The sequence below is a fragment of the Trematomus bernacchii genome, unplaced genomic scaffold (genome assembly GCF_902827165.1).
Source record: "Trematomus bernacchii unplaced genomic scaffold, fTreBer1.1, whole genome shotgun sequence".
In the NCBI taxonomy this organism is placed as follows: domain Eukaryota; kingdom Metazoa; phylum Chordata; class Actinopteri; order Perciformes; family Nototheniidae; genus Trematomus; species Trematomus bernacchii.
Window position 1 is genome coordinate 3,352,902 of NW_022987582.1, and position 72,089 is coordinate 3,424,990.

Sequence of the window (72,089 nt, forward strand, 5' to 3'; positions counted from 1 at the left end):
ATCCAAGACACACGCATGGGCTAGGGCTGCATATTGTAGGCAACACACACAGAATATGGTCCGGTGCAGAGAGAGAAGGGGGGTGAGCAAGTGTGTGTGTGTGTGTGTGTGTGTGTGTGTGTGTGTGTGTGTGTGTGTGTGTGTGTGTGTGTGTGTGTGTGTGTGTGTGTGTGTGTGTGTGTGTGTGTGTGTGTGTGTGTGTGTGTGTGTGTGTGTGTGTGTGTGTGTGTGTTCCTTGAGAAGGAAGCTGAACCACTTCAGCCTGCGCAGCCCAATAATAACTACATGACTGCTCTGGGTGAATGGACCGTCTCTTCCACCTCGAACCGCTGGAATAGTATATTCACTAGACGGGTGATTTTAAACCTCTATCGTGAAAATAGGGAGAGAAAGGGGTTCAGATGTTCCCCCTTTCTTTCCTCTTCGACGTAAAGCAGAGACGCACCTGCGAGAGTGCCTGCTCCGGCTGTCTTCGCTGAGAAGCCCAATTGGGGTGCTGCTGCTGCCGCTGCTGTCGCTGCTGCTTGGCTCAGGCTGCACACACTTTACAGACTGGACCAGTGGACTGGGAAAAAGACAGAAAAAGAAAGAGGGGAGAGCAGGGTGAGCCACGGAGAGGGGGGGGAAGGTGAGAGAGTGCGTGAAACAGAGATTGGATGAATTCCTCTCCTCCTCTGGCACTCCACAGGCGCTCTTTCATTTATCTGAGCCCGACCGACGACAGCATGCCAAGCGCAGACTCCAGCGACACAACTCGGTCAGTATAACATTCCTGTCTCTCAGACTGTCTCTGTTTTCTCTGTTAGTTTTTAGTTCACTCTCTCTCAGTCGCACGCACATCACATAAGCAGGCATGTCTTCTCCCACTTTACACATTGTCTTCTTTTTTAAATGCAGCCACCGACTTCCCAATAAAGGACAGGAGTGAGACTTCCACCGTTGCAGCGGCTCCTGCACAACATCCGTGCAGGACACTACTTTGAGGACATCCGGGACACTGCCGACACGAGGACCCGACGCAGAGAAAGAGGGACCATCGTATATGAGCCCAAAGCCCCGCGAGGCCCCTGGGATGGCGGGCAGTGCATGTTACTACCTGGTTATCAGCTCCACACACCTGAGCAATGGACACTTTCGGCGCGTTAAGGGAGTCTTCAGAGGACCGCTGTGTCCAACCGCAGCCAGTGATTCCCCGGTAGGAAAACACGCAGGTCTTGATAGATTCACCTAGGTGTGTGTGTGTGTGTGTGTGTGTGTGTGTGTGTGTGTGTGTGTGTGTGTGTGTGTGTGTGTGTGTGTGTGTGTGTGTGTGTAGTTTAGAAATAGTTTGAGTCCTTCATTGAGCTCGAGCTAATTGCTGCCACTTGTATTTACTTTTTCTTGTGACTTATTCATCACATGATGTTGTAATAGGATGTTTCTCACAAGTATGGGAAGACCAAAAGAGTGTTTGTAAGTGTGTAAACACTGTGTGCAGGATATAAGAAAACAACAGCCTATAGCAGCCCCAGTGGCACTGTCATCTACTGAGGAGGCGGATAAAAGAGGTGGATATTTTTACAAGTTGTGATCCTTTTCTTTTCCTGAGCCATGAAGGAAAGATTTATATTTTGGAGACAGTTAGATGTGGATATTTTAAACAGAGGAGAAATTGGGTATCCAACCATGAAGCAATTGTCCCCCCATGCCTTCTTCTCCTTCTCACGGCTATGGGAATTAAACGAATCAAATTACATTAGTGATTTCAGGAGGAGATGAGTCGCCCAGCCGAATATAGCACAAATTACCTGGGGAGTATTTGTTGTGTGTGTGTGGGGGTGCGTGTGTGTGTGTGTGTGTGTGTGTGTGTGTGTGTGTGTGTGTGTGTGTGTGTGTGTGTGTGTGTGTGTGTGTGTGTGTGTGTGTGTGTGTGTGTGTGTGTGTGTGTGTGTGTGTTGTGGTGTGTGTGTGTGTGTGGTGTGTGTGTGTGTGGTGCGGGAGAGACCTGCCTAGCGTGGTGGGGTAACTCCCTAACCTTTCCCTGGTGCCTGTGGTTCCTTTGAGCCACCAAACTGGCTTTCAGTTTGTGTACACTTAATACCTGTGTATTTTTGTGTCTGTGCACTTGCAGAGACAAAGAAACAGTGTATGACAAAGAGAGAGAGAGAGAGAGAGAGAGAGAGAGAGAGAGAGAGAGAGAGAGAGAGAGAGAGAGAGAGAGAGAGAGAGAATAAAAAAGGGAGTAGCAGGGCAAATGACAGTAGATGTAAATATGAACATGATATGTTGGACTTTGTGAATTAGTGTGTGTTTGTGTGTGTGTGTGTAGATTCAGGAGCTGCTTGGAGGGTCTCTGGTAATCACACATTATTCATGAGCTCTTAATGTGAGACGAGACAAACTGGCAGAGCTGATGACAAGTTTGATGAGAAAGGAGGAAAGGAGCAGCTGGTATGTGTGTATGAGTGTGTCTATGTGAGTGTGTGTGCGCGTGTTCATACTCAAGTCATTACCAGTCTGTCATGTTCGGCCTGCGCTCACTATGTGATGGGAATGAGCGAACAGTTTTGCGCAGACACAGTCAGGCTGGCAGAGATGCAAAGAGTCATATTAAAAAATATATAGGCATTGGAACTTTTGCAGATGTTAAATACACACATTGTTTCCAGATGGAATACAAAAATACCAGTAAAATATATAATTACTGCACACACTCTATACAGTATGCATAAATCAACATGTCTACAAATTAGGGATCCCCTTCTAATTTGTTATAATGTGAATCATCGGTCTCAGAGCCCCCTTCATTTCTGTGTAGAATCAAAAGTTGATTTGTTATTGCGCCTGCAACAAGTTTAGTCTTGTCTCAGAAGCATGTCCAATTTGTCATAAAAAGTCTAATTTGGATGCTCTTGAAGTGTACTGTCTAAAACACATCCATATCTTAGACCGATGAAGGCATTTGCCTACTTTTCAGGCAGACACTAATTTCTGTTCAGTTTATCATGTTATGACAATTCATTTGAAGAGACTTGACACTTAGATGAGATAAGCAATCTATTACCAACCACATCTATCAGATTTACAGTGTAGTTACAATGATGGCGGAGTATCTAATCAAAGTACATTTAAAATGCAAGCAAACATTTTAGAAACATACTAATTACTATTTCTTAAGAAATAAGTTAAAGGTAGGTAAGTTTGAGAAACCGGCTCGAGATACACTTTTTGTTATATTCCATGGAATGCTCTTAACATCCCGATAGCAATGAATATCTTAAGTGCTTTGACAAAAAATCCATTAAAAAATGTCATCTGTGGAAGCCGTAATACTGTAAAAAGCACGACCAATCATTTTAGCCGGCCCGGCTGAAATAACTGGATGGCCTACCTGCCTGTCAGCCTTCCATCTGTGCACAAACTTATCTCGTGCCCTCATTGGTCATGTGCGCGTTCGTGTGTGTTGGAGGAGGGGCTCTGTAAGGAAGTGGCAGATATTTTCCGGCTGTGTATTTTCAAATTCTAGCGCACTCGAGCTGGTTTCTCCAAAATTACCTACCCTACCTTTAAGTTCTGAATGGTCTCATGTATAATTTTTTTATACAAGCAGGGAATAGCTTGATGGTGCGCGCAAGTGTTAGTGAAAAAAATCTAAACAATTCAAGCAACATCATGGACAGCGGTGATTCAGAAGATTCGCTTTTAACAAAAATATCCAGATCCTAGCCTGCCCTCTGCTGAAGTGTCCCTGATCAAAACATTCAATCCATATCAGCTTCAAGGTATTAGACAAGGGAAAGTAAAATAGAAATAGAAATGTTGAGTATGTATTTTTCCCTCCATACTGCAAGCTTTCCATAACAAGTGTCATTCATGATAGGACGGACCTCATTCACCTCCAACTCCATGACCTAAATAATAAAGATGGATCTACATGTGGTAAGCTTTAGATACTGGAAAACGCTGGCTAAGTATGTATTGAAGGTCGGGAAAAAAAAAGATGTGCTTTTCAGATTTATCTATATTAGTTTAGACATGGGCCAATTTATGGGCCTGTCAGCATGATAAACAGGCAGCACTTGTGGTCAAGTATCAAAAGTGACCTCTTGTGTTAGATGAAAAAAAAGTCCTTCATCCAAGAGCGGGGGAGTTGAGCACATCTCGTCAAGACTGTGAGACATGCTGAGCAAAATGTTTCACTCCTGTCCGTTCTGTTGTAGAGGACGCGGCGCCAGCCAGAACAACAGCTAGTTGCTCTTTGATTTAGCTGAGATCAGGGGAGTACAAAGGATATCACAACTGGGATTTGTCAGGGGTATCTTTTTGCGTCTTCTCTTTGATAAGGCGTTGCAGCATTACGAAAACAGTGGGTGCTTAGGAGTGGTAAAGAACAGACGTCTAGACTCACAGCCTCCTTTTTCCCTCCACAACAAATCTCCCGTGTTTGTTAAGAGTGCTGTGCTTTGTTGTTTGGTTAGCTTCCCTCTGGAGTTCTGTGGTATGTCTTGATTAAGATTTTACTCATTACTACTTCATCATCACTAATTATTCATTGTTAAACGTCTCTCGGACGTGTTTCAATTTGTGTTCCCGTATGTATATTAGTGCTTCATCACCATTGGTGGGTCATTCTTCCAACTCTCATTCACATGTATTTTCTTCTTGGATTCAGCATAGGGAGAGAGACGACAGGAGAGTGCAGAGAGGACAGGTTCAGCCTTAAAGATCTCCTATCATGCTATTTTTATGCATATATTATGGGTCTCACATATATCAAAATATATCAAAACATGTGTTTTGCTCAAAATACCAAACAGATCACCCATTCTAGCCATCCCTCATACCCCTCTATTTTAGCCCTGTTAGAGAAGTGCTGATTCTGGGTCCTTAGCTTTTTTACACATACTCTCTCCAGTACAGGTTAGCTCTGTTAGCGATGCTTGCTAATGTAAACAAAGACCATATTACGTTACTTATAGGGCCGCGGGTGCAAAGCCAGTCAACATTTCCGATATTACGTCATATCGGCAGCAAATCTGGATCACCTCCGTGGTACCCCCGTGTTTAGACATTTGGGTTTGGAGGAAAAGAGAGAGGGTTTTGTTTTCTGACACTTTGTGAGTTCCCTGACACACCGGGGACGCATATTTATATACAAGACATAAAAAAGAGCATTTTGCATGAAAGGAGACCTTTAATGCATCATACTTCATACAAACAGATCCAAACTGAGTATTCATTGCTGTCCCATGTCCAGAAAACCTCCGATCCACTTTCCTCTGTCTCCAAACGCCTCCCTCTGTGAATATTATAGCCTTGTGTGTGCATACTTAGCACATCTTCTGAGGACCACTTTGATGTATATTTCACTGCCATTCCACAAAACAGATGAATCGCAGGCCATACAGCAGTGTCAAAGTGAGTGTGAATGTGCCGCTGTGTGTGTGTGTGGCACCGCATTTGCACCCTTGTGTTTTCATTGATTCCGCAGGGAGCTGAACAGTGTTTATGTAAATGAGGTGGCATTTAAACATATGCCCTGAACAATTATCTTGAAACAAGTATTTAGCAGCACAAAAACACGGCCATGTTTGGATTGAGTCAAGTACTTAGCTGCAGATATTAAGCCATCATGAGGGGACAGAGGTGAGATGAGCCAACTGGCTCACCATTTGGCTTGCCAGTTGGCTCATGCTATAAATGCGATACCAAGGAATCATTGTGCGCTGTTAATGATGATCATAATAATAAGTGAAACACACTCACCATCAAAGAACTCCCGGGGGACCAACAAGCTGGTTATAGCATCTTGACATTTATGGAGTTCAACTCATTTCAGAAAGAAAGTTAAATGTTAAATGTTAGTTTTGGATAAAAAAGGTGTTTGCGACACAGGCTTAAAAGCTGCTCTAGAGTTATTGAGTCTTAGATCGTCAGAAAAGCTATTTAAGAGTCAACGCCCCTGATGCTGCAGTCCCTCAAAATCATTCGTAGAGTGTAATGTGGAGGCACACACACACGCACACACACGCACACGCACACACACAGGCACACACACAGGCACACACTGAGTCAGCCATCAGGCCCTAGTGGAACCGTTTGAGAGTGAGCAGGTGAGTGCTGCTGAATACTAAAGTCCTGTATGACTGGACCATTCCTGCTGACCACTGCAAAGTGCTCCCACTGATCACCGCTAATGTCTTTCATCACAGTTTACACTCAACACTCCGGATAGAGTGTGTGCTTGGGTGTGTGTTGGGGAGAAGGGGGGATAATTGGGACGGATGGGTGAGATAGGATGACGAGAAAGAGGAGGGTAAAGGGGGAGAGTCAGACAGTTGGCATTGATTTGAACACTCTCTAAAGCCTTTATTGACATTTCATTTAGCTAATTAATCCATCAGTCCTTTATAGCATAATATCTACTTGATAACCAGCAGGGTTCCCCAGAGGATATCTCTACCCTGTTGCCTGAGTATTTTCTGACTTTTCAAAACTTATTTTCAGCTTACGTTGATCGTTGTCTCTTTTCTATTTTACCAGCTCAGTTTCCTCCCTGTTTATCTGTGCTGGGTTATATAACTTGTAAATGAACCCGTTGTTTGAGGTGACATAACCTGCCAGTCTCTGAACAACAGCGCAGCACGCCCTCAGGACAGATGGACAAGAGGGAGTCGCGGGATGTGATACGAGCGCATTCATCTCTGCATAGCTGTGCTTCTGCTCGAGTGTGCTCGCTAGTGCTTGTTCACCTCTGTGATGAAGATGATCTTTATTCAATTTAATGACAACTGACTCACTCTTAATCTGTGTGTTTTGACCTGCTGCTTACAAACAACCCTGAATTGCAGGATTTCAAGTTACAAATTGTATCAATCAAATAATGGAGGATGTTTCCACAGAGGACTTGCGTTTTCGCACATTTACACCCTTTCATTTAGACTTAAAGTTCTGTTGAGAACCTATATTATGAATTGGAAGCATTTATTTATTTGTGTTTGGGTCTGATGCCTGAGAGCTAAAATCGGCTACCGCGGTATAAAAACATGCACGTCTGTGCTGCAAAGCTGACCTGTATGAGCTCTGAGTGGGTGTGTGTGAGCACATTTGAAGAGTAGTGTAGGCTGAGAGTGTTCCATAATCGTTTGTCTGCTTCTGTTGATTTAACATGTTCATCATAATGTTTGTAAAGTGCATTCTGGTGTTAAATGCTATGTATGTTGTGTTTGACACTCAAGTTATCATACACCGCTGCATGTGGCAAGCGGACACAACAGATGGCCAACCTCTCATTTTGTATATTACCTCGGGACAGATGTTTGTCTGTGTGGTCATTAGTGATCGCAGCATTAGATAATTACCTGGAGACACACCAGCACGTAAACACACACACTCACATACAATTAGTGAGTGTTTGATAATTAGAGGATATTTGATGCACCATCTGGAAAAGCAGCACAGGTAGAAACTGAAAGACACGCTCAAATCAAGATGATTTGCACAGAAACCTCAATCATAGTTACAAAACGAATATCATGTTCCCCCCCCTCCCAAAAAAATGGCGGATAGCAAGACGAAAGGTGTTGGGTAAAGAGATGAAAGCGTTTCATTAGAATGTCATGTCTCATTCAAGGTTTGGTTTTTATTTTCCTGGACTCTGCATCCTCTGTCTCTGCCTTCTTTTAATCATTTGCCACTGCCTGTCTGTCTCTTCCTCCATCCATTTCTCTAGGCGCTACCTTTGCTCCACACCGCCCCCCACTCCCCTCCCTCCCTGACACTCCTTTTATCTCCCTCTCCTATTGCTTTTCGTCTCATCTCTCCAGCCCATTCATTTTTTAGCAGGTCAATGGTTCAACTGTTTAGGCCTTTGAATCTTTGTGTGTGTGTGTGTGTGTGTGTGTGTGTGTGTGTGTGTGTGTGTGTGTGTGTGTGTGTGTGTGGGTGTACAGTATCCCCATATAGGAATGTGTGTGTTCAGGCAACAGAGGTTTTATTGCAGTAGCAATATTGCAGAAAAATCCTTGAAGGAATGAAAGAAAAGAGAGGACGTGCTTTATTTGCTGGTCAGTATTTCTGTTCTTCAATAACCTGCAAGCTGGCTGCTTCTTATTCTGCTGCTCTACCTGGATGTATGCTTCTGTGCTACTGTAGGAACAGATGTGGGGATACAATTATAGCTCCATTAAATCCCAGTGCGTACTGTATGTGCCTGCATGCACATGTGGGTGTGCACGTTACACATATTTGCACCTGTGTGCTTGAATGCCTGTGTGTGTCTCCACCGCTGACACACCGGGCCGGGGTTAAGAGCAGCTCAGACAAATTAATTATCTCTTCTCTGGAGGAGATGACTCACTGAAAGAGAGGCTGTGAACCAGCACCTCATGGTTGAGCAGAAGCCCAGGAATGATTCCCGGCCTAGCAGAGACCGAAGGGCCTCCTTCTGAATAAAGAAACTCGGATTTCATCCTCAGCTTGATGTTCAGAGCATAATTTCTTCCCACTTTTCATGCGAGTAAGGCCAAATGTATGATTATAACTACGACTGAAAGAAGTCGAGAGGCATGTTGCATTTATAGATCAAAGTGGCGGAGGAATTTTAATGCATAAATTGTTGACATAGGATCAAAGCTTTCATGTTCGGGATTGCACAGAATAGGCTGTTCTGCTGCTAAATACACCGATACACTAACGCAGAAGGCTTCAAGTGATAGAGAGAAACTGAGATAATGATTTGAAACCTAATATACTGTAAAGGGGACCTATCATGCAAAATGCACTTTTGTACGTCTTTTATACATAAATATGTGTCCCTGGTGTGTCAGGGAACTCAGGCAGCGTCAGAAAATAAAACCCTCTCTCTTTTCCTCTGTACCCAAATCTCTAAAAACGGGGCTACAACGGAGCTGATCCAGATTTGCGTCCGATATGACGTAATATCGGAAATGTAGGCTGGCTTTACACCCACGGCCCTATCAGAAACGTTGCTATCAGAAACAATGCCCGACTGTTTTGGACGTAATATGGTCGGTGTTTACATTAGCATCGCTAACACTCAGAGCTAACCTGTACTGCACAGAGCATGTGTGTGAAGAAGCAGGAAATAAAAAGGAACTCACCTTGTGGTACAACCGGCAAGAGAGAAAGCCTTTGAGCTCCATACTGTTTCAGAAACAGTCCTTGATAATCCATGATATGGCGTTTCATCACCGCAGTATTTAGTTTAGACAGTAGCTGCCGGGTCCCGCACGAGCTCAGCCCCCTCCTTTTTTTTATAATTTTTTTTTAAAGCTTTATACCCCAAATCAGCACTTTTGAAACAGGAAGTGAAATAGAGGGATATGAGGCATGGCTAGAATGGGTGATCTGTTTGGTATTTTGAGCAAAACACTTCATAGACATGTTTTTAATATATTTGTATATATCTGAGACCTATGCTATTGCCTACAAATAGCATGATAGGGGCACTTTAATACATTTGTTTGCCTGGCAATTTGTGGGTTATAGTGGCATTTGAATGTCTACTGTCTAGAAACAATGAGGATTTATTTTTTGTTGTCACAAGGGTACTTGGTTTTATAATAAATCTTTGACATTGAGGCACTTCAGAATCTTATTCAGTCAATAATTATATGATATAATGTCAGTGCAAGCAGTTGGGCTTTGATGGATCTCATTGGGAGGCTTTCATGTTTCTGCTGTCTCAGCTACAGCCTCTTACCCCTGACCTTTTTACCTTTTCCATTTGACCTTGGACAGACAGCCCTGGGGGAAAAATAAGTGCTGAAAAGGTCAATGTTAGGGTCAAGGATTCAGAGAGATGAAAAGGGCATTATTGAGCTATTATGTTATGATATCTCTGTGTGCCTGGGAATATACTGCTTCTACATGCGCAACACAGTACAAAGTCCTTATACATACAGAAAGGCAAACCAAAAAAAACGAGCACAAGCAGGGCAAAAATTCATGTAGTATTATAATAACACCGTGTGTGCTCTCATGTTTGTTCATTCTGGTGTGCTCTCATGTTTATTTATCAAAGCAGATAGGACCTACTAGGACATTCTGATAGCACAGGGTCAGTCATGCATCAGTAACAATGCATCAAATTATATCAGACTTACCTCCACCAGCAGCGCAAGCCATGATGCAGACACTAATAATTCATGCTGTTTGCCTCAACCAGCTTTCACATCAGCCATGATGCAGACAAAAACCCACCACAATTATCATGAACAGCAGCATTTCTGTGTTTAGCAGATTGGAGATGCCAGGCGCTGAGCTTAGCGCTGTGCAGAAATGTCCTGGCTGCGCGCCGCCAGGATGGCAGGATCACAGTGGTCTGCAAGCAGCCCCCAGCTTCCAGCCACCAGGCCTTGGCTACCTCCTTTATGTGGGCAGGGTGCCTGTTTCCTCTGTGTGTCTGTTTGTGTATGTAGGTTTGGTGTGATTGTGTTTGTGCGTGTCTGCATGAGTCATGAGTTGGGGCCTTCTTACCCTTGCTGTGAGGTATATTCTTACCCTGTGGTACGGGATTAGTCACAACACTGAATGGGAAGAAATGGAGACAGCAGCAAGGGAAAAGAGGGAAAGGAGAGAAGAGAAGAGGAGATGACAGGAGAGCAGAAAAGCAGAGATGATAAGAGGGGAAAGGAAACCCCAAAAAGATAAAAAGGAACATGTGGGTGGATGTTGTGAGTGCATGTATGCCTGCATGCCATGGGTATTCATCAATTTCCCTAAGATTCTCTACTTTTCCTCTGCCATAAAGCCCAGAAGCAAGAAGTGAACACAAACTCCGTAAGATCTCTCTGCCTCTTTTTGTTTCTCTCTGTCAGTCCTTCAACGTAACTCTTTTTTTCTCCATGTAAAGTTAGCTCTGTGTTTGTGTGTGTTTATGTTTGTGTGTTTGTATGTGTGCGTGTGTGTTTGGAATACATATGCAAAACGTCTTTCGTCTAGTAAAGGAAACGAGTTTAATGTGAGGTCCTGAGGATGTGGAACATATTGTCTTTCACCGCTGAGTGTGCAGGTGTTACAGCTGCCAAGTGCTTGCCGTGAACAGCATAAGCCCCGTTATAAATTCTGTCCTTGCAGCTCAAGTTAACTTCCAGGTATGACAAAAATGTGTGTTTTTGGAAAGGCTTTTAAAAGAGCGATGCACTTCACAGAGCAAGCCAAAAATCAATGAACTTTATGTGTGTGCCTGCATGTGGGTGTGTGTTTGTGTTTATGTGCGAGCGTGTGAAAAATAGCAGCGTGTGATTTATGTAAATGAGTGTCATCGGCCGAGGAGGAGGCAGAATTCCCAGGCCTGATGAGTAGCTTAATGATTCATCAGCCTGGCTGAGGCAGGCATCAATAATGGATGACAGAGTGGGTCATGCAGGATTGCTCGCCCCTTGATTAAAGTGCTCCACAGCTAAACGCCTCACTTCCTCCCTCTTCTCACCCTACCTTCCGCGAGCATAAATACAGAAATGTGCAGTACATGCAGACCCCCTCTGACACGCACACACTTGCAAACATGGTCAAACACACACACCTCTTCCACAATCTCTTCCCTCAAAGCCTTATGTCATCTCACCTCTCACATGCTTAATAAGCTCTCATCCCTTCTTCATCTCCTCACTCTGCTCCTTTGGTCTTAATCCAATCACGACAAGTGAAAGAGGGAGAGAAAGGGGGAGAGAGAGGCAGTGGGAGAGCGGGAGAAGGGGAAAGAAGGAGCCGGTAAAGCGTGGGAGAAAGGAAGAGAAAGCCACAAATGAATGCTTTATAATTTGTCTGTACAGAAATGGAACCTTTTTCTCTGGAGATAAGACAGCAACATAAATGTTCTTTCTCTCCCCTTTCACACAGAGTGGAGGGAGTCATTTTCTCTCTGTCTCTCTTTTTAAGCTGTATGTGGGTGTTGGTGTGACAGGACAAATCTCTGTCTATTAGGAGACATAAACCTCTAAACCCCGAGCTACACGGCCATACATACTAATGCAGCCATACAGAGGGCTGGATAGAAGTTGGGAATGATAGCGAGGAAACACGGAGAAAGGAGAACCGAGAGACGGAGGGAGGTAAAGCAGGATGTTGAAAGCAGAGAGAGTCCTGGCGGGATTTCAATCCCCGGCCAGCATAGGGTCTTAACTGCTACACAATCTTTGAGTACAGCAAAACAGCTTTTCCAAAGCCGGACTGACGCACACAACAGAGTTCAGTGAGTTTGTATGTATGGCTGCGATCATGTCGTACCGAACTGTTAATTCCAGCCTTCTGGTCTGTTGTATCATTAGCCATCCATGCACTCATACTCTAATGTGCCAAAGAGATCACTCACTCCTATTGGCTACTCTCATGTCATCCCCTGATATCAATGAGCCTCACAGAGCGGACATACACACACACAAAAGCTCAGCCGTGCTTCAAAGCTTTCAACGAAACTGCAATCATAAATGCCTGAAAGACAGCAATCATTCGTCAATTCATCGACAGCAGCAACCCATCACTCGCCCTCAGCCATCCGCACTCCCCCTCCCAATCATCTGGAAGTTTCTGAGTTGGCGAGAATTAGCTGAGCGTTACAAATGCAGTGTGTAATCTGCGATCATATTAATCCTGTTCTTTAAATCTGTCACTTCCCAAACTGATTACCTTCATCTTCTTAACTTGTTTTCCACTCTGATCTGTATCATCACACTCTGACAGATTACAGTCCCAGCTTGATCACTTTTACAGAGCCGCAATCCTCTTTGAGGCAGTCAATCAGCCGCCTTGTCTGGACTGACAGATAGAATCTGTACATTATGTGTGCTTGATGTGCACCAATTTAACAACACTTTATATCTAGTTATACATGCAGGGTTTTCAATTGTGTCTGCAATCGAAATGTCAAGAGTGTATGGTCCATATCATTCAATTTTTCTCCCAGCTGTTAGAGGTAATCATTTAATGCTGGAGTTGACATTTAGCAAGAGAGGAGAGAAGCCTGAAAGGCTCATAGATGAAAGGATATACTACATACCTGACAGGGGCTTTTAATGCATGAAAGAGGAAAGAAGACAATAGAACAAATATCTGAACTCAAATGGAATGAGAGGAGAGGGTGAAAGATAAGAAATCAGATTAGCTATCGAGCCATCCCAGTCCCTTTTTATGTCATCTTCACCTGTGAGGGGAGCTGTGGAGAGATTATCAAAGAGGTGCAGGGAAAACAGACTGCATAGCATAGCATCGTATATCTTTTGAAGATATATGTAACACATTTCAAAGACTAAGAGTAAAGTTAACCTCTCTATCCTTCAAACCTACTGTCCTTTGTCTTCCTGTAATTGGTTTATGATGTATTCCTTAATGTGCACAAAGAGAAAGAGAAAATAAACCTTGTCTTTTCAAAGAAACAAATGCAAGTCTCTGCTGAGCACAGTGAGTGAGGGGTATGATCATAAAAATACATTAAAAGACACAGAGGAGACCACAGTTGTAGAACGGCAGGGTATTTTAGGAATTTGGCATACACGCATTCATGCATTTGTGCTACGGTCTTGTTCCTCCCAAGTCCCAACACACATTTTATTCGCAAAACAGCTGGAAAGAAACTATGGGTCATGTTTGTTCAAGTGGATAAAATCTCTTAAGATGTCCCCTGCTTTCTTTTTTGTCTGAAAGCGATGTTCTGCCCCACTGAATCAGTTTAACTTCTCACAAGCCAAAAGCTGAGCTCACACTGTAATCACAATGACATGAACACAAAAAGATTGAGATAGGATGGCGAGGATGTTGAGAGGTGGGGAGATTTTAAATGTGGCAGAGAAAAGAATTGATCAATGATAAATTGCATGAATAACTCTTTGAAAACAACGGAGCCTTGTTGAATAAGGAGGATATTATAGACTGTGTAAGGAGGAGATAGAGGGAAGGAAGGCGGAGGGTGGACAGATCAGCACAGGAGCTCTTTGGCCTTGCATTGTGATGGACAACGAATTACATTTTGATCGCTCTCTGAGTGATCGTTTGGTCGGGCCTTGTGACTAATCATAGATTTATGACTTCAACAGGAGGCCGGTATGATTTGTTCATGCCTCAAGCTTCCTGCTGTTGCCCCAGACAAAAGCAGAACAGTATTTTTGAGGCTTTTGAAAAACTTTCTTTCATATTTCTTTACCTTCCTTTATATTTGGATGTGATATCTCCCACGGTGCATGGGGGCAGGGGGGTATCCTGTGGCTTTTCTTTTATATGTGTTTTAGCTCGAAAAATCTATAAGCAGCATTGATGCCTATTTTTTAAGAGCAGGTTTATTTTTACACAGTACTGAAAACTGAGTGCACATACTGCAGTGACTTTCTAGGCAGTACCACACTGTTTTTATTTGGATGTGCTTTGTTTACAAGTTTAAAGTGACTTAAACCTTTAATTGTATCTGAGTGTGTTAACATTCATATTGAGTGCACAATGTAAAACATTTGTTATATCGTACATTTGGGGACAGTGCAGCAGGGCAATGATCCTTTTAGTCGACCAAATCAGTCATTTGATGTCCATCCACCTACATATCCTCAACAATTGTAAAATGTCTTGGCTCTAGATATATTATAAGGAAAACCCTGATGGTGTCATCAAGGTAATCACTGATTGGACCTGAAACATTAAGCAAATAACAGAAAGCCATGTTTGCGAATAGGGGTGTATAGAGTTTAAAAGATTTAGGATTATACGGGGAAGGAAGTATCATAGAGAGCACCTTATTGGGTGGCATTGTGGGAAATTAGGAATCAAGTCAGGACATTTCAGCCTCTGCTCTACCAATAATGACCCAGGGTGTTTCTCAATCGCGAGTACGCTTGCTTGGTAGCACATGTCTGCCGAGCATCTTGCTTCAGAAGCGAGGCAAGAATACTTCCTGGCATTCGGAAAACAAAGGGTGTTTCTCAATCGCGAGTAAAGCTGCTTCAGAGCCACTATTTTCAAGCATACTACGTCATCGAGTGCCCGCCGAAGTACTGTTCCAATCTCCAGCATACTTGGAAATCTACCGAGCCCGGCGTACTCCGTTGGAGAAGAAATATCGAGGCCTGCACATGAGTAGACTCCGCGGTCTTAAATCCCCACAATGCTTTGCGCACGGACCAATTTCCCCAAATCTGTGGCGGAAGATGTAAGGCGGGGCCTCTCATATGACGCACACCTGCACACTTGCTAGCGTGTTCCACTCTTTCGTTGTCCGTAATGCCAGGAAGTATTCTTGACTCGCTTCTGAATGCAAGATGCTCGCTCAGACATGTGCTACCAAGCAAGCGTACTCGCGATTGAGAAACACCCAAAGAGTGGAATCACGCTAGCAAGTGGCAGGTGTGCGTCATATGAGAGGCCCCGCCTTACATCTTCCGCCCACAGATTTTGGGGGAAATTGGTCCGTGCGCAAAGCATTGTGGGATTTAAGACCGCGGAGTCTACTCATGTGCAGCCTCGATATTTCTCCAAACGGAGTACGCCGGGCTCGGTAGATTTCCAAGTATGCTGGAGATTGGAACAGTACTTCGGCGGCACTCGATGACGTAGTATGCTTGAAATAGTGGCTCTGGAGCAGTTTTACTCGCGATTGAGAAACACCCCAAGTCTGTTTCTTGCAAGCCTCCCAATTTCATGAAATTGCCATATTAAATCATTGGAGTACCGGCTATGAAGCTATAGGGTGGCACTTTAACTCTTGGTCATTGTCCCATTTCAAATGCCATTTACAAGAGAATAGTCATTGTCCCAAAGTGGAGAAATTATAAGTGGCAAACCAGATTAAATGTAAACAAAACATATTTGACAAAGGATGCAGACTGTCAGTGTAAGGAACAAATCCATGGAGAGGCAATACTCATTTCCACGAGACAACAAAGGGCACAGGGCAAATTAGCAAATATAATCTCTTCATCATTTATTCATTCAGTTTGTTTGTCTTGCATGCTGCTCAATTTAAAAGGTCAGAGGGATACATAACATTTGGTTATATATTGACCAAGATACAAAGGGAAGGAAGAGACAAATGCTGGTGAATCATAGTGTAGAAGCCGCTTCTTAAGATAGCATACAAATAAACATGAGTCACGACACACCTGACCCTCACTATGGGAAACACTTTCTGTGTATATGCTGGTAATCTTGTATTGCGAGTCATTTTAGCATGTGAACTAGTTGCTGGCAGTGTGTACGATGACGTAGCTAACTGGTACTAACACATCTGTTCTTTTGGCTGAAAGAAAAACTTTGACTCTATCTATGGTCATTAAACACATCTGCGGTTTTGGCTATGGTTGTTCAATGTGCTTGTTTTGGCCATACTTCTAACTGGCTTTAATGATCTGAAGCAACCAAAGACACACAGAGACAAACACTATCAGTTTCAAAATAGACAAAAACTGGGATGTACTTGCAGACGCACACACATCCGTTGAATAAATGGGTGGGTACTGGCCAGAGAGGCATAATAAAGGCAGTCAAGGGAGATGCATTAGGGCTACAAATATCAGCTCATTAACACTCAGCTATCCTGTCTGGCAGTCATTGTTTGTGCGTGTGTGTGCGTGTGTGTGTGTGCGCAGTAGTGTGTCTGTCGCAGAGATCTACAGGTCATTACAGTAACAAGCGACTTAGCCCTCAGGTCAGTTGTCATTAGCTACAGACGAATGGGCATAAATCAACAGGGCAAGGCCAGACTCTCTCCACTTGTGCATGTGTTAATACATATGTGTCTGACTGGAGAACATCCCAGGAATATTTTAGAGAGGAGGGCAGAGCGGGAGACAAACAGACTTGCTGAATTATCTTTTACGACACATGGAATTGTTTCTATTTGTTACAGTGGCCAAGTTAGAGTTATAATTATAGCTTAAGATAATTAAAGACTTAATTGGGCTTGATAAACAGTTATGAATTGTTTATTGAAATGTTCTCACAAGGCACAGTAGCAATTACAAGTTCTCTGAATTCATAAATGTCTCATATTCCCAGTTTGTCTCTAAATCACTCACCTTTCCTTTCATTTTTCTCTCGTCTCCTCTCATATCATCTCTGCTCATCTCCTCTCATCTCGTCTTCTCTCATCTCGTCTCCTCTCCTCTCATCTACTGACTTCTCCTCTCCTATCATCACCTCTCCTATCGTCTCCTCTCCCCTCATCTCGTCTCCTCTCCTCTCATCTACTGACTTCTCCTCTCCTATCATCACCTCTCCTATCGTCTCCTCTCCCCTCATCTCGTCTCCTCTCCTCTCATCTACTGACTTCTCCTCTCCTATCATCACCTCTCCTATCGTCTCCTCTCCTCTCATCTCGTCTCCTCTCATCTCCTCTCCTTCTTAAAGGGTAAAAAGAGAGAGAAAATTCAGAGTCAGAAAAAGAGAGGACACTTCAATCATTAGATACCAAACTTTACCATCTTAATACAAATTCTAAAGACAGATGGCCCTGATATTTTGGAGAGGCCTTGGACTATCTTAATATTGCCTTGCGAAAAGCCACCTTACAGCATTGAGAGAACACTTAATGCTCCTTTAAGGTTATATCTACATATGTTGTTGCTAGTTACAACATCTGAAAATTGAGATAATGGAGATCTAAAAGAATGAATACAGTTGACAGACAAGTCAATGCAACACCTATTAGCTGTTGTTAGTAATTAAATCAACTCTATACTTGACAGAAGCAGCATGAGTAAATGATCGGAGCTGGAATGTTTTTTGTACCTTTGTCAAAAAATAAATAGATAGTATGCAGGAACAAAGAGAGAAAGTGTATTACAAGTAGAAAACATCTATCAACATAATGATGGACATATACTGAGCAGTTCAAGGGTTCATTGAGAGACATAATGCTTATTGGCATGTGACCTTGTATGACCTGTGTTTTTTAACAGCTCTGCAACTGCAATTACCATAACAATGGTTTCCTCAAAGCAAGCCGTATTCATTAAGTTTTTACTTTTTCTCTTCCCTGCAGTGGTTCTCTTCGGTTATCATATTTGAACAGAGAGAATCTGTTACCACCAGTTATGTTGCTACTGGGCTCTCTTTTTCTCTCTCTGTGGATTTATTATGCATGCTGAGCCTTTTTTCGCCCTATCTTTTGCTAGTTTGAATAGGTTTTTTTAATTCATACTGAACCAAGAGTGCAATTAAAACCTTAATTGCCATGCTGTTAACAATGATCACAACTGACCAGCTCCGTCTCAGTATGACCAAGCCAGCGAATGTAATAATAAAAAAAAAAACGATATTCAATTACTTACCATCTAGACCGCATGTAGTCACAGTAACAGCCATCACACCTACGTATAACAACATAAAGACAGGCACAAGAGAAAAGATCAATTTGTTGAGGGTCATCTCACCATATGCTTGTTTGCTCTAATAAGGTTGTTTTTGCTCTTTTTATTCCTTTTTTTACTCCCACAGAGACATCTAATTTGTTTAGGCATGGCTATAGTTGATCTCGCTGTGCATTATGTCCCATCCAAACATCCCATTATTCGAAAACACATCAAATTAAGGAGGTAAACTGCTCACAAAATGAAGTGCCAGAGTTACTGTACCTGAATATCAGTGTGTTAGTCCTCCCTCACACTGTCTGTCTCTCGGATGAGTGCAGCCATCCATGAAAATGCTGTTCAATATTTAATTACAACCAGCAAGAATGTGACCGGTGAGACAAGTGAAACAATTAAGCCCAAGTACAGTAGGCCATACAGAACACTATTTCAATTCATTATTTGTATTGATTGAATCATAGCAAATAATTCAAAATGTACTGTACATAAAGTTAACATCGGCTCTTAATCAGTCTGTTCATTCATGTATGTTTTATTTATGACCAATGTGTTGTATTTCATGACCACTTAAACCACTTCACCGTGTGTTCTGATGACAGGAAATGCTTGACTACTAACCTAACCTTGCTTTAAGTGGATGTTACATATGTATCACATAATACTGTATACTAATTTAAACCTTGCCTCAACCCTACATGCGGTCTCTATCCGTCCTTGAGGTTCCACCTGCAGTCAGCTTACTGTCAGAGTGTTAGTAAGAGTTAAGTTATGATAGTGATAAGAATATTATCTAAGGTGCCTCTGATTTTCTGCGCACCATCAGCAGTCTTGAAGGTCAAGAACACCCGACTAAAACATCTGAAAAGCTTATAGTTATGCTTATCTGAAGTCTCTGTACAGTGTGAAGACTGTATCACATCTAATCCATGGTGCCGTTTTTATTTTATATGCTGCAATAGTTAGACATTAAAAAAAACGGGCAGTTTGAATGGGGGAAATGGCAGTGACAGGGGGGTTGCATCAGGGAACTGCCTCCACAGCTTTAATCTGCAAATCCCCCAGAGGTTCCTCAAGAGACTCTTTTTTTTTTCTGAAGAGTTTCTCATGAATTCATTTTATATCATTACTTTCCAGTGTACACAGTTTCAAACGCTGACACACCCCGTGTGTAAAACACTTTAAGCGTGACTTGTTCATTTCCACAAAAGCACGAGATATTGAATTACATGCGTATGTGTGCCTGAAACTCCGGTTATGGTTCATAACAACTCTTATTTGTGGTATAATTTCAGCTATGAAGAGGAATAACACGGCTCTTTCCCCACAAATTGACGATAAGTGAAAAGAGAAAAAAAATGCATGAAAACTAATTTACATTCATAGCCTCGCACAAACACTCACACACATAATCATGCAAACAATCACTGTCCGTTCAGGTCTGCGGATATCACTGTTGCTTTCTCTGCAAACAGATTTATGATAGTGAGGTAAATTGAGGTCTAGGTTAATTTAGCACGGGTATATCAGGATGGCAGACTGTGTGTGACCGTGCATGCATAAATGTGTCTGTGTCTGTCCATAAATATAATTCTGTAACTGTGTTGGTACATAAAAGTAAAAAATATATGAGCCGTATACATTCAAGGCAAATGAAGGATGTGTGAGGAGAATGGACAATGGCATGTGAGGATTTCTTGGACATAAATAAATCGCTCCTAAGTTCACACACACACATTTTCTGCTTTTATGCAGTCACACCTTTTGTCATGTGCGTACACCCCTCTTTGCGTATAACATTTTCCCTCTTCAAAATAATTACCCTGACAGAACACAGAGAGGTGAGAAGAAACGGCTAGAGGGTACAAAGCCAAGAGCAGACAAAAATACACCCATGTACACACAAATGAGTATATGGAGACATGCACACGTACACATGCTCCTATATAACCATGCATAAGCCCAGAGGTTGACAAATTCGCATCATTCATTATCGCAATCTCATCACCCTGGCAGCACTCGAACGAAAGCTGCTCGGGGTGATTGGATCATTTCCTGGTCGTGACTTAAGCCTGCAAGGCAGATCGATACCGCGGCGCGCACACACACACACACACACACACACACACATATGCACTCACGCACACAAAGAGGAACACAGGATCAATGTATATTAGTTACCTTTCTGTTGATTTCAGTAAATGGGAGTCCTGACAGCTTGATGGTTCATTCAGCCTCTTCTCCTCTTCACCCAAAGCTAGATGGAAAGTGTTAAGGAAGGACATTTCCCCTGCATGCGTGTGTGTGTGTGTGTGTGTGTGTGTGTGTGTGTGTGTGTGTGTGTGTGTGTGTGTGTGTGTGTGTGTGTGTGTGTGTGTGTGTGTGTGTGTGTGTGTGTGTGTGTGTGTGTGTGTGTGTGTGTGTGTGTGTGTGTGTGTGTGTGTGTGTGTGTGTGTGTTTGTGTGTTTCTGCGAGGGCAGGCAGGGTTATTTCTCCTCTCTCCTGCGTTGCTATCCTCCCTCTCCTTTCCTCTCACCTCTGTTCCTATGTGCAGGCATATTACGGAAGCAAATTGGGGCCAATAGACTCTGTCACTGCCTGACCCAGGGCTCACCAAACAGAACAGGAGCAACGCAGAGAAAAAAAGGCAAATAGAGGGGATATAAGGAGATAAGCGAAAGGAGGAAAAGAGCGATTTAGAGAAGTACCGGGGAAAAAGGCTGAGACAACACAAGAGATGGCAAAGAGAGGGACAACAAGCCATGAGATGGACAGAGGGAAGGAAAGAAGCAGAGGAGGATAGAGAGTGAGAGAAAGAAGTGACAACCTCAAATTAAATTCCCATCATGTCAGTGTAGAACAGAATTCAATAGTGTTTATTGGCAGCCCCCAGCCTCAGGGAAATTACATTCTGTTGCAGAGCATGGCATGAATGCACACACACCCCTGAACACACGCGCGCACACACACAGATGCAAGCACACATCTATTGTACACAACACAGTGCATGTCCTCGGAACAAAATATATAAATAAAAAAGTCCTCTGGTTGATGTGAGGATGCAGATTTATTTTTTCTTTCCCTAAGGTCCATGAGCCATTTGTGTAGAGCGTGTGTATTTGCCCATCCATGCTCTATTTACACGCCTTAATAGGTGTGTGTGTGTGTGTGTGTGTGTGTTCTTGTCCGGAAATTTCACATGCACAGTTTAGCCAAAGTACAAAAGACTAAGTTGTGCATTGCATTTCAGATGCTCTGTTTTTCTGTCTGTCGGCTACAATTGGCACTTTATTTGCAGTCAGACTCAGACTATTTGCCATTATAGTACATACGCAGGTTTCTATTACACTGGCTGCATTAAATGTGTCCCCCGGCTCAAGTTGCCATGAACACAGGGATTCAGTGCCTTTGTCCAACAGCCATCAGCAGCAGAAAAGGCAGCATACTTTAATGGGAAGCCGTTTAACAGTTTTATGCGGAGCACATGTAGAGGCTATTACTTACTGCTGATGTCTCTGGGATGCAGATTTGCTCTAAATCGCTAACAATCTGCCATTCTTTCAACCATCCTCCCACCCCCCACTGCTCTTGCTTCCTATCTTTGCCCCTCTAACCCTTAATGTCTCTGTCTGTTTTTGCCTCTCAATTCTATCCCCCTATCTTTCCAACGCACTCACTCGTTCTCTACGCCTCTCTCCTTCTCCAGGAGTGTGCAGAGAGAGCTTTGGGCTGCTCAGTGGAGGATCTGAAGGCTCTTTTCTACTGTGAGCTGTGTGACAAGCAGTACCTCAGACACCAGGAGTTTGACAACCACATCAACTCCTACGACCATGCACACAAACAGGTAGGCCTTCATGTGCTACACCGGCACTGCAGCTACACACACACACATACTTTTTAACAGCACAAAAGCAGACTTTTTTTTATGATCTCTTGTCATGGATTTTTCGGTTTGTCAACCGCGTGTTGACGGAACGCTATTTTACATTTCAATGTCAATCTGCCCATAGGGTACAGTTTCGCCACAGGTAACAGTAGGAGTGTGGAAACTGCATCATCTCTCACAAACTCACACACAGAGGTGGAACCGCTTAACTCGAGGAAGATACTCACACATAAAATGTACTTACACACACACTGTGGTGCTGCAATTGAATTTTATATTTCGATTTTAACTGGCTGATATATTAGAATAAACTTTTTTTGATCAATACAGGGCAATTTAGGTCAGTGTAGCCAACTGCAGTTCAACAGAATTATATAAACTATAAAGTAGAGTTACTACATAAATATACACAATATAGAGTAATACGAACGTGTCAACCCTTATGTTTAGTTTACTTTGAATTTAGTTTTGGGGTCTCAAAGACCCAACTGCTTTAAAGGTGGGGTAGGTAAGTTTGAGAAACCGGCTCGAGATACACTTTTTGTTATATTCCATGGAATGCTCTTAACATCCCGATAGCAATGAATATCTTAAGTGCTTTGACAAAAAAGTAGGCATTTGCCTACTTTTCAGGCAGACACTAATTTCTGTTCAGTTTATCATGTTATGACAATTCATTTGAAGAGACTTGACACTTAGATGAGATAAGCAATCTATTACCAACCACATCTATCAGATTTACAGTGTAGTTACAATGATGGCGGAGTAATCAAAGTAAATTTAAAATGCAAGCAAACATTTTAGAAACATACTAATTACTATTTCTTAAGAAATAAGTTAAAGGTAGGTAAGTTTGAGAAACCGGCTCGAGATACACTTTTTGTTATATTCCATGGAATGCTCTTAACATCCCGATAGCAATGAATATCTTAAGTGCTTTGACAAAAAATCCATAAAAAAATGTCATCTGTGGAAGCTGTAGCGCTGTAAAAAGCACGACCAATCATTTTAGCCGGCCCGGCTAAAATAACTGGATGGCCTACCTGCCTGTCAGCCTTCCATCTGTGCACAAGCTTATCTCGTGCCCTCATTGGTCATGTGCGCATTCGTGTGTGTTGGAGGAGCGGCTCTGTAAGGAAGTGGCAGATTTTCTCCGGCTGTGTATTTTCAAATTCTAGCGATCTCGAGCTGGTTTCTCCAAAATTACCTACCCCACCTTTAAGAGTATTTATAATTACAAAGTCAAATATACTTCCTTTCCCCCCCTTCTGACTTATATATAGACAAGTATAACATATGTAATCCCACCTTTAAACTATTATAGCAAAGTCATTCTCATAGAATTAGGATAAGTAAGACCATATCAGGTTGATAAAACAATGTTAAGTATGTTTTTAAAATAGTAAGGGAGGAAATATTGGTACTATGTAGTTAAACAAGTAAGTGAATAATATAGTTACAATAAATAAATACGTACTGTAAATAAAATTGACTTGAGCACTAGAAATAGCCAGATACAATCTGGCTATTTCCCAAGTGTATAATAATGGAAGATTTTTGTTTCTCTAATTTAAGATTGACAGCACTTCATTTATATGTAACTGGTACATAAGGATGCTACTACACAATTCTCTTTATTCTTCAATTTGTACTTCCTCCAAAGAGAAAAATAGATATTCTGTACCAAATAAAACATGGAGCTATTAGTCATAGCTCAAGTATGATTCTATGATTCCAGTTTAGACAAGATGAGAATTTGGACCAATGGACCATTAGGGAAAGGCCCGGAAGCAGGTTTGCTCCTGTGTTCTGCTTTCACATCCATTTTCAACCTTCACTTTGGACTAACAAGCTGAAGGTTCTGCTGATAGCACACTCTCCTACAGCTATCTGTTTTTCTGCCAAGCATACACTCACACACAAAAACATACAGACATGCACTTCCCTGTGTACACACTTGTCCGCAAAACACAAGCAATCACTCAACCAGGGCATGCCACTTCCCACTTCTAAACGCCCACGCGGTGCAACATGAAATAAACATTAAACAAGACTGTCCCTTCACTGTCATTGTTCTTTGTAAATGAATCGTAGCAACTGCAGGCCAATGTTAATGCTTTGTTTTAGCCAGCGGCGGGCACATGAAACGAGCTGCATGAGGCACTGAGCTGACAGTAGCCACAGGCATTGTAGGAACACACACACACACACACACACACACATACACACACACACACACACACACACACACATATGGACATGCATGCACACACTGCCTACTGAGCAGACAAGAGATGAAATTCAGGCTGAAGACAGCTTCCCTGCAGGAGTATTGGCTTTGGAGAATGGGAGCTGATTGCGTTTGCTCTGTCTCCTCTCCTTGTCATCGATTCAGGGATAAACATGTCTGAATGCAGTGCTTTATCAGCATTTACTGCTGATTACAGAAAATTGCTCATTACAAGAGAATTACACTTCCTTTTAAATAAAGAGCAATCAGCCCATTAGCATGGCCTCTCATATCCTACATAAGAATACATCATTCCTCATTCTAAGGCCCTAGTGGATACGAATCAACTCTGACTTATCCATAGTTGCCTCAGCCTGAGCACTTCTTAACACATCTAAAGGAATATTGATCGGGGCTTTGACAGACGGATTGAGCTTCACGGCACATAGCTAGACTGGCATGTTGGGGAGCAGGAGTATTACTGCTCCCTGCTGTTGGGACATGACATCATCTTTGAAGACAAAAGTATCCGCTTTAAAGTGGGGAACGGAAATATCTCTACCCTGTGTTCTCAGAGAAAATGGTTCTGCATGCAATATTTTGTTTGGCTCTAAATATAGCTACAGGTTTGCCTGCAGTGGGACACGTTCTTTAAGAGAGAACAATAACCTGGCAGATTGTGAATGCAAGAGGAAGGAGGAAGAATTCATCTTCATATATTCCATGTATTATAGACTGCTCTCTCTGTCTCTCCCAGTGATTGCCAAGGACAGCTACAGTACAAGGACTCTGATCTTTCCCCCTCCCCTTCGTCCTCCTCTTCCCTGGCTCCTGTCCGCAGTCGTTCATTATGTATGCCTTTCTGCTTGAACATGATTAATATTTCCCATAGAATGAGTGTGGCATCAAAGCACCTCGGAGCTCCTTATCGCACACTAACAAACACACACTAGCACCTACACTGTAAGACATGTATGTTTGGCTGATGCAAACCCACATGTGCTGCTTCGTAGGCAAATACTGAATGCTGCATTCAGTGAGCTGACAGTGGGATGTTAAGCATCAACCAATAATGTAGAAAGACAGGCGATTGTGTAAGACTCAGCAGAGATTAACCTGACGACTGTCAGCTCCAGCATAAGATCTTGGTGTAAAAGAGAGTGAGTGTATAAATAAATCTGATGTCTAAGGGGCTAATCTGATGTGTGTGTGTGTTGATACACTCTGTATGGGTGGATACTAGCGTAACATAATCTAAAGTAAGAGTGGTGTAATCCTTTTGCAAATTATACTACTGAATAAATTCACAAATATATAAAATAAACAACAGATCCTGATTTTATAAACAGCTGGTAAATTGCACACTCAGTTATAGCTCAAATGTGAAGCGACAGACTGTAAAACCAGACATATAGGAGGGATAGTAACACTCCATACTGCAGCTATCCTCAAACTCCTTAGTCCGTCCTCAGCCTTTCAGACACACACAGAGACATAGAAACACACCAACATGCACACACACACACCTGCCAAGCATGGATAAAGAAGGGATTAAAGTGTATCAGAAAAGGAAACCGGAGAGAAGCGTAAATCATTGTTTCCCTGGGAGGATTGGCACACCTATGGCTATAGACACTTCGTCTCACACTCACAGAAAAATTGAGCTAATTGTTTTTATACAGTATGATGCAGGGTGAAGACCAACCAGTTTGCTCAAAATAAAATCACTCACACTATGGCGTGTTTGAATTATGTGTTTTGCATTTGTACACACACACAAAAGTATTACTAATAATAATAATAATACTCGGCACAGTTCTAGCAGTTTTCCAGCCAAAATCCTTGACCTTTACAGTGTCTTAAATGGGTATTTTGCAAATGATAAGTAGAAAATCCTTTGTAGCAGATCAATGTATTTGGTACGCTCCAGCTAAAGAGCAGATGTCATTGTATTAAATGGTCTCTCAGACCAAGCTGTGATGATTGAGAAAGGGTTGAACCTTTTTGAAATTTCAAGAGCATCATCGTCATTAAATCACTTATGTCACTCATCTCAACCGCGTCTGTAATCTGCTTTTCACCAGTTGGGTTGTGTCTCAAGCTGTGTGTCGGGGAAAATATGCTTTCTTCCAGGCTGAATGGAGTTAATTGGACATGAGCTTTGGATGAGAACATCTGCAAATGCTGCTGACTGATGTGTGGTTTGAAAGACAGCTGCCTGCAGGGAGCTTCCTAAAACTAATCTCTCCCTGTCTCTTCTCTTCTCTTGTGCCACTCTCATGCTCCTTGCTACTTCGTGCCCTTCACATCCTTTTTCTGTCCCTCCCTCTATCATGCTTCATTTCCACTTCCTGCAGAGGCTGAAGGAACTGAAGCACAGGGAGTTTGCTCGAAACGTGGCCTCAAAATCATGGAAGGACCAGCGCAAGCAAGATAAGGCTCTGAGACGCCTGCACCAGCTCGCACAGCTGCAACAGGAAACCCAGCGGTGAGGGGGGGAGAGTTTATTTGTGTGTTTCTGTGTGAGTGTAATATGACCAGATGCAGGAGTCCAGAGGGGTTAGAGTGCATCACATCCAGTCAACGGTTCTTATATTTGATGGATGTATTCACAGGTTCACAGCACCCAGTTGTCCTAGACAGGTCCCAGGTGAAGTAAACACAACATGAAAACTCATTGTTGGCGACTCTCTGAGAGCGGATGATTTGTAGGAAGGTTAATATGAGTTTAAGAGAAAAATGAATGGTAGAAAAACAAGTGAAACAAGTTCAAAGATTAAACTTGCCTTCGGGCTCCCATCCTAAAGTAATCACAGCATTGGATGAAAAAAACAATACATCATGTAATCCTTATCTTGATTGCACCTATTCCTTGTGCAATTAAATGTGTTTTCATATAATCAGAGGATGATTATGTGAGAGGCATAACTATGACTTTCAATATAAAACCTCAGCTTTTGTCTTAGTTTGTTTCTTCCTTTTGTTTCTTTCCTTGATTTTGTATTTCCTCAAAAGCATACTGATGTGTTGTTATAATTACACTTTGTTGTAATCTTCTTTCTAAGAATATATATAATTACAAAATACCACATCCATGAACTTGAAATACTTGTACATATTTGTTAAATAGTGACAAATGTTAACTACGTTATTTTGAATTCAAAACGTTGCTAATCACTGTGTACTGTACGTAATCATGTACATGACATAACTACAAAGGTTAACATTTGGAATGCAACTCATAACTAACTAATGATTGATTGAATAAAACTGTTCTGTAAAATGTCATCAATTAAACATTTGATGGATTTTCTGTCAAATTAATGCTAGATCAATACATTACACATTATTAAAATCCAAGCTTAAGTGAAATCCAAGCTTAAGTCATGTCAAGTTAAATCAATCAAGAATATCTCTCTCTTTCTGTTTCAGAGTCCCGGTGAAAACTTCTGGACTTCGAAGTACAGTCAAGACAGTGAGACATCAAGAAGACAGAGAAGTGGACCAAAGAGACCGCAGTCCTGAGGTCAAACCTGAACAATTCAGCCGCAGCCAGAGACCCCCTCCTCTGCAACCCAGGACATCCAGCCTCAGCCACCAACCAGAAGATCCATGGCGATCTCCTCCCCCGATACCACCAGTCGCTCCTCTAGCAGACTACCCACTAATCACACATCCAGCATCCAATACTGAGCCTCCTGCAGTGAACCCCCCCTCTCTCCTGGACTCGTGTCCCCAGCTGCCTCTCCCTGTGCGGGGGACAGCGGGAGGCAGGCTCGGGGTGTCCTTCTGCTTCTCACGCAGGGGGCCCAGGCTGGAGCCTTCTGCCTCCGTCTTCTCGGACATGGAGGAGGAGGAGAGAGAGAAGAGGGAAGAAATGAAAGAAAGGATCAAGGGGATGATGGAAGATATTGACAGGGAAACTGGGGCAGCAGAGGAGGGGAAACACAGTAAGAGTGAAAAGCATGAGTCCAGATCTGACACTGTTAGACTAAGCGACACGGGGCCAATCCCCAGAGAAGCTCCCAGGGAGGAGAAAGAGATTGAAAGAACAGACATAGTAAAAGCACACTCGACTATTTCCACAGCAATACCTGATAATCAGAGTCATGATTTACTCTTCTTGCCGTCACAGACCCAGCTGGAACACATGGAGCCTGAACATACTAACAGCGAGACAGAGGATGGGAGGGAGGAGAGTGAGTATATGTGTGTGCTGGGGAAAGATGACTCTACCCGTCTGAGATGGCCTGTCAGTTTGCTCAAGTTCACCAACTCGCAACCACCCATCTCATACAGTTGCAATCCACTCAGTTTGAACCCACAACAACCCGAACAACTCACAGAGAATGTGCAGGAGTCTCAACAAAATCAGTGTGCTCTCTCTGATGAATCAGATCTTCGTGTGCCAGCTATTCTTACAACAGGCTCTCCTCCCTGTGTACAGAGACAGACAAGACAAAAGCTGAAAGCACAAAGACATAAAGCTACGGATCATTTCAAGGCAGAGCAACATATTGACGCGGAGACAGAAGCACACCTGTTCAAAAACATTTCTCTGTCAGAAACAAGACCAGAAAAAGGGAGATGCGCACTAAGTATGGAGAACTGTGTGAGGGAAGCTTCCCATCCATTTGACCCCTCTCATGGTGACAGCTCTTACACAAACTCCCAGAATCCTCTGGGAGGCAGATTAGGGGGTGCGAGAGGGATCAAGGAGAGAGCGATCATAGCCCTGAGCTGTAAATTAGAGTCTGTCACCCAGCCTGGCACACAGAGGATGTGCATTAGACCGTCCAGGAGTGAGTGTGGGAGTGAGACAATGTGCAAGTGTGCTGCACAGCCGAACGGGGGTGTCTCAGAAGTGTCACGCAAAAAGAGGAAAGCCAGCACAAAGAAACACAAGTTAGGAAAGAGGAAGAGGGGAAAGACAGAAAAGGCTTCAAACGAGCGCCAATCAGCAAGGTGCAAAGTGAGGAGTGTTGTCTCTACAGTCTCCACTGGCAGGGAGAGGAGTGGAGAAGCTGGAGGGAGCTGGGGGAAGAAAAGGAGGCTGAGGGAGACGGGGGAGGCGAGGATGAGGAGGGTGCAGAGAGCAGGGAGCAGCTGTCTCCTGGGGAGATGTGAAGCCGAGCCAGTATCTGTCTCTGTCAGGCAGAGGAGGCCTCACAGCACTGAGTCGCAGGCAGACAGAGAGCAGGCAGAGCGCTGCAGCGTCTCCCAGCTCAGCAGACACTCAGCCCACAGACACAACAAGGGGGGGGGGGAGCGAGACGGTGATGCTTTGACTTTTCCCAGGCGGTCTCACTTCTCCTTGCACCCCTTCTCACCAGGATGTAACTCAAAGCTGTTTTGGGAAAGAGGTCACCATAGCAACCCCAGGAGTTTCATTGACTGCTGTTACCCTGACAACAGCCGTGGTTGCAGCCCTGCGAGAAAGAGAAAACTCCTCCACAGGGACAGGAAATTCATTCATAGTAAGAGGAAGAGTTCGAGGCATTGTGAAGTCTGGAAGGAGACAGGGAGGGGAAGGAGAATGGGAGGGCGTTCAGGTTTTAGAGACATGGATCTGATTTCGGATACAGAACAGTGGGAGTGGATGAGGGAGAGCTATGGTGGAGGTAGTGAGGAGGGCAGGTCGAGGAATGAGTGGAGAAACAGAGCCGTGGAGTGGGATCGGGCGGCGAAGTTTAGCCCCATTCCCAGCAGCTGGGGCAGGAGAGGCAGACGTCTGAGCACAGAAGATGTAGACTGGGACATGTGCAGCGTGGACAGATGGACCTGGGGCAGCAGTGACAGCTGGGAGGACAGGGGGACACAGAGGTCCAGGTCAGGCTCCAGGACAGGGGCAGACAGCAGGGACAGCCCGGGCTGTGTGTGGAGATCTGCAGGAACCCGGCGCTCCAGCCCGAGGCCCATCTCCAGCCCTGAGTGGTGGACGTGTAGGCAGACAAACAGCCCCCAGAGTGGGGTCAACACACGGGCCAGCAGAGGCCTCAGTCCACGCTCCTGCAGCCCCTGCAGCAACACCAGCATGTCCGAGCTGAGCTGGGAGTGGAGCCGGAGCAGCACCTGCTCAGGAGTCACAGTGGATGGGTTGAAAGTAAGCTCCTATAGGACATCCTCGGGAACCACAGGACCCTCATCTGAAGCGCATCTGAAGGCAGAGAACCCCACATTAACTTCATCCAGCCTTACCTCTTGCTCCTTTTCTCATTCCTCGCCCTCCAGATCAACTTTTGCTCCCATCGTCCTGAGCACACACCATTGTGACACAAGCGCTTCTCAGCCGAACGAGCCCAGTTCACAGTCTGAACTTGGCCATGAACCCTCTGCCCTTGTCAACACAAGCAGGTCAGACACAACTCTTCCAGGACTTTCCACTAAGTCTCTGCCACAGAAACCAGCCAGGGTGTTGCTTCTCCCTCTCATAGGGAAACTACCTGCAATCCAGAGGAAGGCCAGGAGGAAAAGAGGCCTGCTGGAGAAAAGTCAGGAGAAAGAGGGAAAGGAGGGAGATGAGGCTAAGGGCAGTGGACTGAATCCTGGCACAGTTGTCAACAGTCAGAAATGTCCTCTGGACATGGTTGAGTCAAACCCCAGCAGCACGCCAAATCTCTGCCTCTCGCAGATTAGGACTGATGACAAGCAGACGGGTGGAGAGACAGCGCCGCCAATCAGCTTTACTGCAGAGGAGATGGACAAATATCGCCTCCTGCAAGAGCAGGCAAGAGAGCACATGCAGAAAATCCTGGAACAGACGAACGACAGCGCAGATACACACACAAAGACAAACTACACACAAACAACACAGACAGAGAACTGTGGGACTTCTGAGGGACAATATACACCTGCACACTTGCACAACCCTTCAGCGCCTCAAACCCAGTCGCTTCACACAGACACGCTGCAAACACAAGCACAGCACAGACTCCAGGTCAGACTCCCCCCTCCACATGTGACCCCACAAGAGAACTTTACTCAACCCATGGCTCTGAGGGTCCCTAACCTCCCCCCTCTGTCCAGCCTCCATCATATTATTTTACAACACGCAGCCCTCTCCATGCCCCCATCGTCCTCTTCCTCCTCATCAAGATCTCCTGCCATCCACCCTCACCCCGCTCAGCTCCCTCACCCTCTGCCACCTCTCCACCCCTCTCACGCTCATCACCTTCACCTCTCTCCCTTCTCTATATCATCCCTGTTTCCCTCCATTCTGCTGTCCCATCATCCCATCGCTTTTCTCCCACAGTCCCCCACTTTCCATGCAAACCCACTCGCTCCACTCTCCCGAGTAGCGCTGCAACCGTTGAGCCCTCAGTCTTTCATGGACAGAGCGTGGCCGGTGAGGTTTCAACAGAAGGCGTTGTGATTTTTACAGAGTGGCTGCCATGTTTATTAATCTTTCTTGGCAACTCAGAGTTGTGAGAGAAAGAAGGGGAATATTTGATTTGGACAAAAGCCTGCTATTTGAAATGGGGATGTGTCAGTGCTTTTACTAGAATGAACTTCAACTCCCTTTCGCATATGCCCCCACACACGCGCATGCACAGAATCGGCCCAACATTTGACTGTGTTCAAATAAAAATGTGTTTCTCCATCTAGCCTCTCCTGTGTTTCAGCAGACATCGAGAACAGACTTTGATCCTTTACTTTTCCCATCATTCCTCATTCATGCCCAGAATAAAGGGAAAGGTGCACCTGCTATTCAAAGACAAGCTGGGCTTGTGTCATCCTCTCTTTATCCTTCTGAACCACAGACAGACCAGCTGCCTTTTGAAGTATCCTTCATGCCAGGGACAGAGGGACAAGAAAGAGTGATAATGCTCTCTCCTTATCTCCATTTCATACAGGTTATCTGAGTTAGTGTGACTTTCAACAAACATAAACAACATTTCAGCAACCGGGGGGCATAGCACAGCCCTTTTAACCTTGGTGTGTACTGTATTTGTGTGTGTCACGGTGTGCAAGGTAATTCTGGACTGACACACATACACAGTAGAAAAGACAGCTTATTTCCATATCTGACACATGTAAAGACCTGTTTTGTCTCTATAGTGTAAATATTCTGACAGTGAGTAATAACATTCGAAACAATAAAATGAAATGTGGATTGAACCTTGCCCAGTCGTCCAATGTTTATTCCACGCTCAATGACTCCAGCGATGCAACACTTCTGAAATAAGTATTATTTTCCCCACAGCATTTAACAAATCGGTTGTTGAGAGAGCAATGAAAAATGTTGATATGTTAAGCTTGGTGAAAATAAACAGGCTATTATTCTGTCGGATTCATGTTGGTCATGCAACATGTTGCAACACGCTCAACATTAAAAATGAATACTGTGTGGTTTACCATGCCTCAAAACCAGGCACCCTAAATCCTTGGAAGATTGTAGCAGTGACCCTTTAACTTTAAGCAATGTACCAGCAGCCCCATGTTTAATTGGATTGAGTTTTAGATGGCACAGGATGTACAATTATACAATGTTTTACTTATAAAGAAGAGAGATGTGGGAAAAGTAAACTAAGAAAATAACCACATTGTTTTTGTGGCAGAATCTTTTTATTTCTCATTGTCTATACTGATCAACATCTTGCAAGGTTGAAAAAACACTATCCTAGAGTGTCGGAAGAAAAAAGTGGAAATGACATTTTGAGTAATTTATTTAATATAAAAGTTTACAAATGAATGTTTTACATTTTTGTATCCATCATTTCTCAGATGTAGATAGATCAGTCTGAAAATGTTTTTGCTGTGTTAGTCACGCTGATGCTGCCCTTTAAAAAGTACCATATTATGTTAGTGTGCTATTAGTAATTATTATGCCAAACAGATAAATCATTTTAGAATGTTCACATTTGAATGTAATGTCCTGTAGTTTGACCTTCAGTTCACTACACTGGGGATGCCAAAAGCTCAAAGCCAAGACAAATCCACACAGTTTCATGACTCTTAATCTGCACCAGAAACTTTTGAAGTGCATGCTCTACTTGGATAACATACATGTGAGGTAAGAAAAAAAATCTCTTTTGCATCATTAATGAAACACAGAAGTTCATTCTTGCATGTCTTTCCAAAGGTTATGGTGGTTAGTAACTGTTGCTATGCATCACGCCTGGTGGTTGGTGAAGGCGCGGATGTATTAAAGCTGCTTGCCAAACAGTTGATCACTGCAGCGGCCGGCACTCGGGGAGAGGAACACAGAAGAGAACAGAGCGGCATCCAGATGGTCTAGGGACTTGGACTACCCAGAGTGCTTTGAGAGATTGGATTGATTTGCCCTCCATGGTATCAGTGAACACAGCCCAGCCCACAGGGGGGGGCAACAGCCAGAAGTGACATAAATATAGAGACAAAAACAAGAAAATGCACACTCCCATTCCTGAGGTGTTGGCTAGATTCAGTAATTAGAGCACAATTCCTCGTTCTCCTCCTTGTGACCCCTGAGCTTGCTCTTGTATGTATCTGTGTGTGTACACATGTGCAAGTTTGTGAGGAACAGAGACAGAGAATCCCTATCTCTCTCCACAGGACAGGAGATCAAACAGACTGTGTGAAATATAGAGCAGCAATAATTAGCAGCTGTTACAGCATCAAACCTCTCTACAGTATCTCTCCCTCTCTCTGACACTCACTCACACCAAACTGCTCATCTCTTATCTTATCATTTAGAGATGTTCAACAACTTCTCAGTCCTCCAATTCTGATAACTGTGGAGATTATACAAAATCAACCCACTCCATCTTGTCTTTCCATTTCATAAGAATTAAAATCACTCATAAAGTCTAAAGGGCAAAATGCATGAGAACAGTCATATAACAGAAAGCGTAAAAGCAATTACAGAACTTGAACAAAATGCACATGAATGTTATTATGAAAGCAGATGTACCAATGAATATCAAGTGCTTGGGACCTTCACTGTATTCAAAAGCAAAAAAGTCACAAAAGCGCACAGGAGTTATTCACACAGGGGTCATGTGGAAATTAGTAATCACAATATCACTATACTTTCTGTCATTGACTGATTAAATCATTACCTAAGCCCTGAGATTCGCCCCCTGGTGTGTTCATATTTTTGCCATTGTGTGTGTGTGCATGTACAGTATGTGCTATGTGTGTAAGCACGCAGGAGTGTAGGTTGATTTATGATCGAGAAGAAGCAGTTTCCTCAGTCAATCGCTCTTGTGAATTAATGAGGTATAAAACCAAAAGCTGGCACTCAGTCAAATACACCAGCAGCCACAGAGCTCACTGCTGGAGCAGGAACACTTCTATTGGCACCACATTTGATTGTTAGATTGTGGGTATAGATTGCATAGAGCAAAAAAGAGCCCCTCACGGCTACTGAAGCGATCCATCGACCCAAATTGCAATTCTGTATAAACGAGACACTTCCCATCTCTTGCTCTCTCTTTCATTTTTGTGTGGTCTCGCCTCTTACCCTTCTCTTTGATTCAACCAGGTCAGAGGGGCTGCGTTTAGCTCCCCTGGCTGTTCTCTCACTGTGCAGAAGAAAAGACACCATTACACTTCGTCCTCTCAATCCCACTCATTCAGAGTCTACATACGTTTCTTTCATATGTTTGAATGCTGCACAGTAGCAACATTCAAAGCACAATCTGCTTTGCAATATTATTATTACATAGAGCAAACCCTTTCGACACCTTTCCTCTCGCAGTGACATTCATTAAAAGTTTTCTTGAGTCGTGGCAGAGGAGGGTGACATACAGTACCAGGCTGTTCCACTCCAATTTACATCTTTTTACTGAATCTCTGTGCCTCTGAGGAATAGTATAGCAGGGATAATATTTCTACTCTTCTACCGAGCCAACAAATGACATTCAAAAGTTACAAGCAAAAATAAAGTTCAAAGGGATTGAGCCTCTCAATAGAAGAGTGCACTTAAAACTGAATTCAAAAAATCTAGTTTCCATCAGTTGAATAGTCAGGCATCCTCTTACTCATCGCATTTGATCGTGTGGTATTCCACATTTCTGATTCTACTTATGAAGTCTCTGGTTAATGCATCACTTTGTAGACTTTGTGAGCTTCTAAACTCCCAAAGAGGTACACTTCAAAGAGTAATCTGTCACCACTGATGCATCAAGAGACATCGCAGTAGCTGTCGGTGCCATATAGGGAAAGCTAAAGTGGCTTCAGGATGTTTAGAGCTTTAACATCAAAACTATATTACCCTGTATAATTCAGAGCCAGAAAGAAAGGACCTTTATCCTATAAAACAACGTCTATTTGTGTTGCATTGTATTCATGTACTGTATGCTTGGCTCCCCTGTGGAGAAAAGACCTGTTTGTGTAGGATTTGTAGTATGTAGAAGTAGCAACTGTATGTGAATTCCCTTCTACGATGGATTTAGGGATTAGAGAAGGTAGTGGGCTCTGTGATACTCTTAAACTTGGCAGTCCCCCCAAGGACATGACACTGTCAGCACATTGCTTACAGTCATCTGGGCAAACACACACACACACACACACACACACACAGGTGTAATGGGGTATAATTTAGGAGGCGTAATAGTGAGATGCGATGCTCGGCTGTAAGACAGCATGGCTAATTCCCCGGTTATGTTATCTCTGAGAGACAGATGTTCCCACCAAAGATTATCCACACACAAAACAAAAATAACACACATACAAACTGTGTGCTTGTAGAAGGATGTATGAACACATCCAATCCTAAAACAAAAGAAGCAGGACAATTTAAAAGACCTTATTGACCAGAAAAAACTATCAATGATGACGAAGACTTTTCTGAGAGTTAATTATGAGATGTGATGAGTTTCTGGGGGGGCAATGGTCCCTGTGCCCCCCTTGCTTGTATGACGGCCATCTTTTATCACGACCTTCATTTTGCTCTGAACTACATATGTGTAACATTTTCTGATTGCATCTTTCACGGTTTTGACGATATCACGGTCACAAAATCTGCCCCCCCACACCCACACACACACCCACACGCACACTCTTAATTTTAAGCAATCAAATGAATTGCATATTGGATATTGACCGCTTGCTATACTGACTACAGGAAAAACACACTTTTCCATTAAGACCACTTTGACTAACCATATCACCTTTTAATGATCACAATAAGCCCCTACAAGGGTGTGGATATTAACCCTTCGTGTCAATCAATCAGCTGCAGAGCTTTTCCCGGGTCAGGCGCACTGCATCCATTACCGAAGAAATCCATCGTATACAGGAAATGGTTTTACTGCAAAGGATAAAGGTCACTTGATTCATGGCTTCTTGCAGTGGCTGTCAGGAAACCCTTGGGTCAGATAACCATCACTCCCATTATGTCGTTAATTCACAGTTTGAATGTACGGCCACTGCATAAAGAAAGACATGTAGATGAGAAGCATGCCGTTCCTGTCTTTCAATCCTCAATTCAGGGGAGTTGTTTTGTCCCGTTTGTCTGTCATTTAGCATCATTGAATAGCCATTAAACCTCTCTTGCATTCAAACACAAGGTGTTACTAATTCAAAAACATCCAAATAGCAGCTTTGAGAGGCTGAGAGAATATCTTGCGCGCATTGAAGCAAATGTGTGTGCTTGCGCATGACTTCAAGAGGATAATTACTCAAAATGAACATGTGAATGTGTATAAACAGTAGAAACTCCGTTCTCCTCTGAATTCTGATCTCCTTCCTCCTGTTTCCGTTTAACTGGTCTCAGCTTTAAGTCTCAGATTCTGATAATTTCCCCTTTAATCTCTTCAGAGGAGCACCCTGCTTAAATCTCCAATTAAGTCAACGAGACACACGTACATTAACACAGGATGAATAGCACATGCACACAAAGCTCGTAGCATTCGGCTGATCTGATGCATGGACATTTGACGGTTACAGTGTGAGTGTGTGTGTGTGTGCTTATGGTAACTGAGTGTTTGTGTGTAATTCAATGATTAAATACCAATCAGGATGTTGTTATGACGACACATGCATTTTTAAGCTGTTAATCCAGGATTATTCTCCTCTCCGCTCATCTCATTACTGTCGATTATTAAAAAAACACACAGAGCCACACACACACACACATACATACGGGCCTGCTAATTATGGGTTGGTTTCCCTGGAGACTTAACACATTCTGCTCGGGTCTCCAAAGACAGCTTGACATACAGGTACAAAAAAGAAAGAAAAATCTGCTTAATGAATGAATTCACCTCCACTATGCAACATAATGATTTTTTGTTTATGCATGTATTTGTCAACTCATGGACATTTGGAACACGAAAACATCCATCATCACTGCAGAACTGTGGTTTAGCAATGTATTTATACACCAATTATTATTTCTGTGCTTTGACCTTTCAGTTATTCTGGCCTCTTAGAAAGCGATTTTCAGCATGGAGCGGGAAAGAAAGCAAGTAAACAGTGAGTGTCCTTTCCCCATGATTGAATGTGTGTCCTTGTGTAGAAACTGCACTCCCCTCTCTCAGCAAGTGCAAACATTCCTGCAGAGCTGAGGCTGATGTACAGGTGAGAGAATGGCCAAGGATTTGGAGATCACCCGAGGCTTTGTGTCCACTCTGGCCCACTCACTAGGGTCAGCTGAGAATAACCAGAAAGGGTTGACCGCTGTTGTTCACTCACCCCTGGAGTCATTAATCACACAGCACTGCAGATGAGCCACATGGACACACGGTACACATAAATGTAGAAACGCACATACACACCAGAGCACATTTTAATTAAAAAGCCAAATGCTAGATGACAGCATCGCTCCGGGTAGACAGTCCTCTAGGCCCATACTCCTGGTGCATTATCATACATTAAACATCACAAGAGTATAAGAATATTTCTGAGCAAAGCCGGGTCAGAGAATAACCACACATCATAGCACATTAAGCTATCATTTTCTGCAGCATATATACGCACACAGAACCATATCTGTTGTCTCTCCTGAGCTTTATTTTTTACGCTCCTTAAACACAAACACGCATTATCAGATGGTGGTATCTGAACCCCTGTATTCCCAAACAGGCCTCTCCGCTTGATGCCGGGGCGCTATCAGGAGCAGGATCTCAGATAACATTCCCATTTACCGGTTATGAAATTCTTCAAAGGGGCCGCGCAGCACTGGGTGCCTGTGGTGTGTTGCGCTTGTTAACAGGCATGGTGCATGGACTCTGTGGTATATACACCGTCTCCCTACTAAAAAGGTATCTGGGGAGGAAATGTCAGTTTATGAAGAAAAAAAACTCACCAAAAATATATCAGGGCTTGAGACAAGCCACAACTCTTGTGTTCAATATATTTTTGCAAGGAGCATTGAAGCTACTGTTCTTGTTGATATTTCAAAATGTTATTGTTATTGTTAAAACGTCATAATCTTTCTGTGTAGCTGTCCTAGTACAAAAGCCTTGCTCTTCACATAAGACTATTAAACACCTGAACTTTTGAAACAACATCCATCTGGCTGCAACTTACAAATTATTTATCTAGTATATCATATTCCAATCACTTATATAGACTCTTATTGCATTTCACAATTGTTTTAATGTTTTTACTGTTTTATTGTGTTGTACTGTTGGAGGAGCCTGTGACCTAAGATTTCCATTGACATAACTACACTGTAGCTATGTACGTATGACTAATAAAAAGCCTTGAACCTTGCATTGTAAAATATAACATCAGAAAAATAAAAGCATCAGTCTACTATTGTGCCGTTCCCTTACACTTACCGATGGTGTTACACTGGTGCATAACCCTGTCTGAGAATTTAAACACTGCAATGTGAAAAAAAGAGTCTTCCACCAGCCACTTTGAACAGTCAGAGAAACATGCTGCATAAGTTAATGTGAAATTCTCTCTATGTGTCTTTCCTTGTTAAATCCAATGAACAAAAAAGGGGTGAAAAACCCAAAGCAGGAGAATAAACTGAATAGCATTAAAAACTTGCAATACTAGAAGCCTTACATAAAAAAAGACAGCATTAACTGTTTGTTGGCAGACACAGTTTTATAATAAAGCCCACTTCCTGTTGAGATATTTCATTTGTCTGCAGTCTGAGAAGGAAACACTGCTACTACTGCTGCTATCGTATTAAAGAAAGATAAAGTAATTAAACTGAAGGTGTTTTTGTTTGCTTGTAAAAACCAATGTGTGGGTGTGTATAAGAGGTAAAGCATTCGGAGGTGTTTTGCTTTTGCTGCTGGTAAGAAGTAAAGCTCTAAAACTGATTTCTTTCATCAACATCTGTCAAGGAGATTAAGGGAAGCATTTAGTCAAGTATGAGCTTATTTCACCAAACGCATTAAACAACTGACTGAAAGAGATTTAGGAGACTGCAGCTTTTAATGCCACTCTTTTTTTGTGAAACTCACTTCAAATTCCATCTCTGATAAACTGGTGTAAAAGGATAACCAGCACAAAAGGCACTTTAGAGAGTGCACTACAACCTTTCACTAGAGGGAAGCAGACGGAAATGACAGAATAAAAGTAAAGGAGGCTGTGGTCAGTGTTCCATGGGTGCCTCTGCAGCATCCTCCTCCTCCTCCTCCTCCTCATCACTACAGGGTTCATAGTCTTCATCCAACAAAGGATCTTCCTCCTCTCCCTCTAGCTCTCCTCCCAGATCACTGAGCAGCTGTTCCACATGCTCCGACATCGGCTGGTCATCACATCGCAGCTTAATGTACAGCTGGGGAACATGGGGAAAGAGAAAAAAAGGGATGATTCAAGTGCGTAATGGGCTGGCAAGTAGAGTGGAAAAAAACAGCACATTTTTAAGTAGAAAGTAGGTTATACAGCAAAAAATGGTGAGCGGGAACATGAAGTGAATTATACTGCAGAGGCATTACACAAAATGAGATATGGTGAGTGAAAAGCTCTTGACTGAGGCTGCAGCCACACGAGGACGATAACGGTCGTATCTGCTACAGTTCTCTATCAGATAGCACAAGGCCGACATGGAAACGCAGATAACGATAACGGGTCCCAAGGTGGGTAGATCTGTGGACGAAACACTCTGGGGGGCCAAACGGCTCCGTGATTACGCCCTATAACGATCATTTCCTGATAACGATGACGCAATAGCCCCAGTGTTTCGAGCCAGGTCCCGGTATCTTGCAGGACAGTGCACCCAGCAGGAGCTTCCAGCTAGATTGGATCGATATGGACATAAACGCGAGTGAAGTCTAATCGGACAGGAGAGGAGACACGCAGCTCTGCATGATAACCTGCAGCTCCGCCCGCTGTGATGGAGCGATGAGCGGAACAAAACACACACTTCAAGTTAGATCATCACCCTTAGCTATTTTAATTACCTCTCAAACTACCGACATTTTTACTGTCGGGTCACTCATTACTGGATGAGCCAGCTGCATGAGACCACGGATACTGACGGGTTGTCAGGAGAGGGGGAGGAAAAGAGAGGCTCCGTCCTCCGTGTATTATTCTTATATTATTATATAGTCGTTATTCATTTGTTTTAAAGCTCAATAAATAAAAAAGAAGACCTTTGACTGGCACTTTTCTAATTTTGTCCGGAAGATTTAAACTTTAACGGACATGTTGACCGGCGAAACCCCACCTCTGCTGCTAAATCCAGCGCGGAGAATAAACAGAAGGGCAACCATGGCAACCATGCATGCGCGAGAAGTCTTCTTCGCTGCTTTTGGTGTATTTTGTGGCAGAAGTACAGCGCCACTTACAGGCCCGGCATATGTACTACAGTGTCTCCAGCGGTTCGAGCTGTCTCGTGTGGACGGACACGTTTCTGGTGTCTATTGCGTGTGGACGGAAGACTTTTTTGATAGCGATTTCGGTGCGTTTCCGTTATTGTCCTCGTGTGGCTGCAGCCTGAGGCTCTTCCGTTGTGTCACCGAAGATAACAGTACATCACTACAGCATCGGTAAGCAGCCGCTTGGAGTTGAGGGAAATGAGCAGCCCTGAGGTTTTAAGTCTCCAAGTGCTGGTTAGAGTGCCTGAAATATCCAACAGCAGCTGCATTCTGTCAGCGGAGGCAGTCACGGCTCACAAAACGCTGGTAAACAGTTTTTGTCTTTCATTTGGCAAATCAGCACATTTGATACACCGTTCAGCTGCACAAGAAACAAAAAGACCATTTATCTTCCTCTGGCTGCTGCAACATGCATGCGCACACACGCAGAGAAATGTATCCTGAAGAACATATGGTTATGTGGCGTACATGTGCACGCATACACACACTATCAAAGCCGTTATCTCAGTGAAATATGCCGTGAAAGAGCGAGATAAAAAAAAAGTTCTGTTCTGAAAGCAGCCAGCAAGTTTATCTCTGTAAAATACTCTGCTTGTGTGTAATTACTGAACTCAAAGTGAAGTTGGGTGATACAATTACTGGAGCTACCACCAAAGCATAACACTGGGTTTCTATGTGTGCATAAAAAGGGCGACTGAAACAGCAATTTATGCTTTTCAGAAATACAACTAGGAAGAAAAGGAGGGAGGGAGAGAATGGCTTTAAGTCCCATGAATATTATTCCATTTAGTATTACAGAACACACATGCACACACACACACACGGTCCCTTGAGCTCAGGACAATAAGCAGCTGAGTGCCATCATTCTTACTAAAAGTGTAACGAAGCCAGGAGAGTAAAGAAGAGTGTGTGCGACTGCTTTGCCCCAGGACTGGTCTCTAAGCAACAGCAGGTCCTGACAGGAGACACACGATCCCATGGGAACTCATTTGGAGGGTAAGAATCTGTAATGTGTGTGTGTGTGTGTATATATTTAAGTGGATGCCATCTCTGAGCTCCAGGGAGGTAGAGCGTGACCCAGGTCCAAGACACAGGGTCTGATACCACGGGAGAGCCAACCCTCATAGCCTCCTTTAAGCCACACACACACACACACACACACACACACACACACCACACACACACACACACACACACACACACACACACACACACACACACACACACACACACACACACAACACCACACACACAAACACACACACACACACACACACACACACACACACACACACACACACACACACACCCACACACCACACACACACACACACACACACACACACACACACCACACACACACACACACACCACCACACACACACACACACAGCCAATGTCACTCTGAAATGCTTGGAGATGTTTATCCACAACAAGCACTCTGAATAAAAGTTGGGTTTACATTAGTCCTAGCTCAATACTCAGGATTATTGCACATTACAGTCTTAAGAGTTAGAGGGTGTCCTTTATGCGCATAAGAGAAATAGTGTCAGAAATAAAGTGAATTCGAAAACAAAGAAAACACATTGTTCTGCGAATCTGAATGCTAAGTGGAAATCGTATTTCTACGTGGTGATATTTGCACAACAAATCAATAGCATATTGTCTGCAGGATAGGATGTGATTATTCATTGTGATGCTTTCGGCTAGCTAAACAAACAGGCGCTATTCTTTACGCACTCCGAGCCGAAAGCTGCTGAGATCAGCACCGCTGTCGCAAGAAAACACAGGCATTTCTCATTTACAGCAGCCTATGTTTCTCTTCTCACTTTCACGGCCCAGAGAGCTGCCTAGAGTGGGAGGGAAGTGTATATGTGTGTGTGTGTGTGTGTGTGTGTGTGTGTGTGTGTGTGTGTGTGTGTGTGTGTGTGTGTGTGTGTGTGTGTGTGTGTGTGTGTGTGTGTGTGTGTGTGTAATTGTATAACTCTTTCATGGTCCACTTTGCTCTACTTTCGAGTCCTAAGTCACAGCCCAAAGCACACTTGACCACCACCAGAACAACTCGAAAACGCACACACTATTTTACACTTACACACAAAGGGGTGCAAGGACACTTCTGTCCTCAGCAACAACTCGCAATTTTTTTTTTGTAGCCATGTTAGCTCCATGGCTCTAGAGGTGGCAGTGTCAATCTGTCAGTCGGTCCACTGCTTTTGTTCAGACTGAAAAATCTCAACACCTTTTGGATGAATGGCCATGAAATGTTTTACAGACGTTCATGCTACCCAGAACATGAATACTTCTGACTTTGATGATCCCCTGACCCTCCTGTAGTGCAACAATAAATCTGACACACAAACATCAGCATGTAAACATTAGCATTTAGCTAAAGCTCTGCAGTGCTCAGCCTCAAAGAGCATGGCAGTAGACAAGCATGGCAGTAGACTTTTAGTCTGGTTTATACTCACATGTGATGTGGTTTCAAAATGAAAAAGTCTGTTTCACATATTAGACAAACAGTCACTGTCAATGAGAAACTGTTAGCATAAGGGATGTAAACATGGTCAAATGTAATTGATCTCAAAATGTTGAGTGGACCCGTTGCAGCAGCAATTTATCATGGAGATTTTTAGTTCTTACTGTATTTCTCTACTTATGAATCTGGTCTTTCCCTTTGCTATTGTATGTTCACGTGGTAACTGGCATAATTCAAAACAAGGAAACCAATTTGAAACTTTAAATGTGATTGTTATCTGAGTTTACAAACACGATGTGGCATACATCAACATGGCAGCATTCACGGGGAAGACTCTTGCAGAGAAAAGCCGGGGAAGTTTGACTTCGTGATAATGACAGTAAAGGCTCCAATCCTCGGCAACAGAATTGAACAGGCCTATGGATTTTAATACTAAACCGAATTACTTTCGCTCAATCTGCAAAATGCACCGAGTGCAAGTGCTTCTGGGGCCAAATGAGGTCTCACCCTGTTTATGGACATTATATTGCAGCCTGGAAGGGCTTTAGACTTGGTTAATAGGAATAGCCATTTTTTGTGGAAAAGTAAGAAAGAAAGTTTAAATGCACCATGTAACTTAAAAATCTAAATTATGCTTTCATTAATGTATGACCCTACAATTCTTTTATTTCTGTGGATGCATAATATAGTGTGTTCCAGCATAGATTATCTGTAAATGCTATCTTTTGTATAGCATGCAGCAGACAAAAGAGTAATAATAAGCACTAATGTACCCTTCATCCCTTAATTGATTTTTTACCCCTCTTTCTTTAAAGAAACCTTTCTTGCAGCTCAGAATAAAGACCGGCTGGTTATGTAGTGAAAGCCTAATCATTTCATCATTGTTCACATTCTGTCTAACACATATGATTGAATTCCTCTTTCATTTTACCTCTCCTTTGATTTAATTTCCTAAAGCCTTCATTCTTCTGGCTTGTCTCCTGACCATTAGTATTACCTTGTGCACTTTGTCTTTGACTTCCCTTCGCTCACACTACTTGTACATTCACATTTGTATCCAAATTACCTTCCTATCAAAAAGGTAGAAGCCTTTTTATACTTTTAATATTGTGCCTCCATGTACTAACGCGTGTGATTTTTTGCAGAATAGTGCGAAAAGCTTTAGCCCCTTTCAACGTCCCTCTGTATCCTGAATCATGACCTCCCTAAGTCTTTTTAAGACCAAACACTACTCGACATCTCTTCATTAGTAAAAGCTATATAACATAAAAAGTGTTCCAATAAATGTTCCTGCTCCGACTTCACTCTGGCTGTGTGAAAAAATACACATATTTCTTGACAAGGGCGTGACACTGGCTGAGATTAGACTTTCTTCAGTGTGAGCAGGGCATGTTGCTGGAGTCTCAAGAGGGCTGAAACTCTCGCTCGCACGCACGCACGCACGTACGCACGCATACACAGACAGACACACAATTTAGCACTTCAGTCCTTTAGTCACATCCTTCGTAGGGAAAGGCATTAAAATTACATGACAAGCACACCTTGGACCAACCCGACCCACAATCTGTGCTCATGGGATACCCTTTCAGCCCCATCAAAAAGTAAAGCGTTTGACCTCCGTTTGCCCTAGCTGCCTCTGTGCACACTCACGCACATGTACACACTCACACACACTAACACAGGCTTACACACATATAGAACGCTGTCCTCTGTAGATCCTTCTTCAATCGCACCCTATCTGGCTGAGACTCAAATTCCATTTCACGTCCGGTTTACTATTGATTTTACCCTTGCCACTATTCACCAGCTACACCCCCTGCACCCACACACACCATCCAATTTGTTCCCTTCCTCGCCCCCCCTCTCATTCTCCCACTCCGCTCGTCTCTTACACTTCTTGCTCGTCCTCTCAAGCCATCCAAGCATCATTCCTTTTTAGAGCATCTCAGCTGTGTGAATGTGTGTGTGTGTGTGTGTGTGTGTGTGTGTGTGTGTGTGTGTGTGTGTGTGTGTGTGTGTGTGTGCGTGTGTGAGAGAGAGAGGCGCACAAGTATCGATTACAGAAGAGATGAATAATGAAGACATTTCTTAACAAATAATTAGATATGCAAGTTGGCACACACAACCATAATTAAATATGTGCATCCACATAAGGTGCTCCTACGCATACCCGCATGCTTTCTCTTTCACAGTGCATGAAACACACACACACACTAAAGTATGCAGAGAAGTGGACTGGCGCCAAAACAAGCCGTTGGGCTTTGAGGCCTCATTTACATGTTGGAGCCTATTTTAACTAGAAGACTGACTCATCGTTAATAATTAACACTCACAGTGACGCTCAGAAACAAAGCTCTGATATAAACAAGAGAGAATCGCAACTGCATGATGTATAGATGCACACACATATGAGTGAAAGCGGAGAAATTAGAAATTAAGTGAACCATGAGTGGGGCTGTTTTCTTTTCCACATTCCACTTCACCTTTTCAAGGTCTTTGTGCATTTAACGCTCACATTATTCTGAGCCTGTTGCTTTACTCACTCAACAAAGAAAAAGCTCTGCTGTTTACTTGTCACGCTCTGACGGCTCACCCAATGCTTTTGTCAGTCTTTCACCTTTTTATTCCTTTGCATTCTTTCTCTCTGTGCAAAAATGATTAGCTACTTGATTGTGCCTATTTCTCAAGTGTTTTCATTCTTTATTGAGACTCAATACAAAGCTTGCAAACTCAAATCTACAAGCGCTCTGTGCTATTCTTTTTCTTCTCCACAGTTTCTTCCATTCTACCTCTTGGCAGCTGAAAGCCCACCTCACTCCTGTGTCAGTTGTGGACATTCCCACTGGATGCTGGTTAGACAGGCTTGTCACTACACTGCTGGCCAGAGAGACAGACATCAATATATTGCCACTCTGCTGCCCCTTCTCATCAGTAGGGGAACACGATGTGGCAGGAGAGCAGGAGGGGGGGTGGGTAGCTGGACGGGAGGGGGGGAAAGGAGAGGAAAGTAAAGAGAAAGGGAAGAAAAAATAGATGGGTGGGGCCTGCCATCCCTCAGTCTGCACTGTCTGATTTACAAGCCTATTGGATTTTAGACTAACATGAATCACGGCCCCATAGTGGCATTGCTCCTTGACAGAATGACAAATGAATGAGACACATCAAATTCTGTGTGCGCGTGTGCGTGTGTGTGTGTGTGTGTGTGTGTGCAAGCAAGGGGGAATGGGAGAGAGACAGGGGTATATTTAAACCTCTTTGAGAATGTGCTTGAAGACATTTCTGTGGTAACAATGGAGCTTAGTTAGAACCCTCTCATGTTAACAGTACTGCATGTTCTCCTTCTCTGACAATAACTGGTTCTCAGGAGTATTACCTATTGTGACAGTGTAATGGATGTTACTATTTGTGTCCACAGTTTCTATGTGCAGTGATTGAGGAAGTAAGTAAAAGTAGCAATACCGCCTTTTGAGAATACTACATAACGAGTTAAAGTGCTGCATTTAAAAGTATCTAGGTCTTCCATAGAAAATAGTACATATGGCTCTCGGACAAATGTACTGATGTAAAAGAGTACTAACAGTTCCTCTGAAATCTAATGTAATAGAACTATAAATTATCCTGAAAAGGAAAAACTCAAGTAAAGTATTAATGTCTCAATTGTGTATTCAAGTAAAGTACTTAATACATGGTAAATAATGGTAAATAATTCAGTTGTATTCATATGTATCAGATGAACTACAGTTTACTGTATCATTCAAAACAAACAATCGTTGGTTTCGTTGGCAGATTGTATGACATGCATTACCTTCTTAGCATTGGTCAGGTACGATCTGGCCACCTCCTGCAACGACTTCCACTCCTCCGTCTCCTCCTCCGTCACTTCTCTTCCCTCTCTTTCCTGCAGTTCTTTGGCTTTCTCCAGCTGGAGGTAGCACACCCAGCCGGAGAGATACCACACCTGGGAGGTACAGAGAAAGAGAGGCGGGTTATGGGGGACGTCAGGCACAGAGACTCAGACAGAGAGAAAGTGTTTTTTGTTGCAGTAAGTGAGCTGTGTGAAACAGATTTGATACCCTCACAGAGCACGGCCGCATGAATTCCCACGTTCTTTTTCTTTTTCTGGTTTCACACATAAAACATGGAATGACACGGATGCGAAAGCAATCCATCACATAATAACAGTCAACAGTCAACCTGATCTAATGCTGACATATTCTTTACTCATTAAATAATGCACATAAATGCAAATACTGTAGGTTTACAATTAATTTAAACCTGACTTGGCCATCTTACCATCTGTCGCTTCCAATTTATTTTTCTATCTTTCATTAGCAAAAAATGTAATAACTTTGTTGAACCATATACCAACACATCATTTATGAAAAATAAAAGCCCTCAGGCACACATCTTTGCATTTCAAATCTTATCATACTCACAGGTTGTGTTGTGTACAATATTAAACTTCCTGATTATTTAGATAGACTATTTTTTTATCTTATCTTTATCTAGCTGTAAAATATTTTTGGACTGCTTTGTTGTGTCTTGATAGAAATTGTGAACAAAAACAAAATGTGATTTGGGAAAAAAAACAACTCAATCCCGAGGCATTTTTTAGAAAGCTGGATTACAGTAGTGGGCTAACAAGCGAATTCGGACTGAATTCTGGTTTTCTAATTACACACTTGTGACTATTTTTTAGCAAGGTACATCACCATGGTTACTTCAGCTCCATACCTGATGCAGAGAATTAAAGGCAAACATACAAAGATGTTTCCTTAGAAATCAACGCATTGGAAAAATTGCATCACTATTTCGGTTCTACTTTATTCAAGCATTATGTAAGTTAATTTGCTACATTTTTACAAGTAGAACAAGACTATCATCTTAATTTAATACAAAACTTTGGACCCATCCATGTGGCAAATGATAGTGGCTATTTTTGTAAATTCTTCTAAAGCCTCATTTATTCAACATGCCAAGAGCTGGACTGGATTGGACTGGAGAGTAATCAGATCAATCACACAGAAACACAAGATAATGTCAGGAATAATAGATCATTGTGTCGTTCTAATAGATTAGCTGTCTTCCATTATAACACTGTAGCCCAGCGGTGTGAGGCGCGCCTCCCCGGGGGGGCGCCAGAGAGCTTCAGGGGAGGCGCAGCGTGAGAAAAAAATTACGAGAAATCTAGCTAGTTAACTTCAGCTAACTTTATGCGAGTGGCAACATGGATCGATTTTTTGTGAAGTTACCTAAAGTGAGAAAGGAGACAGCGTCTGGCAGAAAATGTCACTTGCACACTTTTGGCTGTCTGTGGAGACCGAGTTCCCCCACCTCACCAAAAAGGCTGTAAAAGTGCTCATTCCCTTCACCTCCATCTACCTGTGTGAGTGCGGGTTTTCCGCATTGACTTTGATCAAAAGCAAGTACCGGTCAAGGCTGCAGCCAGAGGATGATCTGCGTTTATTCCTGTCTCAGTGTTTCTCCAATATACAAATAGCGGCGGCGCAGCTATTATTAAAATAATAATAAGTGGCGACCCTTTTTCATTTTTGATTGTTTGTTATGTGGATTTGTAGTATTTGTGTTACTGTATGTTCAATAAAGGTGTATTTTGGCTAAATCTTGAGACATTGCCACTGTATGTGCTAGGCAGGGCCGATTTTTGGCATAGGCGACATAGGCGGTCGCCTAGGGCGCCAGATCTGGGGGGCGCTGCGCTGGTAGCTCTGGGAGGGGAAAAAACATTTTTGACCGTTCGCGCTCATCCTAATTTTCCGCCTTGACGTATATTACCTATGTCAATACGTTTCTGTTTTTGTAGTGTATTTGTCTTTTGTAGAGATTTTTCATTTATTCTTTATATATAAAATCTCGCCTAAAATCTCGCCTAGGGCAGCAAATTGGCTAGAACCGGACCAGCCCTGGTACTAGGCCTCAAGAGCCTTTCTTGTGCTGGCAGACACATAAAAACAAATTGGCGGGGCGCACCTCGCACGTGCACACACTAAAGAATTCCACGCGCTCCACGCTCACATTATGCTGGGCCCACGTGCCTTAGCACCGCTGCTATGACTCCATCCTACGGGAAACACTGTGTCTACATTGCATCCCCGCATCACAGTCGGAGTCATTTCAAATGGCGTGCTCAAAAGAGAGAAAGGTAGACAGCGAAAACAGAGCATTTAATGACATTTTCTCTTACTGGACCTCTTTGAAATGCAATTGAATACCCCTGCATTATAACAACGACAACAATAATAATAATAATAGCAATAATAATTGGGAGGGGGGGCGCGGCTGTTCTTATGTTCTCTGAGGGGAGGCTCACCTTCCCACACTTTGAAAACCCCTACTGTAGCCTATTTGCCAAAACTATTCAATTTAATTTGGATACTTCCTTAAATACAGGAATATTGTCGGACTTTGAAGCAAGTAGGCCCCTTTTACAGCAGCCATTTTGACATCTCATTTCCGGGTAAACACGAAAAAATGACATGCAATTAATGTAATTACGGGGGCAGGGGCCCAGGGCCCATACAAAAATGTCTGTTACCTGGGCGCCTGCTCAAAGGCTGTTACCAGTTCTCTGTATTCATCAATAGTTTTTCTTAGCTCAATGTATTTGCAAATATTTGGTAATATTTTAGCCTGTTCTGTTGGAGAAGAACAACCCTTGGCTACATACATGACTCAATTCAACAGAGCACCTTGTAGAGTTGGGAGATACCAACCTCTTAACTGGCTGATTGACCTTATTTTAGCACCTCATGAAATGATGCAAAACAAAATCAAAACTAGCACATTTTGAAATAATCATAACCCTAACCCTGCTCCACAGAGCTCAAACAATGCGGAGGCAGAATGTTAACTGTAAGTTAGTAGGCTGATAAACAGCACAATAATCTTGCCTTTTCTGTAATTAAACCTCTTCTTTCACCCACATAATTACATACTCTGTGTCATGCTTGTTCTTTCACCTCTAAAATCAATCATGTTCAACTCTCAGTGAAATGGAGGTGTGTGTGTGTGTGCCTCTCATCGAAGGTCAAAGTTCACTCACCACCCACTGTTCCTCAAGCACAAATATTTGCTTTATTCATTATTCATTGAGGGCAGAGGCAGAAGGAACCTGAACCTCTGCCAAATCAACCATTTAGCTAACAAACACATCAAGCATACCACACTGAATTCAGAATTGCCACTGAGCATGCCGAGTGGGAGGCTACACCCTGCAGCCATACTTATCAGAACAACAGCAGCACTGGATAAATGTAGTAATGTTGCAGAACCAGCAGTAGGACATTTATGTCACTAAAACATTTTCTGTGAATGCAGAACCTCAAGAAAACGTGTTGTTTAAATATGTATATATTAAGAAAGGGTGAAATAAGGTCACTTAAAGGGGACCTATCATGCAAAATGCACTTTTGTACGTCTTTTATACATGAATATGTGTCCCCGGTGTTCCAGGGAACTCACCAAGTGTCAGAAAACACAACCCTCTCTATTTTCCTCCATACCCAAATCTCTAAAAAAGGGGCTGCAACGGATTTGATAAAAACTGATCCAGATTTGATCACTGTCCTGACGTCAGGACAGTGGCGCTACGGCTATTGGGCCAACTCCACCAATCAGGAGGAGACAACCACGGCATTGCCGTTCGAAAGCGCTGGAGACGCTGTAGTACATATGCCAGGCCTCTAGATGGTGCTGTTGCTCACAGAATCAACCCTTGCTAAAACAGATCTAAAAAATGTCAAATAGAGCAAAATGAGGCATGGCTAAAATGCATGATCTGTTTGGTATTTTGAAAAAAAAAAAGTATAAATATGCCTTATATAGGTATGGTCCTACACTATATTATTCAAATATAGCATGATAGGTCCACTTTAAACATTTGAACTTCCTTAATAACGAGAAACCAATGTTTCTTTAAAGCTGGTCTACCACTAACAGTTGTGTATGTGGTAAGGTGGCTTGTACATCCACACAAAATCCACATCCACACAAAATTAAAACATGAGAAAGTTAGCTAATTAAGAACTTTAGAGGATTCACTCTACCCTACCACAACCCCACACAGAAGCACACAAAATCAAATAAACGCTGCGTCTGTCAATCAAATCACTGAGGCTATTGTCTTTTTAAAGGGAAGGCACATCTTAGTTCCCATATGGTGCCGCTAAAGGAAGAACAAAAGCATCATGAATCAACTGAATACCTTTGAAACAAGATTTGCAAGGAACCAGCTGAGTTGTTTGTGCAGACTTAACAATTTATAAGTAAGGCTCCAACTTTGAGATACGCAAGAGCAAGAAGTCGGAGGCGAGAGCTAACAATTTATCTCCTGCACTTAAGAGAGGAAATAAGAAAGAGAGTAAGACAAAAGAGGGAAGAGAGAGGGGGAGAGGAGGGGGGGAGCAGGCAAATGTGTCCGTCATACACTCCTGACATCACTAGTATGACTCCGGCATAAAACCTGTGGTACAATCTGCCAAAACACTGTCTGACCATTCCAAGCGGTGACTGTATGCATATGTGATTGGCTACGGGCCAGCTCAAATCAAGTGTCACAGCTGTGTCAGTCTCTGGAGTGAGTTTAAAAGTGCAGCCCCCCGATGACTGCTCTCAATCTGTCAGCTGAGGGGTGTGTGTGGGAGGCTGAGCCTGAGGGGGAGTGGGGGAGGAAGAGAGAGAGAGAGAGAGACTGCTGTTCTCCTCTATCTGACACTCAGTGGTACACCTTCACTTAATCTGCCACTGACAGTGGGGATTTGAGCACACTGACAGTGACAGCACAAACTTCCTACTAAAGCGCAGAAAGTACTGCCATTTACATCACTCTTTAATAAGCAGTAATGCAAGGGTGTGTGCACATTTCTTTGTGCGCACACACATAAACAGTGGCTTAGCAGAAGCAACTTAGTGAACAGGTTGAAGTGTGCTCCTTCCCACAAGTATCCATACTGTCTTATAATAATGAGAATGCCTGCAAGGGGATAACAAAGGCGTCACTTAGTCCTGTGCCTGGGCAAGTCACACACACATCACCAAAACGCACTTTGCTCAAGAGTCGTCAATTAGTCTGGAAACATTAGCGTGATAGTCGGACTGAAGTAGGTCTGACACTGGGTTCGTATTAACACATTCCTTGCTAGGTGTGATCTTTTGTTTCCTTTAACTCTGGATAATCACTAAGGCAAATTGATGAAGCTGTAGAAGCAGTTGCTAAGAGCTTGAAGTTGTTCACGTTTCATTTGATATGCAGATTTGAGACTTGTTTCTATGGTCACCGCACAGCTGCATCAACCTCATCCACTCTTTCATCCCTACACTAATGTTTCGTTGCTATGTCTTCATGGATGTAGCTAACTTGCTATCAAGGAAACATGTATTTGTTTGCATAATACCAGACCAACTGATATAAAATGCTGCGCTTGTTTGGCCTCGTCAGCCACCATTCAGGCTAGAGATAGACAGGCTGGAAATACCACACCAATTAATCAAAACATTTGATAAAAATAACGGATTGATAAACTGCTTCATTTCTGATTTCTGAGTTGACTTTCAGGGGCAGTAAAATCTGCCTTTTCAAACAAAATAAGAAATATGAATGAAAGCTTATCACCACATTTCTTTACTAGGCAAAACAGCTGGGCCATTATTTCATTGCTTACCTGGACGACTTCATCGTCCTCTTCCAGGAGACCCTCCAACACATCTACCGCCACCTGAAGCAGAGAAAGACAGAGAAACAAAGAGAGAGAGAGAGAGTCAATAACATGTAACAATCATCGGACAATATCATCATACAAATAATAACATTAAAGGTTTAACACATTCATCAGTACACATTCATAAATATAGCCTTGACATGAAGGTACAGACAAACATGTCGTTATTGCACAAAGTGTGTGCATCTCCCAGAAAGTGCGATCAATCAAGAGTGATCAGAGGATTTGATAAGTGTCTATGAGGTCAGTGTCCCATACACAGCACTTCAATACCAAACAAGACAACAGACATGGCTGTCGATAGACACACTCACCAGTGCTTATCGTACAGTCAATAGTCACTTTGGCTGCTCTGTTCGATAGCCCTTTTAATCTATTTACATCCATTAACATATCATCTATTCTTAAAACTGGTATAACTCTAAAGGATGCATAATCAACTTAAATACCAGCCTGACCCCTCTTATCTTTCATCCCCGTCCCTCTCCTTGAGGTCTAAAATGAGTTTAATTTTAGGTGACCTTTGCCATCGAGCGTCACTCTCTGGGTCGGTTTCTGTGGGAAGTTTCTATTACAGAAAGCAGACCTTGGCTTGAGGCTGTGTGTTTGTTTTGCTCTGCCTCTCTCCTTGTGGATGCTGTGGTTGTGGTTGGTGTGTGTGTTTTTGTGTGTTTGTGAGGCCCGAGGTGATGATGTATTGATTTTTGTCAACTTCAGGTTGGAGGCGACTGTTAGCCAATCACCCATGGTGAAGGGCAAGAATAAAAGACATGCACGTATCTGTGCACGCACTGACACACTGCTGCATAGTCACACACTACAACAAAGCTACACACAGCAGTGAACACAACAAGCAGCACTTGTTTCTTGTTAAGGCAGACTTATTAGCTGGAGAGCTTCCTCATTTTCTTTTCCCTCACGCTCTTTGGAGTTCTCTCGTCTTTTCATTAAGCCTGTTTGCTTCCGGTGGCGATAAAGAGGTCAGTTGCCAGGGAGTCTCAGGTTAATTGAGATTATCTCATTAAGAGTGTGCAAATGTGCATGTCAGGGAGTCAGTTGATTGATTGCTGGACCAATTATCTTCTGAAAACCCATTGTATTAAATTAATTAATGACTGATTAAAAATACACAAACAAAAACACCTAATCCCAGTTGATGATGAATAGATTCATGTCCAGCGTCAGAGTTATTTACTTGACTTTCACTGCATCACACACAACCTAACACACAAACAGTCGTTTGTGCTGGGCACTAGATATAACAGATAAGAATAAAGATCTGTATGGGTTTTAAACAACTGATAAGACAAGCCATTTTGGAGCAACAAAAATAGAACAAGAGATATCTGGGAGCAATGATAACCAATATATCATCTCCAACTGTACTGCTTCCTAACTACACTGGTCAACCCGGGGGCTAGTGATTAAAGATTCAGAGATTCTTAAACCGCTTCACGCTCTAAACAACAACAAGATTAATATTCGCGAGGAGATAAGGGGAAGAGAGGGGGACTACGAGGGAAAAAGTGTGAAAATTAGAAGGAAGGGCACAAAAAGGATCTTAATAAACAATGCAAAACTGGTCCATGAACAGAAACAATGCACTGTAAAGACACACACACACTGTAAAGACTATACATACATGCTGTCCTCTTTATTTAAAGACCTCTTACAGATTTAAAAAAGCAACTCCTGGAAGCCACTCATTGATAATGGCAATTTGTTGTGTGTTACATATATATATATATATATATATATATATATATATACATATACATATATATACATATACATATATACATATATATACATATACATATATATATATATATACATATACATATATACATATATATACATATACATATATATATATATATACATATACATATATACATATACATATATACATATACATATATACATATACATATATACATATACATATATATACATATACATATATATATATATATATATATATATATATATATACATATATACATATATATATACATATATACATATATATATACATATATACATATATGTACATATATGTGTGTGTGTGTGTGTGTGTGTGTTCCAGGCAATTATGTGTAACAGAATGATTTTACCAGAGCGCACAGCAGTGACAGGAGAAAGACAAATCACTTTACAAGCGAGGGCAAACCGTATCTTCAACACACAGAAACCCATACAAAAATGCAAACACACACGCACAAACACACACACTCACAAACACACACACACACACTCACAAACACACACACATGCACACCACACAAAAACACATGCACATCTAAACGCAAGTAAATAAATTCTTGGGATGTCAAAGCTAACAGTTCTTTCAAGCAACATTGGAAAGTACAAGCTGCGCTCCATCGTGAGCTAAATTGAAGAATAGAAATGTTCAAGGAAATACATGAAAGCAAACACGAGTGACCAGAAGAGTAACTAACCATCATCTGCGTGCGACTACTCTGAAGAGACACGTCAATGGCTGCCAGAGGAGGCCGTCTGTCTGTCTGTCTGCTATGTGGCATGTGAATTCTTAGTGGTGAGGGGTGATGATGATGATGATGATGGTGGGGTGTGTGGTATATGTCTGTGTGTTTGACAGTGACTTGAGAAGACTGTAGACTCTGAAGCCCGCATAGTTGCCACAAAGCACTTTTGCTAAAAATTCAGGCAACATGTACGTTTAATAAAAAAAGATTGATAAACCTTTTTTTTTTTTTTTTGATTCTTGAAACATGATTTTATGGCTAGTCTTTGAAGTTAGGATTAAATTAATTGCTGAAAACTTGTTTAAGCTGATTGTTTAGATCAACCAATGGTCCAAAACCCAAACACTTATTACTCACAATGCCAAAAAGCAAAGAAAAAACTGCAAATTGTCCCTTGGGAGAATTGTTGGTGTTCTTGCTTGAAAAATGATTTATAGGATTAAGAGATTTAAAAAAAGGGATGTGATTGACAGATTGATTATTCTACCAATCATTTTTAGGATTGGTTCTATCTAAGCAGTGGAAAAATATATAACATATCAGTGTTTCCCCTACCATTGTCTTGGAGCCCCGCACCACCCCTGAAATTCAAGGTGTTTAAAAAAAAAAAAGAAGATTATAATTATTTTTTATATATATATATATATATATATATATATATATATATATATAGCACCAAATTGCAAATAATCTATATCTACTGTCACTTTAAACTAAACGCTTTCATTTTAAGTTAGTGTTTTTGACCCTAAGAAACACTGATGCATTAATCAATAACAATAATCCACAGCTCCTCTCTCTGCTCCAGAGGATTAAAAAATATATATCCCAATGCCACCCCCCCCCCCCCCCCCCCCTGCTCAGGCAGCACCCCCCCAAAGCAGTAAACCTAGGGGAAACACTGCATATGTATTTGCAAATACGATGCTGCTCGTCCTGCACTTCTATATAAAATAAGTATTTTAGGGATTTCTTTGGAGAAGACACACAACTATCTATTTTGTGATATATCGTTTCCATCATGCTATACAGTTATTTTTCCAGAATAACTATGGAGATAATATCATAACAGCCAGATATTTTGGCAAATGCAATAACTCTATTATTTTTTGCCAAATGACTAATTTGCTCAAACTATATAATTGGACTGAATGTACAAGCCCAAACTGCAGTCATCAGACAAAGAGCTTAATCTCCAACAGAGAAACACAAATGCTTTTTGGCAAAGAACAAAGTAGTTCTACCACTTTTACTATTCTAAATTAACTGTTATTTAGCACAAATAACCACATTCTCTAGGCAGGAACAGGAAACTCAAATATGCCTCGTACCGGTATGTTTCTTTGGCTTATACATTAAACACAATTTCAAAGCTTGGCTGAGTTTGAAAGAACAAACTGAAAAAATACAGGCAAATGGAAGCACTCTGGCACCCTGCTAAAAAGGTGGCCTTCAAACTGATACAGAGTGGAAGCACACAACTTTATACAGAGTTTAGTTGTGAATAGCTATAGTCCATAGGGAGAGATAAATAGCACAAAAATGAGTGAGGGTGTGTGCATTTGACAGTGCAGGAGAAGAAGGAAAGAGAAGAGGGTATATTCATCCTGCGAAGTCCCAGTCTGGGAGAGACAGAAAGAAAATAACTTGCTTCTACTTCACTCCCATCCTTAAGCTCAATTTCCATCAGACCTTTCACATAGCTGATAGCCAAAAGCAAATATGTCCAACCTTGCCCATGGATGTGTGTATGCCTGTGCGTGCATGCATACAGCAAAATAAAGCACACACCTAATATGTGCTGTTTGCGTTTCTGTCTTGATGACACCAAAAGGAGTATGAAGACAAATGACACGTCAGAAACTGTGGACCGAGACGTTACATTTTACTGATGCACATGACAGCCCATCTCCCCAACACACACACACACACACACACACACACACACACACACACACACACACACACACACACACACACACACACACACACACACACACACGCACACACACACACACACACACACACACACACACACACACACACACACACACACACACACACACACACACACACACACACACACACACACACACACACACACACACACACACACACAACACACACACACACACACACACCACACACACACACACACACACACACACACACACACACACACACACACACACACACACACACACACACACACACACACACACACACACACACACACACACACACTTTAGGAGTGATGGGAAAAATGGACACTGTTCTCATTTCCTGTCTGTAATGACCATAAACCACTCAACTAGAGTGACTACAAATTAATCACTGGATCATAACAGAAAATAGCTGAACCACCGCTGGTGTCGCAGTAATCACAGAAAATGACTTGAAGCCTTAATGACTGTTAGGGGTTTAGCCCCGAACTGAAGGCATGGAGCCACTGATTCAAGGCCATTCATTCTGGAAATTAACGTGTGATCTAGAAGTGCGCCGTATCACAGATATGGCAGCAATTCATTAGACTACAGCATCCTTCCTTTTTTTTCTTCCTTTCTTCACATCCTTCCTCCTGTGCTGCCCCTTACCTCTGTCCCTCTCTGTAAATACCACTCTTCAATTATTGACACTGAACTCTGGAAGGGATAAAGACCAAGCATGGCCTTTCCACCTTCACTGCTATTCACTAGAAGCACATTCATATCCACACACAAACACACACAAATGCCAGGCAACCCTACTAACAGGAAACATACAAAGACCAAAAATAGCACATCATTTTACCTCAAATTCCTCAGATTCAAGGAGCAGTTTGGCTGTGGTGACACGTGACTCGTATGGAGGGATCTCATTCTGGGGGAAAAAAAGACAACACCGTCATCTTTACAGTGTTTACACAAACATAGTTCTTCCTTTGTCTGATAATGCCACGATCCAATTTCAAGGTACAAAACATTCTGCAGCTATGTGGCTGTTAATCACAGCGAAAGTGTGGGCAGGCTGGGTTCAGATCAACCTGCTCCTGAAGATAAGAGTCACAGCAGTTGTGCCACTGGGATTTTTGTCTCATATCAACACCCCCTTCCGTCTTATTTATACCACCTTTTCTCAATATTTGAATGTAAACGCAAGTGCCATTTATTTGGTGTAGTTGAGAACCTACCCTGCGTTGACATTAGAGCCATTTATTTCTTATTGCCAAATTCCCTGTAGTCCCTTACTTATCCTTTATACACTTTCCTGGTTGCGCCTTGTGCTTTCATATCTGCTCTGTGTTTACACAGGCACATAGACAAACAGAAAAGCACACAGGTTTGTGAAGTATTTGTTCCATCTTTTTATTTTTATTATCCCTTGCTTCATTATCTCTCTCTTATGTTTGTGCTCACTGCAAAGCACACTGTGACAATCCCGTTACATGAAAGTGCTTTATAAATAAACTGGGATCTTATGGTTGCTGTCAGAAAAATACGAAGCAAAGCTCCAACTCACCTGCATGTCTTCGTCTGTGCTGGAAGAAGCTGCACTCTGTTCCTGTGCAGGCAGCCACAATCCAACACTTTTCAACAGGTACTCTTTGCCTTCCTGAAAACAGTATAAGGCATATAGGTGTAAATTCATGTGTATATGTATGACTGTGCAACTAAACCCCAAAATATATCATATGTATACACACACACAGATGAGGACAAATTAGCTTAAAAGGAAAGATTTTTAGTTTGCATCACTTTTACATGCTGGATCATGAAAGCTCCATATATGTCAATGGCCATTTGATATATAAAGACTATTTTATTTTCAAAAGTATCACCTGAGTATTCAAAAATAGTTGCCGGTTGTGGGATGCTGTAGTGTGACTGGAGCGAGCCTGACCCCTACAGCTTACAGCTAGTATTACAGATCCACCTCATTCCACAGATCTCTTGTTTTCCCTCAGTTTGGTGATGTAAGAGCATGAAGTACTATTTGCGGTCATTTGCTCCGCTTTTTAGATAGCTACACCTGCCAATAAAAAAAAAAGCTCCTTTCTATTTCCAATGCAAAGGTCAGCCAGGATGATCTAAAGACACTGTGAATAATGTTCACTATGTTCTTACTTCCTGTATTAACTGGTTTCCAGGTAACATAGGGAAAGGCTTATGATATTTTAAATATGAAATCCTGTCTTTACAGTAAAAAAATATTACAGCTTAGGAGAACTGGAAATTGTTGAAAATGATGTGTTATTGAACTCAAAGACACATTAGTGAGCTGAATAAGTCAAATTTCAAATACAAAATGGGAAGCATTCTTAAGCATGCTCTACAAAAGTGTCTTACAGAAATGTTTGGATTGAATGTTGTCTGCCTTTATTAACAGTTAGTAAATCAAAAATACATAAAATATAATTAACAAATTGTTCCAAAGTCATTATCAGATACTTCATGCTGTGAAGTTCTTGTAGAATATTTTCTAAATGAGTCCAGCAGGCTGCTCTTCCATCTCTCTCTCATTTATCAGATGACTCTATGACCTCAATGATCTGCCCAGTAATTAACATTCCTATCGGCTGACCTATCTGTGTGTGTGTGTGTGTGTTAACGCAAGTGTCCATCTGCTGATTAATGGCATACAATTCAATTTGTTCCGAATAATTAACTCAGCAGATTCTCACTGTAATGTGGCGATAACTCATCCTGTGTGTGTGTGTGTGTGTGTGTGTGTGTGTGTGTGTGTGTGTGTGTGTGTGTGTGTGTGTGTGTGTGTGTGTGTGTGTGTGTGTGTGTGTGTGTGTGTGTGTGTGTGTGTATATGCATGTGTATGCATGTGTGTGTGTACTGACCTGGTTTCTCTCTGTACTGAACAGGTAACTTGCCATGAGCTGTAGAGCCTCAGGGTTGTCATGGTGATACTGTAATGCTCTCTCAATTAGCTCTTTGCATTTGTCTCCAGCCCCCTCTTCCATACTACATTCACACACAAAAAAAATAAATATATATATCAATTCATTACCGAGGCAGTAACAGGAAATGGGATTATACAAGTCAAGAGTTTAACTGTGTGATCTACCAGAGGTCGGTGAGATAAATCTCTGCCACTGAGCAGTAGGCTACACAAACATCCTTCGCTGTGGGGAGCTCAGCGTCTTCATCTGCTGGGGCAGCAGCTGCAGCCTCAGACTGCTGGAGGAACAGAGAGCAGATGACTTAAAGATTCTTTACTTGTAAAAAAAACAAAATAGTGAACATGGCATGCACATTTGTAATATTATTAACAATTAAGTTATCCAAAAAACTGCACAACTTCCCTTCTCTCCCAGATAAACCCTATCTAAGTCATACAGGTAATATTTCAACATATTAGAGAAGAAAAAGAGCAGTTGTAAATAATGACATTAATGGTGGGTGAATTCCATTTAGCTACACTGGTAGTGTCAATGACCAGGACCCTAACTTCTTACTGGGACACTTAAATCTAAATGGAGCCATTGTTTATGTTGTAAGTGACAGCAGCAGCATTGCTTTTCTTTTTATACAATTCAAAATATCAGCTATAAGAAAATACCTTTGAAGATCTAAATTATACAAAAAATGTGTGCCTTTCCTTGTTATCCTTTCTTAGCCAAAATCAAATTATGCTAGAAAGTCCTCTGAAGCAGACTCCTAGAATCATGCATATGACTTATGTCCCTGCATAGCAGGACTGAAATCCAATATTTGGTCTATTTTTGGAAGTACTCACAACTTCAAAAATTCCAGAACCTATTTTGATAGCCTAACTCTCGGAACTACTTTAAGTAAGCTCCACACTTCCCAGCAACAACTGGAATATGCCATACTTAAAGCAATAACACTTACACTCACTGGAAAATACAGAAACAATGTCACTCTAACAACGGCTGAGCTCATTAACAGATACTTCAGAGAGAATCAGATACATGTTTGTCATCAGGGACAAGCTTGAAGAATTTAAAGAAAAAACCTGGAACCCATTCCTTTTATATTTGGAGTAAGGTTGTTGTGTGGAAAACACTTAAACAGAACTAATTGAGAGGGAGGAAAAGGAAAAGCTGGTGGTAACTTTTTGATATTTTTGCATTTGTTTAGTATTTTGTGTTGTTTGAGCAAATTAGAAGGTGTTATAAATTAAAATTGCTGTATACGATGAGCATGACAGTGCTTTAAAATAAAAAAGTATTAATAAGTAAAATGATCAAGATACTGTGTAGATAATTATTCATATATTGTTCAACAGCACCCTCTTGAATACCATTACACTAGCATTAAGCCTTGGGTGTAATGGCATTTCTGCTTAGCTCATGAAGAGTATGTATATATAACCATTGAGGGAATGTAAGTAAGTATAGCGCTTTACTCACTGTGATCTGGGCTTGTTTTTCCAATGCAGACAGCAACACTTGTATTCCTTTAGTGTAGAAGTCCACAGACTCCTGGCCGGTGTTGATTTGTCCTAGATACATGTACTTACTGTGGCCTACATCTGGGCTCAGCTCCACTGCACGCAAAAAAGCTTAGAGATATTTGGTCAAGGAGGCTCACTCAACTCAAACAGAATGAACATTTAACAGGGTTTAAAGGTCACCTATTATGCAAAATCCACTTTTTCATGTATTTTATACATAAATATGTGTCCCCTCTTAAGAGATTCTGAAAGTTTTGCTCACTTTTTGTCCTGATCCATTTATATAAAAACCTGTCTGAAAATGAGCTGATCAGATTTTGGCCACTTTATGATGTCATAACGATTTTTTGGCTTGTGTAACCATTAGCCAATAACCAACCAAGGTAACCCCCGCCCACCTTATCACCTGAATCTCCTCCTAGAGCGCCATTGTGTTCTTTTTAACCAAATATCTCTCATGGGGCTTTCACACCAACGCGGTTCCAGGGCCGGTTCGGAGCTAGAGCCTGAAAAGCACAGTTTTTTCCTGTTCACACCGCAGCGGAGCCGCCACTAAGCTCCGAAACCCGGTGCTTTTCAAGCAACAAAAAATTGTCGGTCTAGAGGCAAGAACCGCATACGTCTCGCTTACGTCGGAGGCGCGGGCACGGACGGGATCAACCTGAGCAATAATAATAATAAAATGGATTCCAGGATACTCTGCAACTTCTACAGGTGCACGATAGAGAGTATCCTGACTGGCAGCATGACGGCCTGGTACGGCAGCTGCACCGACCTCAATCGTAAGGCTTTACAGAGGGTGGTGAAAACTGCACAGCACATCACCAGGACGGAGCTGCCATCCATGGAGGACCTTTACTCCCAGCAGCTCAGGAAGAAATCACTACGGATTATCAAAGACCCCCATCACCCCAGCCACAAACTGTTCTTTCTGTTGCCGTCTGGCAGACGTTACCGCAGCTTCCTGGCAAAGACAAGAAGATTCGGAGACAGTTGCTTCCCGCGGGCAGTGAGACTGTTAAAAAATTGAACTGCTGAAACAACTTCAAAACATTCATCTGCTACTCAGTAATATGTATCTAATATCTAATATATATCATTCCAATAACTTGTATATAGACTCGTACTGCACTATTCCACATGCTCACTTTATTTTATAACTATTTTTCTTTTTGTATTGCTCTTGCTATCTGTATTGTTATTATGTTGCATTGTTGGAGAAGCCTGTGACATAAGATTTTCAACAACATAATTACTCTGTAGCTATGTTAGTTTGACAATAAAGAACCTTGAACCTTGAACTGTTTATGGCGAGTATGACAAATGAAAGTTGTAACAAGCAGTAGCGCTGACCAAAGTGACTAGAACGCAACCACACACTTATTAAAAAAAACACACTTTATAAAGTCAGGCAACACTAACCAGGCTTAGTGTGATTCTGTTTATTTGTACCTTACTTTGACCATCCGTTCGCTGTCATTGATCATTGTGGAGAGCAGGCAGACGTTTTGTTTTGTATTATAGCAATCAATACATGGGCTGCACAGGTTGTCATGACTCATGTCCGACTATCACAAGTAGAATCATAATGAAAAATATGCCGGTAAAATGTGCCGGCGTATGCCACAATAGGATAGCAACAAGTAGTCAAGAGTCAGTTTAGCTTTGGTTGCTATGCTAACATCACCCATTTTATACCAGAGAAACTTTCATAACAGTGTTGTGATGCCAAACAGCGGGCAGCACTGCAGCGGTAAATGCAGCTGAAACACATTAATAAACCACGGCATACAGCATTCTAGGGCTGTGCAATTAATCGTATTTTAATCGCAATTACGATTTTGGCCTGCCACAATTACGAAAACAACTTAATCGAAAAAAAACAATTATTTTGCTTTGCTAGGTTGTGACATATTTGATCTAATTAATTTTAGTCTCATTTATTTGTATTTATCATATTTATATATGTTTAGTAGCTTGTGGAAGTGCGCTCCAAAATATTTGTTGATCTTGTTTATTGGTATTTATTATTTTGATATTATTTATTTAAAATGTATCATTTATTTTATTTATTTTTGTATTGGTTTTTCAGTTGAATTATACGTTCAGGGTAATCAACAGTTAAAAAGATACTGTTCAAATTATTATTTGTATTTGTTTTAAAGTTCAATAAATTGATTTTTTCAAAGTCAATGAATAATCGTATTTAATAATCGTGATATCAATTATTGACCCAAATAATCGTGATTATGATTTTTGCCATAATCGCACAGCCCTACAGCATTCCAACTATCTGTTCTTCGACGCACGAAATTCTTTATTATTCCGCCGGGTTATTTTGCTGCTCTTCTTCTCCCACATTCCACATCGCAGAAACTCCGTTCAAACATCAAAACGTTCAGCTCAGTCGGGAATCGAATGCTATTACTTTTCTAATTCATAACTTTCATAATTCCAGAGATACATCCCATAATTCATCACATTTTTAACATGGAAGTCAATGGAGAAACTCTTCAGACTTGAAAAATCTTCATGCGAATTCAACTGCCAACTGCTCCTTCATACTTTCACTCAGAAACCTCTAACTTTAAAATGTTACACATCTTTCTGACATTATTCGTGTTACACAACTTTTAAATCCGATTCATACTTTTAGAGATATTAAACATTGTTCAGACCTTGGTAAAGAGGCCTTCTTCAGATTTAGAGTGTGTGATGTCACAGCTAGAGTGGAGGACAGATTGAAATTCGCCTTCATATTTTTTTTTTAAACCTACCATAATTCCCAAACCCTACATTCCTGAGACATAATTTTTCATGAGAAACGTAGGAAAACATCTCGTAGCTTGAAAAATAAAAATAAATTAAGCAAAATAATTAAACAAAATGCCTCTTGAGGGCATGAAGTGACAAAAATGTTCATGTCTCCATTAAACCCCATTGTAAATTCAGCCTCATCTTTCCCCACCACAGCAGCCGTACACCTTTAGTTAATCTGCCAAAAAGGCCACATTATTAACCCGAAAGTACACAAAAAGTACACTTCAGATACTCAAGTTCCTTTACATGCTTCACGCTTTGAAATTTCACCGATATCTGTTATGGTTCTTCAACAAAACGTTCACATGTAAGAGGTTTATCTCTCATTCAGAACAATGAAAACTTCGCTTGTATATCACCGGTCCATGCCTCAACAGCTTTACACCAAATCTGAGATCTCACTATAGGCTGTTGCCATGGAAACGCATCCCTCGCCATAAAACACGATGTCGCTGTAGCTCCAATGGACACGGTCCGGTCGTCCCACAATCTTCACCTGTATATCACCTCTCCATGCCTCAACAGCTCTACGTCAAATCTGACATCTCACCATATGCCGTTTCCATGGAAACGCATCCCTCGCCATAAAACACGATGTTGTCGTAACGCCTATGAAAAGGGTCAAAACAGCACCAGACTTCAGATAATGGTTAACGGTCCAGCCCTCAACAGCTCTACGTCAATTATGGGGTGTCATCATATGCCGTTTCCATGGAAACGCATCCCTCGCCATAAAAGACGATGTCGCTATAAATCCTATGAAAATGTTCAAAAAGTGCTCAAACTTCACATGTGTGCTAACAGTCCAGCCGTGAAGACATCTACGGGACAGTTTTGAGAATTATTCGAATGCCGTTGCCATGGCAACACAATGCTCACCGTGAAACACGGTTTTCTCATAACTTCAGTGAAAATGCTCCAAACGGCCCAAAACTTCACAGGTTTGGTAACGATGCAGCCATCAACGCATCTAAGCGTATTATGGGATGTCATCAAATGCCGTTGGCATGGCGACAGATCATTCGCCATCAAGTTAGTTCAAAAGTTTGCAGTTCAAATATTCTGCTGCTTTTCCAAGCCTTTTTACTTTCTTTTCTTCTCTCATCACACATTCAAGCCCCCAGTGTTCATGTATCATTTCAATCTAAATTCTTCACTTTCTTCTTACACATTACATTTCAGCATAGCAATTCAGCGTCAGCTTTTCAGCATAAAGCATTCCCACTAGCAATTTCTTCAGGAATTGCATTCTCTAGTTTTCATCTAAAGTAACAGACAGAGAATCAGCACTTTTTAAACAGGGCTGAAACAGAGGGGATTATGGGATGCTACAATGCATAATTGTTTTGGTATTTCGAGCCAAACACTTCAGAGACATGTTTTGTATATAACTGAGAACTATAATATATTGATGAAAAAGAGTATAATAGGGGACCTTTAAATTAAACAACTGCACATTCAAAAAAAGAATAAACCTGCATAAAGGATATTTCCTTAGCTTTTTCTGTGTCTCCTAGTTCAGAGCAGATGTGTCCCTGCATGTCCAAGGCTTGTAGGTTTGAGGACTCCACATCCAGGGCTCGTTGACAGAAAAGGCGAGCCATCTCAAAATCAAAACTGTCCATGCATTCCTCTGTCTGTACAACAGATAATCACATGGTATAATAAAAAAAACATGCACAAGATAATCAGAAGTCAAATACATTTCAAATGGCATCACTATTTCTGGTTAGTCTTTGTTGTGTATGTCTTGTCAATATCACCTTTTCGAGAAGCTGCAGCACAGAGTACTTCTCAGCTGACTTCTTCTTAGCTTTTTCATGTGCTCTTAGTTTCATTCTTTCCTGAGGTGACACTCCAACAAATCTTGGATCCACTGGTAAAAAATAAATAGAGAGACAGGGTTAGTTTTAGCTTATTTGGTCTGGTAACGAGTTGGAATGTAAAGCAAAGCATGACTATTTGCTGTATGATAGGTTTAGGCAACTGTAAATAACTATCAACATGTTGAATCATTGAACAAGATTACGGTTTGGGTTGATGTCTTTCCTCTTCGGCTTCCCTTTCTTTTTGCCCTTAGCCTGTCCTCCCATAGTGGTGGAAAATATGTCTTATATTTTCCGGAATTCTGTCTTAAACACAGACTTTCCCAAAGTGTGAATATTACACGCGTGTAAAGCAAGAAAGGATAGCAGTACGCATGCTCTGTTTCGTCACTGGGTGTCTGCTACGGAAAGAGGTAAAGGACAAGCTAAACGGTTCTACAATAACGTTTTTTTTACTATGAAATACATGACAGTGACACGTTTTTTGCAACATTGCGTTTTAAACCTGTGCTTTAAAACTGAAAAAGCCTATAAAAAAACCACAACTTAAAATGTCTTAAAGAACGGATAATTTAAGGCGGGCATTAAATGAATAAACCGACTTCCTGTTGGTAGGCGGGTGCTTGATATGATCGAGACGTCTGTAGCCCAATGAGGTGACGCGTTGAGGCTGAACCCCACAACGCATCTGGAACTTTCTGGATTTCAACCAATGGGCAGTCACGTCAAATGAACGCACAGCTTTTTTACACTTCTGTTGTAAATAAACGAATGACAGAGAGGCTACTGATAGTTAAATTGCTACCAAAATATATAACCAATACGGAATCGCATTACTCGACTGTGTGCCAAGGTAATACGCTTGAACGTTATCTAACTAATGGCACTCAGTATGCTTTCATAAAGCAACGATCGGGATGGTGTAGTGGGAGAGGCAATTGAATGACAAAGCAATGAAAGAGTAGCTGCTAGTAGTAAAGCTAATGCTAACTGCTGACATTACCATGTGAACTCAGCTCTCAAAAAATCTGCTTTTATTTTACAACAGCTTTCAAGGTAACAACACCGCAATAGAAAATGATTACGATTATCCTTCTTCTGTTGGTACTTTTAGTACTAACCATCCGTTGTAACGAACGTTATTTCACGTTTACCCAACGGTTAGCTTTATCGCTGATTTATAAAACGAGCGAGTAATGTTATATAGTATTACACTGATGTGTTGTATACGCCCCATTGTTGACTTAGCTATGCAATAAAGTCCACCCGTGTTTAATAATGTGGTCTCTTTTGTATAAACTGTACCCTTAGCACATCTCTCTGTTTCTTTACTTTGCAGGCTGTTGCGGCTAAGTTGATGTCATTCCTACCCACCAGTTTGCTCCAACTGACTGGTGTCGGACTGTGTCGTGTAACACAGGCAGCTTGTGGCCAATGCCACAGGCTCTACCTTCTGAGAGAAGCGGGATATCAACTTTTAAAAGAGTTCCCAAGCTAGCCTTAACAGACCTATCGTGTACCCTCGTGGCTGTTGGACTGAAGAGGGACAATTGTCATGTCGGAGTTAAATCAAGAGGTGGTGGATTTGGTTTGGGGCAGACCCTCCAGTGGAGGAGTTTCTGCATCCATATTCCGCAGATGGACCCAAGGTATGATGCTTTATCTAAGTATTATGATATAAATTAAAGCGTTTTTGCAGAAAAGAATGAGAATATATTCCACCCATGTTAGGCAGAGAGCCAAGTGTCTCCAGATTTGTATTCTATCCCAAGTTTACCACAGGCAATTTATTCTGTTCAATCCTCCTCTATAGCTGATGGCCAACTAAGCAGCTACTTATCCTGTTGTTGTGTTTGAGTTCAGCAGGAATTTGCTCTATGGCCTCCAATGTGAACATGCTAACACCTGTGGCTTTATGCACGGTGTCTTAAGAAATGCCTCACCTGTTATCACTGTCAACATGTTTAAGGTTCACTTGCCTGTGTTTTTATGACAGGATTTGTTTTTTGTGAGAATGAGCAAACAGCACTGGAGCAGTTTGAAGGAGGGCCGTGTGCTGTCCTTGCACCTGTCCAGGTAAGTTCAACATCCTAGAGGTTCAAGGTTCATTTATTGTCATTTTACAACACAGGGTTGCCCAACAAAAGTCTGTTTGGCTGGACCATGTGTTTAAATAAAACTTGGCATGTAACATATTGCACCATTTGAATATTGCAAATGTGTAGACCAAGTTTGTTTTTCTTTACAGGCCTTCCTCTTCAAGAACATTCTTTTCAACAGAGAAAGTTCAAACTGGAGACGGATGACAGGTAGAGAGAACATTCCAAAGCATTGTTTTTCTGTTGTTTTAGGTAGCTGTATGGCTTGGTTAAACCATGCATATTGTATGTTTGTGTCTGTTAGAAGAGGAGCAAAAAACAGTACTGTGTTCCACGCTGAGTGAAATCCTGGAGTCGGCCTGCTCCAGCCCCTCCACAGGGTTCTGCCTGGTGACCTGGGCCAAGGGACAAAGCCCACATAGCAGCTCACAGTCGCAAACACAGGAGGTGCCAGCTCCGGAGAGCAGCCAGCCTCCACAGGAACAGCAACCCAGTGAGGCCTACATCTGTCATATTTAGAATAAAAGTGCACAGACCTGTTACACTTGTTTTCCTAATCCTGCTTTACCAATAATGATACAAACTATAGAAGACTAAACTAGATTAACTATTTTACAGTATGTCGTTTTTTCTGTGCCATGCTCTGATTCTACTATGTGTGTGTTTTCTTGTGCCAAGCTGCTTTGGCTGCTGAAGACCTTGGCTTTGAGCGATTTCACAGTGTTGTCCAGTAAGTAAAACTTAATATTCTCACCACAGCACAACACCTTGCATCTTTATACTCATGACCCTCTTCCTCGAGGCAGATAATCTTGTCATTAAATACTGCTGTGGGCTTCTGGCGGGATTAAGACCTTACAAATCCTTGTTACATTTGCCAATATTCAGTACTGGGATAGAGAACTACATATTTGTTAGAAGATACAAATATAGTCGTTTGATTAATTTAGTCTGCAAGACTTGGCTCTCACATTGAATTAGCTATTTCACTCTGCTCACAAATTGCTGACCAAGCACTTTCATAGATTGCCTAATAAAAAAAAAATCGACTACCTTTTTACACGCATTCTGTCCGTCACAAACTAAGTGTATGCAAGGCTGCTATTGCCAGAGGAATATTGGAATTTCATCACACAGCCTGCTGGCAGCTGAGACCCCAGTCAGCAGAAAGCAGTGCTGACTCACAAGGAAGAAGTGCATGCTAACTAAGACAGACAACTCCACTAGCAGGCTTTCCAGGGTGGAGCGAAGGAGGGTAGTGGCTCCAAAAAGACAAGAACCCATTTTTCTTTCCACTTGGATGTGTTTAGTTGATTTCTTCCACATTGTGAAAGTTATCAATATGAAACTATAATTAATACACCAGTTATATCGATCCTTGAACCTAACAAATCTGTCTTTTTGAGCGTTTCATAAATCATTTTTATGCGTGTGCCCTTCCTTCAGTAAGCGGACTGTGATGTCAGTCTCTGGTCTCAGAGAGGAAGTGTTGTCTCTCTGCCACACCTGGAGGGGGTGCTGTGGAGTCTTGCTTTTCCTCTACTCAGTCATCCTCACTAAGGTAAAAATAAGAAATAGCAACATAGAGCGAGGATATAAATATAAAATACTGATTGGCAATACTGAGATTGGTGATGTTGCCTCTACTGGCATATTTATTAAGTGGTTATTCAAATAAGACGCGTACAAATATTGTTTGTTTTCTTAATTCTTAATAAGCTTTTAATCATGGTGTTATATAATTTGTAGTATTTTTCTCTGTGTTCATCAATGTTTAAGTTAAATGCAGACTTCTTTTCTGTGCAGGGCATAGAGAATATAAGAAATGAGATCCAGGACACAATGGAGCCTCTGATAGACCCTGTGCATGGCCATGGCAGGTAAAAAAAACACCTCTCTTAGGTTGACGACTGACAGCCCTTCTTTATTTTGTGGTAAAGGTTACAGGATGTACAGTATTATGTTTTCTCTGAAAGTGCTGATGTCTCCTTTCTTATCTATCTTTTCAGCCAGAGCCTGGTGAATCTCCTTGTAACTGGCCATGCTGTCTCTAATGTTTGGGATGGAGACAGGGAGTGCTCCGGCATGAGTAAGACTCGCACAAAGTTACAGACACGCCACATTCACACAACAGATGCATGCACAAATACCACACACAGAATTCAGATTAGTTTGCCCCAGATTTTAACCATATCCACCAGAGGGCAATCATTCTTACATCAATGAACAAAAGGCAACAATTAAATGCCAGTTTGATGTAATTAAACTAATTCTCTTTTTGTTGCCGTTTATTTTCTCCCTGTGCTGGTAGAACTGCATGGTATTCATAAACAGGCATCAGTTGGCTTCCTCACACTTATGGAATCACTACGCTACTGCAAGGTAAAGACGCATACATGACCCAAATGTGCAAAAGTATATACATATTGTCCAAAGGTTTATGACTAATAGAAATGTGTGTATATGCTAAGAGAGTACTAAGAATACAAATAAAGGTTTGGTACTTGTGGCTCACTGAGATGCAGGACAATGTGTGAACACAGACCACAGGGAGAGCTACCGTGTGAAAATATGTGCTTGGACCAAACAGACTAACTGTCTCCTCTCTCTTTTGGCTTGATAAAAACATGTCATCGGACAAACTTAAGATATCTTCTTCTATCAGGAATCTTAGATATGTATTTATCATTGCCAAAATGAACAAATCCAAATAAAGCTAAGACATGAACTCTTAAAATAGACAGCAATCGGCCAATATAAATTTAAAAGCAAGTTGATGTTGCCAAAGAGAGCTGGTAAGAGTGATTTTAGACCAACTCATATTAAATAAGGAGAGGTCTGTTTATATTCAACTTTGTATATATTTGGTTTATTGTTTTTGTATGGAAATCAAGCTGCATATAAAGAAGAGCCAGCAGCTAATCAGATACATTCCAGCTGAAAATTAGTCGAACGTAACATAGATGAAATGGATTTCATAACAGGAGAAGTCAGTATTCATATACAGTGTAATGAACACAGAGGGGGGAAGGAAGTCATTTATTAACATCATGAAAATGTGTATGTAAGTTATACTAAACAATTGACTGAAAATAGAC

General features: G+C 42.0%; 3 protein-coding genes across 4 annotated transcripts in view; 2 read left to right on the top strand and 1 right to left on the bottom strand.

The window, feature by feature from the left end:
* Positions 1–368: 368 nt before the first annotated feature.
* On the top strand, positions 369–32,526 carry LOC117480234 (G patch domain-containing protein 8). The gene is made up of 5 exons (XM_034127481.1): positions 369–757; positions 898–1,195; positions 21,994–22,131; positions 26,761–26,891; positions 27,836–32,526. Exons 2-5 carry the CDS (start codon positions 1,043–1,045, stop codon positions 31,773–31,775), a joined length of 4,362 nt encoding a protein of 1,453 aa, XP_033983372.1. The 5' UTR covers positions 369–757; positions 898–1,042; the 3' UTR covers positions 31,776–32,526.
* Positions 32,527–39,370: 6,844 nt separating this feature from the next.
* On the bottom strand, positions 39,371–67,272 carry si:dkey-12j5.1 (probable assembly chaperone of rpl4). 2 transcript variants are annotated; one of them, XM_034128083.1, is made up of 11 exons: positions 67,096–67,272; positions 66,830–66,942; positions 66,557–66,703; positions 62,203–62,355; positions 60,894–61,003; positions 60,667–60,790; positions 59,337–59,429; positions 58,629–58,697; positions 53,272–53,325; positions 47,397–47,549; positions 39,371–40,073 (listed from the first exon to the last, which is right to left on the bottom strand). In XM_034128083.1, the coding sequence occupies exons 1-11, from the start codon at positions 67,157–67,159 to the stop codon at positions 39,888–39,890; spliced, it is 1,266 nt and encodes a 421-aa protein (XP_033983974.1). In that variant the 5' UTR covers positions 67,160–67,272; the 3' UTR covers positions 39,371–39,887. The 2 variants fall into 2 exon arrangements, with proteins under 2 accessions (XP_033983974.1, XP_033983973.1); XM_034128082.1 differs by having other exon boundaries at positions 60,894–61,006.
* A 361-nt stretch (positions 67,273–67,633) lies between these two features.
* Positions 67,634–72,089, top strand: part of mindy3 (MINDY lysine 48 deubiquitinase 3) — an 18,445-nt gene continuing 13,989 nt past the window's right edge. The window contains exons 1-10 of the mRNA XM_034127356.1: positions 67,634–67,745; positions 68,232–68,541; positions 68,889–68,968; positions 69,141–69,201; positions 69,296–69,484; positions 69,670–69,721; positions 70,438–70,552; positions 70,798–70,871; positions 71,001–71,080; positions 71,303–71,373. Coding sequence (XP_033983247.1) covers positions 68,448–68,541; positions 68,889–68,968; positions 69,141–69,201; positions 69,296–69,484; positions 69,670–69,721; positions 70,438–70,552; positions 70,798–70,871; positions 71,001–71,080; positions 71,303–71,373 — 816 coding nt within the window. The 5' untranslated portion in view covers positions 67,634–67,745; positions 68,232–68,447. The remainder of the gene's footprint in view (positions 67,746–68,231; positions 68,542–68,888; positions 68,969–69,140; positions 69,202–69,295; positions 69,485–69,669; positions 69,722–70,437; positions 70,553–70,797; positions 70,872–71,000; positions 71,081–71,302; positions 71,374–72,089) is intronic.

Bases quoted from the DNA above. Each gene is read 5' to 3' on its own strand.
- si:dkey-12j5.1 (XM_034128082.1), bottom strand. From the start codon at position 67,159: ATGGGAGGACAGGCTAAGGGCAAAAAGAAAGGGAAGCCGAAGAGGAAA. The intron at 59,430-60,666 runs GTCAGTACACAC...TACTGTTTTCAG, and splicing joins TCAGTACAGAGAGAAACCAG to GAAGGCAAAGAGTACCTGTT. The intron at 47,550-53,271 runs GTAAGCAATGAA...TGTACCTCCCAG, and splicing joins AGGACGATGAAGTCGTCCAG to GTGTGGTATCTCTCCGGCTG.
- LOC117480234 (XM_034127481.1), top strand. From the start codon at position 1,043: ATGAGCCCAAAGCCCCGCGAGGCCCCTGGGATGGCGGGCAGTGCATGT. The intron at 1,196-21,993 runs GTAGGAAAACAC...CTCCTTCTCCAG, and splicing joins CCGCAGCCAGTGATTCCCCG to GAGTGTGCAGAGAGAGCTTT. The intron at 22,132-26,760 runs GTAGGCCTTCAT...CACTTCCTGCAG, and splicing joins ACGACCATGCACACAAACAG to AGGCTGAAGGAACTGAAGCA.